Below are 71703 nucleotides of genomic sequence, written 5' to 3'. Positions count from 1 at the left end.
CTTCACTTTTAGTTTGTGTGAGTCCCTTGTTCTGAGGTGTGTCTCTCATAGACAGCATATATATATATGGGTCATGTTTTCTTATTCATTCAGTCACTCGATGTGTTTGATTGGAGCATTTAATCCATTTACATTTAATGTTATTATTGACTAGAGCAGTGATGGGCAACCTTTTGAGCTTGGTGTGTCAAACTTCGCCAAAAAACTGAGCATAACTCGGGTAGTGTGTCACTTTGAGGAAAAAACATTATTTTGCAATATTTATAGTTTAAATAACATAAATGTATAATTGTTATATATAATTGTATTTAATAAACCAAAAACTAAATATTTAACTTACCTGCTTAGTGACCTCTTTGTTCATCGTCAGTTGGTTTCTTTTGATGGTCTTGATATTATTTAGCTTGTGCGGGGTGCCGTGAACTAAGATAAGTGATGGGGAGGGGGAATTCTTTAACTAACCTGCCTATTAGTGACTTTTCTGTTGCTGAATTTCATTGGCTAAATCTTCAATTGAAGGTTGGTATTTTGTACACTTCAGGCCCAAGCAAGCGCTACTAACTTGATCGGTCAATCTGTTTCTTTTGTTGGTCTTGATATTATTTAACGCTGAGAATAAGGCCTCACAAAAGTATGTAGAGGGAAAAATTGTGAGTAAAGCCATTGCTATATTTTTCAGGGTGCTAAAAGTGTCTGGTAGTCAGTTCCAGGCATTCCAAATTTCCTGTTTGTAGTGGCACTCCTCTTGATTCTCCAAGCGGCACCTTTCCAGATTCTCAAGCTTTGACCTCAAGTCGACAAACACCTGAGCCCAGATACTGTCTTAAAATTCTGCAAGTTGCATCTCCAAATCATCAATTTGCATCCATTGGAAACCATTTAATTCCAAACTACTGTAGACTACTACATCAGGATACTTAATTATTTTCATGGTCTGTTCTAGACTTCTAAATTGACTAAATCTATCACTAAACTGGTCAAGTAACGAGTCTAAAACATGCTGGTATTTCATATGCAAGAGTTCCATTTCATTTTGTACAGCTGCACTGGCATCCTCAAAATACTTTGTTACTCGAGGAAAATACTTATAAGTTTTAGTTTCTACATCTCGCTTGAAAATTTGGTGTGTCAAACTTAACTTTACTTTCAAAAGCTTTTATGTATCCAAACATAACGTCAATACTTTTGCCAAAACCTTGTAACTTTAAGTTCAGTTCATTAATATGAACAGAGAGATCTGTAAAAAACATCAGGGTGTTGACCCACTTATCATCATTAAGCTGAGGAAAGTTTCCCAGATCCTTATTGTCAAGAAATACCTTAATTTCTTCAAAGCACTCCACAAAGCTCTCAAGAACTTTGCCTCGGCTCAGCCATCTTACATTATTGTACATCAGCAGTCCACTGTAGGTGGAATCAACCTCCAGTAAAAGTGCCGAAAATTCTCGCTTGTGAAGGGGGCGAGCAGCTATTAAATTAACTATTTTTGTAACAACTGACATTAAGTCGTTTAAGTCAGTGAATCCTGCCTTGGCACATAAAGCCTCCTGATGGATAATACAATGAAAAGGCACAATCGGATGTCCAATAGCTTCTGTAAACAATTTGACAAATCCGACTTTTTTCCCCACCATATTTTGTGCCCCATCTGTCGTCACCGACACAACTTTAGAGATATCAATGCTTAGGTCACGAAATGTTTGTATAACAACCTTATATATTTCACTTCCTGATTTACTTGTTGACACTGATACTAACTTTATCAACTCTTCTCTCATTGTGAGACCATCAGAATATCAACCAATAATGGCCAACTGAGCATGTGATGTGACATCAGTAGTTTCATCAAGAGAGATCAAAAAATATTTACACTTCCTTATGTCTCTCTTTAATTGATGTTGTACGTTTGTGTTCAGTCTCATTATTCGGTCTTTTATGATATTTCTACTGAGTGGTAACTCAGATATTCTCTTAATAATTGCATCTTTATTCTGCATATCGTGAAATAGAACTGGTGCACATCTTAGGAGAGTTTCTTTAATAAATTCTCCCTCACTGAGCGCTTTTCCATGCTGAGCTATAGAGTGAGCAATGCTCAAACTTGCAGATGTTAAATTTGTAGAGCCTTTCATAAATTTAAGGATGGAATTAGATTGGCTCTTATAAACGTGTAGCTGCCTGGAAATGTATTCCTTCCTTTCATCCTCACTCTTTTCCAAGAGCTGGGAATGATTAGTTTCAAAATGTCTATTTATATTCCACGTTCTGCTTAATACCGTTTCAGTACATAGAACGCAAAATGATCTGCCATTTTTTTTCTATAAAGCCATACATCTTGGTCCATGTCTCTTGAAAGGGTCGGCCACTGCTACTACCACTTCCTTTACTTAACCTTAGTTTTTTTATTTTTGGGGTTCTCCATCAGGGGGGGCAGTGACAGAAGATAGAATTATAGATAGCTTGTTAGGCCTGCAGGCAATTAGGGGTTAACTAGCCTAACTAACTACAAAATGGTGCATATAACTGTCTTTTAGGAAAGGGCAGGGTTAATAAGCAGAAATAGGGGTTAATAAAGATGCACAACAGTAGTAGTGGTGAAATGGAGTCTGCACTATGGAGCAAGATGGTGTTCCTTATGTGAATTAAAATGGCTGCCGCTATTTCTAATGGCGGGAAATGGCACCAATAGCACGCCACAAACCCTCGCCTCTCCCAGCCTCCCCCTCACTTATCTCAGTAATGATGGATTAGAAATCCATGACACCCCAGAACAGTAGATAATGGTTGCTGTGGTTCACTGTTATTTGGTTACTGGTAATGGCAGGGCCCCCAGAGATGCGTCCCCCGCTGTGTTCCGCTGCTCCCTGCTCTGCCGGCAGAAGTGAGGGCAAAGATCCTGGCTTAACTGGAAGTCCCAGAACTAGACGCTCTGTGCCAGACTTCTGTTGTTTTGGCCTACAGACCTCCGGCACAGAGTGTCTAATAGGGGAGGATGAAACATTTGCGACTAGGAGATAGGAAAAAATGGCGACGGAATAGAGTCGTGTTTGGAGTCTGGTCCTGGGGCGGAGAGTAGGAGCAGCAGAGGTTCGCAGGGGGAGTGTATATTGGCAAGCCAAGGGACAGCTAAACTACAGGAGAAGGCGGGGGAGTGCTGGCCAGGGTTTCCCTGACCGTGCAGCACCCACAGGGGCTGGGTCTCCTCCCGGAGCTGCGGGCTCACCGGGCACCTCGCCATCTTCCAAGGAAAGGAGGATTTTATGGGAAACCTGACTTTCCGCGACAACTGCAAACACTGAACAGCTGCGAGCACCAGTACACCGGTCCCCTATCGGCGCAAACATTCAGATTCAAAGGAACTCTTCACCGCACCACGGAAAGGTCAGATTTCGCCTGAAATAAGGTGTGGTTTCTAATCCCCGCGGTGGGAGGGAAGAGCACAAGCCGTAGGACCGGCAGGAACCGAGAGGTCTGTGCCTAGAAAAATCGGCGGCAGTTGGAGCTGCTGTGATCCGTGAATGTGGAAGGGGGTCCTCTGAGCTGCTAACAGAAGTGACCTCTTAAAAGCAACTCATTTTAATCTGACAAGGAGGATCAGACTAAGAATTTTCAAAGGAGTGTGGGCTCCTTAGTCTGGCGCACAAACCCACTGTCCGTACACTTGGGCTCTTTCCGACTCTGATTACTAAGCCCAATACATAGGAAAACCCAGGTGGAAAAACCCTGAAAGACTGCAGGGGGAAGTTGTTTTTTCGGAACCTGGGCAGCAGAGCTGGGTGTGACCGTCGGTGAGGCAGCTCTGAGGCGCACACCTCCACAAACCAGTAGTGAGTGCCATAGAGGGGAAAAAAAAAAAAAAAAGCTAGAGAGGCCCAGAAGTCAATTCAGAAACACTGCCACCCAGGGGCTGAAACGCTAATTGTCTCTGGTGTAATCAAAAATAAATACGAGAAATTAAGACACAGCCGGCTTAAAAAGCAGGACTGGCTTACAACACTGAGAAGCAGAGGAACCAAGCTGAACTGAAATACTGCCCAGACTGGGAAACAGGTATACCAAACAGAATAATAGAGGAAGTGAATGACAGCCGCTACTGCACATTTTAGTCTTCCTATTTTTTAATTTTTAATTCTTTTTTCAAATTTTTTTTAAATTTTTTTATTCTAATTTTTTTATTTTCATTTTTTGCATCTTTTACTTAAGAAACTAAATTTTTTTCTTTTTCCTCACTCGATTTTCACCTTTTTAATTATTACATTTTTATTTTCAATCAGCATTATTATTACTATTATTTTACTTTTTTTTTTTCTTTAAATGTCATTTGATTTTCCCTTTCTTGTATTTTGGGATTAGTGTCCTACATTCTATTTTCATCTTTCCCTTACGCTATCTCAACGCTAACATTTTGCCATCACTCTCCTCCTAACCTTTCCCCTTTTGGTCTCCTGTTTATCTTAACCCTTTCTGGCTATAGATTTTCCCTACTTTTTCAGTTTACCCTCTGCTAAAATTTCACCCTACTTATATATCTAATTCCCAACCCCCTGCTCCAAATCCATACATACCTCTCTATACGCTACCTTAAAAAAATTATTTTTCTCTCTGGCCTTTTGTTGTTGTTTGCTTGAATGTTGATTAGATTGAATTTTTATGCTTTTTTATGAGATTGTTTTGATTATTCTTTATGTTTGTTTGGTTGGTTCTTTTGTTTGCTTTGTTTTTATTTGTTTTTTACTTTTGTTTTCTCTTGCCTCACTTGATATTAGTTGGTGTTGCAGTTTGTATTAATCTCCAGGCTCGTGTTGCTGGAATTTGCTGGGATTAATGGTTGTTCTAGTGGAGTCTACTCCCCACATATATAGTTTGTTCCCCTTTTCTCTCTTAGTATTGTTCTTGTCTCTCTTTTGTTCTTTTCTTTTCTTTTTTTTTTTCTGCTCTTTTCCCAAGTTCAGATTCACACTCTTTTTTTTTTTTTCTTGTTCTTTCTTTTTACTCTCCCTCTTCCACTCCTATTCCCTAATTTGTCTTTCTCTGGTGGTTACCTTTATTGGAGGTTATTAATATCGTGAATACAATTCTGTTCAGTGCCTTGTGTGTTGTGCCTGGTTGTGTTGTATTTTGTACCTTTAAATCAACGCCGGAGAGAGAGAACTATATAACCAGACATCCGGAGAAGAGAGACCATAGGGAGACAAAGAAATAGCCCCCATCGGAAAGAAAAACAGGCATCACCAGAAAAGGAAGTAAACGAATTAGAGGCAAACAACCTATCAGAGAAAGAATTCAGAGAAATGGTCATAAGGTGGCTGAAAAGGATGGAAGACAAATTGACAATAGGAGTAAGAACCAAGAGGAGCCGAAACCGGTTTGGCTCAGTGAATAGAGCGTCGGCCTGCAGACTCAGGGGTCCCAGGTTCGATTCCAGTCAAGGGCATGTACCTTGGTTGCGGGCACATCCCCAGTAGGGGGTGTGCAAGAGGCAGCTGATCGATGTTTCTAACTCTCTATCCCTCTCTCTTCCTCTCTGTAAAAAATCAATAAAATATATTAAAAAAAAAAAAGAACCAAGAGGAAATGAAGAGGAACCAAGAAGAAATGAAAAATGACATCGCTGCTGTAAAGAACTCAATAGAAAGCATCAAGAGTAGACTAGAAGAAGCAGAGGACCGCATAAGTGAGCTAGAAGACAAGATGGAAAAAAATACCCAATTACAACAGCTTCTAGAAACAAAAATTAGAAAGCATGAGGAAAGCCTAAGGGAACTTCGGGACAACACAAAACAAAACAACATCCGCATAATAGGGGTACCAGAAGGAAAGGAAACGGAGCAAGGAATAGAAAACCTGTTAGAAGAAATAATAACAGAAAACTTCCCTGATATAGGGAAGAAAAAACCCACACAAATCCAAGAAGCTCACAGAGTTCCAAGCAAAATGAACCCCAAAAGACTGACGCCAAGGCACATTATAATTAAGTTGGCAAACACCAACAACAAAGTAAGAATCTTAAAAGCGGCCAGAGAGAGACAGACAGTTACATACAAAGGAACCCCCATCAGACTAGCAACTGATTTCTCAACAGAAACTCATCAGGCCAGAAGGGAATGGAATGAAACATACAAAGTCATGCAAAGGAAGGGTCTCAATCCAAGAATACTGTACCCAGCAAGGCTATCAATCAAAATTGAAGGTGAAATCAGGAGCTTCACAGACAAAAAAGGGCTAAGGGAGTTTATCACCACCAAACCAGCAAAGAAAGAAATGCTAAAGGGTCTGCTGTAAAAAAAAAAAAAAAAAGAAAGAAAGAAAGAAAGAAAGAAAGAAAGAAATAAAGAAAGAAAGAAATAGGAAGCAAAGAAGGAACACAGGGGTATAGAATAAAAATGGTGACAAATAAGTACCTATCAATAGTAACTTTAAATGTAAATGGATTGAATGCCCCAATCAAAAGACACAGGTTAACAGATTGGATAAGAAAGCAAAACCCATATATCTGCTGTCTACAGGAAACCCACCTCAAAAAAAAAGGACGCATACAGACTGAGAGTAAAGGGATGGAAAAAGGTTTTCCAGGCGAATGGAAATGAAAAAAAAAGCTGGGGTAGCAATACTTATATCTGACAAATTAGATCTCAAAGTGAAGGACATAACAAGAGATAATGAAGGCCACTTCATAATACTAAAGGGAGAAATCCAATAAGAAGAAATAACTCTGGTAAACATATATGCACCCAATACAGGAGCACCAAGATACATTAGAAAACTCCTGGAAGATATCAAAGGAGAGATTGACAGCAATACAATCATAGTAGGAGACTTCAATATCCCACTATCACCATTGGACAAATACTCTAAACAAAAAATCAGCAAAGAAACATCAATCCTAAATGACTCACTAGACCAGATGGAATTAATCGACATCTTCAGAACATTTCACCCCAAAGCCACAGAATATACATTCTTCTCAAGTGCACATGGGTCATTTTCAAAGATAGACCATATGTTAGGACATAGGCAAAGTCTCTCCAAATTCAAGAAGATAGAAATCATATCAAATATCTTCTCAGATCACAGTGGCATAAAACTGGAAATCAACTACAATAAAAACAACTCAAAGAAATCAAACACATGGAGACTAAACAGCATGCTATTAAACCATGACTGGGTTACCAAAGACATCAAGGAAGAAATAAAAAAACATCATGGCAACAAATGACAATGAAAACAGAACAATCAAAAATCTATGGGACACAGCGAAAGCAGTCCTGAGAGGGAAGTTCATAGCTCTACAAGACTACTGCAAAAAACAAGAAACAATGGTAATAAATTACCTAACCCAACAACTCAAAGAGTTAGGGAGAGAGCAACAAGAAAAGCCCAGTGTAAGCACAAGGAAAGAAATAATAAAGATCAGAGCGGAGATAAACGACATAGAGACCAAAGAAACAATACAAAAGATCAACAAAACCAAGAGCTGGTTTTTTGAAAGGATAAACAAGATTGATTAACCTCTAGCCAGGCTCACCAAGAAGCAAAGAGAGAGGACCCAAATAAACAAAATCAGAAATGAAAGAGGTGAAATAACAACAGACCCCGCTGAGATACAAAGGATTGTTACAAAATACTACGAACAACTCTATTCCAACAAACTGGACAACCTGGAGGAAATAGACATATTTCTAGACAAATACAACTTTCCAAGACTCAATCAGGAAGAATCTAAACAGCTCAACAGGCCAGTAACTATGGAAGAAATTGAAGCAGTCATCAAAAAGCTTCCGGCAAACAAAAGCCCGGGGCCAGACGGCTTCACAGGAGAGTTTTACCAAACTTTCAAGGAAGAACTAAAACCTATCTTCCTCAGACTATTCCAAAAAATTCAAGAGGAAGCAACACTTCCAGGCTCCTTCTATGAAGCCAGCATCACCCTAATACCAAAACCAGATAAAGACAACACAATGAAAGAGAATTACAGACCAATATCCCTCATGAACATAGATGCCAAAATCCTCAACAAAATTCTAGCAAATCGGCTCCAGCAATACATCAGAAAGATCATACATCATGACCAAGTAGGATTTATCCCAGGAATGCAAGGATGGTACAATATCCACAAATCAATAAATGTGATACATCACATAAACGAATTGAGAGATAAAAATCACATAGTCATATCAATTGATGCAGAAAAAGCATTTGACAAAATCCAACACCCCTTCTTGATAAAAACTCTCAACAAGGTGGGAATAGAAGGATCATACCTCAACATAATAAAAGCTATATATGATAAACCCACAGCAAACATAATACTCAATGGGCAAAAACTAAAACCATTTCCCCTAAGAACAGGAACAAGACAGGGATGCCCACTCTCACCACTCCTGTTTGACATAGTACTGGAAGTATAAGCTATCGCAATTAGGCAAGAAGAAGAAATAATAGGCATCCAAATTGGAAAAGAAGAAGTGAAGCTGTCCTTATTTGCAGATGACATGATATTGTACATAAAAAACCCAAAAGATTCCATCAAAAAACTAATAGACTTAATAAATGAATTTGGCAATGTAGCGGGATACAAAATTAACGCCAAGAAATCTATGGCATTTCTATACACCAGTAGTGAACTTACAGAAAGAGAGACTAAAAAAGCAATCCCATTTACCATCTCACCAAAAAAATTAAGATTCCTAGGAATAAACTTAACTAAGGAGGTAAAAGACCTATACGCGGAAAACTACACGACACTGAAAATAGAGATAGAGGAAGACGTAAACAGATGGAAGAACATACCATGTTCATGGATTGGTAGAATCAACATCATTAAAATGTCCATACTACCCAAAGCAATCTACAGATTCAATGCACTCCCCATCAAAATACCAACAGCATATTTCACAGACCTAGAAAGAACTCTCCAAAAATTCATCTGGAATAAAAAAAGACCCCGAATAGCCGCAGCAATCCTGAGAAAGAAGAATAAAGTAGGAGGGATCTCAGTACCAGATTTCAAGCTGTATTACAAAGCCACTGTTCTCAAAACAGCCTGGTACTGGCACAAGAATAGACATATAGATCAATGGAACAGAATAGAGAATCCAGATATCGACCCAAACCACTAAGCTCAATTAATATTTGACAAAGGAGGCATGAACATACAATGGAATAAAGACAGTCTCTTCAATAAATGGTGTTGGGGAAATTGGACACACACATGTAAAAAAAATGAAACTGGATCACCAACTTACACCATACACAAAAATAAACTCAAAATGGATACAGGACTTAAACATAAGATGGGAAACCATAAAAATACTAGAGCAATCCACAGGCAGCAAAATCTCAGACATATGCCAAAAGAAATTCTTCACCGATACTGCCCCTAGGGCAATGGAAGATAAAGAGAAAATTAACAAATGGGACTACATAAAAATAAAAAGCTTTTTCACAGCAAAAGAAACTATCAACAAAACAACAAGAAAGCCCACTGCATGGGAGAACATATTTGCAAATGGCATCACTGATAAAGGTTTAATCTCCAACATCTACAGGCAGCTTATGCAACTTAATAAAAGGAAGATAAATGATCCAATACAAAAATGGGCAACGGACCTAAACAGAATATTTTCTAAAGAAGACAGAAGGAAGGCCAAGAGACACATGAAAACATGCTCAAAGTCACTTATTATCCGAGAGATGCAAATCAAAACAACAATGAGGTACCATCTCACACCTGTCAGAATGGCTATCATCAACAAATCAACAAACGACAAGTGTTGGCGAGGATGCGGAGAAAAAGGAACCCTCGTGCACTGCTGGTGGGAATGCATACTGGTGCAGCCACTGTGGAGAACAGTATGGAGTTTCCTCAAAAAACTGAAAATGGAACTCCCATTTGACCCAGTAATCCCATTCCTGGGAATATATCCGAAGAAACTAGAAACACCAATCAGAAAGGATATATGCACCCCTATGTTCATAGCAGCACAATTTACAATAGCTAAGATTTGGAAACAGCCTAGGTGCCCGTCAGCAGATGACTGGATCAGAAAACTGTGGTACATCTACACAATGGAATACTATGCTGCCATAAAAAAGAAGGAATTCTCATCATTTGCAGCAACCTGGATGGAATTGGAGAACATTGTGCTAAGTGAAATAAGCCAGTCAATGAAAGAAAAATACCACATGATCTCACTCATTTATGGATAATAAAGAACATTATAAACTGATGAACAAAAAGATAGATACAGAGACAGTAAAACAACAAACAGACTTTCAAATTACAGGGGGAAAGTTAGGGAGAGGTGGGGGAGATAAGAAATCAAACGAAGGACTTGTATGCATGCATATAAGCATAAACAATGGACGCAAAACTCTGGGGGGGTGAGGGCATGTATGGGTGTGGGGTGGGGGGGCAATGGTAAGATATGTAGACATATAATACCTCAATAAAAAAAAAGTGCAAAAAAAAAGAAGAAGAAGACAGGAGCTATCTGAGTCCTGAGCTGTTTGGGCGGGGGGTCTGGAAATGGCTTCTCCCATTGGCAGGACCACTGTTAATGCTACTCAGAGCTGTAACGTTAGGACCATGTCTTCTAAATTTCTTAACTTGTTTATCTCATTTTGCCTAGATGCCTTTAAACTTCAGATGGTCCTACAAACCAGAAGAATTCCCTACAAACCCTTCCAAGAGGAAGAAACAAGATGCTAATCCCTTGGTCATCACCCCTTATCAGCAGGAAGCAGCTAAGAGAGGTCATCGTCCCTGTTCATTGTAACATCCCGTAGTCGTTGTACCACAAGGCTAAAAAAAGTTTGTGGGCCAAGGGGGAGGATGATAAGGCTAAAAGGCGAATTCCAATGTGACCTTGATATTTGTGGGGGCTAGCAATCTGAATCTGTGCCAGCAATTTAATGTACATTCTTGATAACCTATAATTAAGTCATTGCCCCTTTCTCCACAAACTGGTCTTGCAAGACCTGTTACCTAAATGCTCACATTTTACAGAGGCCACCAACTATGACACATCCCCCGGAGGGGGTTTATCAGCACTGGTGCCAGGCCAGGCCCTTAGGTATGATCGCAAGACCCCCAACACCAGGGGCTTTTTGCAAAGCCCACGAAAGGTCCGGAAATATAATCCACATTTGGGGGACAAAGACACCAAAAAGGGATAAAAAGCAGGGCTTCCACCATATTGGTTTGCTCAGAATTTGAGAGGCAACCTCCTTTGAGTCCGCCGGTGTAATAAAGCTGTGTAACTCCATTTCTCTAAGCGTTGCTTGCATTTCTTCGGTCTTCTACAACACCCCTATGTTCTGAACTCCAAGGCAATGACTAACTAGAGAAATCAAGGTGATTCTCTCTGTTCAATGTGACTGACTGATGGTATAGTTTTGTTCCAGGTTAATAATTTTATTATAAATATGAGCTTACTTCCTGGTCAAATTGACTTACAAAGTCCAATTTATTATTATTATTATTATTATTTTTTGGTACTGATTTGGCTCCATCAAAACATAGAAAGGTAATATTTACATTAAGTTTCAGGCTGAGCTAATGAAATGGTTGTAAGTCTTGGTTCCACAAGTTCAGACAAAGCCCCTAATAGACAAGATTTCATTGGAGCTGAGTGGCTGGCTTGCTCTCTGACGTGGATTTGAAAGATCTTCTGTTATTGTTACAGAATTTACCATGCAACTGGAAAATACACACAGGGGTACTCGGAGATACAGGAAAAACACATTTATTTCCAGATGTACTAGTACCGTGATTCAGGGGAGCTTGTTTCCAAATCCTGAGCTAGCCAATATGGAGGAATATTTCTCTTTATGCCCTTTGTCCCCCAATCATGGATCAGACTTCCGGACCTTTCGCAGGCTTTGCAAAAAGCCCCATGTGTTGGGATGGGGGATGTGAGACCACACCTAAAGGCTTGGCCTGGTGCCAGCACTGATAACCCCCTCCAGGGGTTGTGTATTATTCGTGGTTTATAGTCTTCCTAAAATGCGAGTATTTAGGTAAACAGGTCTTGCAAGACCAGATAATTAAGGAAGAGGCAATGACTTGATTATAGGCTAACAAGAATGTGCATTAGGGATACTGATTAACTAAGTACAGAGTCAGGCTGCTAGCGTGCGCCCCCCGCCCGTCCCCCCCCCCCCCAACCCAAATGTCTTATTTTCCTCATTATCTTTAGGAAATTCAAACAAGAAAGGAAGAAAGGTGGCCATAGAGCCAAAACAACTGCCAGCCAAAGAGACAGAACCAAAGGCAGACAGAGATAGATGCTATCTTCCATCACTTCAATCTGGACCTAAGGGTACTCAACTCTGCAAGATTTCTCCTCAAGTAGCCACACTTGGATTTATTTTCCACCTTACTGTGCACTCGCCTGTTGTTCCATTTGGTAACTTCAACCTATTTGGCCCACAGAGAACTTACCTGGTCTCTCTCCACGACAGCAGCTGCTCCAGGACATAAAGCGATGCTTGGAGGAAGGGCAGTGGACTGGGATGAGAGGATCTTTGATGTGTATCTCAGGGAGAACCCTGGGATCAGAGTTAGAAGACCCAACTTCAAGGCCAGCACCTTCATTTACTAACTTTGGACCACTAAAAGGTGAACTCCACGAGGGCAGGCATTGTTACCAATGACTGGTCACTACTCTGGTGCCTAGAATGGTGCTTGGCACACAGATCTTCACTAAATGTTTCTAAAATGAATGATCCCTGCCTTGATGTCCTCATTTATAAAAATGGATAGATAAGATTTGTCTCTCTCTATTAGGGGTTTTGTGAGGCTCTAATAAAGTATGGACAGATGTCTGTTTTAAAATGCTTTGGAAAAGATTACCTAATAAGCAAATATAAGCTGGCAAGATTATTACCCAACCCAGTGGCTCAGATAATAAACAAAGTACTTCAGAGGTCAGGGCTTTACCCATTTCCTTAGAGCTCTTGAAGAAATGATCACAGTTAAATGCCTTCTGGGTCCTGGGCATTGGAGTTGTACTGCAAGTTGCCTACTCAATATCCATTCCACCAGCATTCCTTACAAACGGACTCTGATTTTGTTTGAGCAATAATGTACCCCACCACTGCCTCTTTACAGCTGTGGTGCCTGTGTGACCCAGCTGGAGTCAATCACATAGAACTGCAAGTTCAAAGGTGGAACTTCTGGGAAAGTTCTTTAAAAGATCTGCCCGGCCAGCGTGCTCTGAGCTTCGACCTATGAACCTCAGGAGGTTATAGTTCGATTCCCACTTGGGGCATATTCCTGGGTTGCAAGCTTGATCCCCAGAGGGGGTGTGCAGGAGGTAGTCGATCAACGATTCTCCTTCATCATTGATGTTTCTATCTTTCTCTCCCTCTCCCTTCCTCTCTGAGATCAATAAACATATATTTAAAAAATAGAAGATCTTTACCCTTTCCTCCTCCTTCGAATATGGTGAGAGACCTGAAAGTATACCAATACATCTTGCAACTGGACAAACATAAATGCTAAGAATGATGGGCAAGAATCTGAGTCCTTGATGAAACCCCTGAAATGCCTATCTCTGAACTTCCTGTTGTTTAGAAAAATAATCATCTATTTGTTCAAACCACTGTAGTCATATTTCTGTAACAAGCAGCTGAACAAAATCCTAAATGACACAGTACTGTACTTAAAATAGCTCGTTTATGAAATACACATGGCCAATTTTACAGATGAGAAAATGGAAGCTTGGAGAAGTGAAGGAAATTGCCCAAGGCCATCTGGCTAATGAGTGACAGACCTGCCTGGGATTTGATTCCATGCCTGTCTGACTCTAAGACCCGTAGTCTTTCACTTTTGCCATACTCCCCAAGGGAGAAGAAAGAAAAGAAAGCCATGTTTGTCTCTAAAACCCTATAGTAGTCAAGTTTTCAGACTAATTTAAATTGGCCAATCAAAATAAGCAAATACTCTAGAAAAATCAATTGTACTGGACAAAAAAGCGGTTCCTAAAGTGTTAACTAAAATTTTTATTGGTAGTTCATCTCATGGTAAAATTGCGTAACATATAATGAACCTAAAGCAGTCACATTTTAGTGCAAAAAAGTAAAGTTTAAAAGCTATCAAGATTACAGCATAAAATTTCCAAAAGTCTCCCAATATTTAAACCAAAAAAGGGGGGATAGTAGAAGAATATCATGTAAGGAAAAATATCCTGTAAAAAATTACATCTAGAAAATTTTTACTTTAGAAAATTAACTTTCATTTGTAATGCTAACAGCAAGACATCCAGGTAAAACATATATAGTGTCAAAACAAGCCAAAGGAAAATCATTTGGGCAAAAAAAAATGAAAAAGGATCGCAAGTCAAATTTATAGAAAATATTCCTTTATTAACTTTTGGTTGAGAATATGTTTGTATATTTTCAGAAAACAACTCTGAAACCATGTGGATTCCTGCAACAGAGAGGAATTGACAGGAGTGCTCCAGCCATGAAGTCAGAAGAGAAACAGTCCAGAGATGGAAGACGCTGACCATGCCTTGCCATACTAGCAGTCAGCAGATGTACGTCACTGCAGATTGCCCAGGACCAAACCAGAGAGGGTCGGACCTGCATTACCACCATTTGTCCACCATCCAGAACTGAAATATCATTGCTGTTATGTACACATAAACAACTGTTGGACATAGAAATCGGGACTCAAAAGAACTGTTGGCCCAGAAAGAAACTCACTATAGACTGATTCATTTGCCTCTCAGCATAACTATTATTGCTTGTCTCATTTTCGGTTCCTGTAAGTGTATTCCTAGTATCACATGAGCTCACTCATCGAGGGGAAAAGATGAACAACATAGACTGAAGAACAAGAACAGCATTGATCAGACTGTCAGACCTCAGAGGGAAGGTAGGGGAGGGTGGGGACAAGGGAGATAGATCAACCAAAGGACTTGTGTGCTTGCATATGAGCCTAACCAGTGATCACGGACAACAGGGGGATGGGGGCATGCGTGGGGGGGAGTGGGGTGGGAATGGGGGGGGGGGGGTTGATGACAAATATGTGATACCTTAATCAATAAAGTAATTTTAAAAAAAGAAAGAAAAAAAAACCCTATAGGAGGATTTACAGGTTCTGTAACCCTACCAACTTTCAAGCACGTAGGTGTGGGGATAGAAGAGTGAAGCAATATGAACAAAGTCCATTGAGCTTATATTTTAGAAGACATAGAATAAAGAGTAAATATAAGTCATGGGGTAATAAGGTATAGGGAAAATTAAGTAAGAAAAGAGGAATTTTTTAACAGAGTGTTAAATGATGGGGGTTGGGGAGAAGAATGGGGATGGAGTGAGCCCTGTGGATATTGGAAATGAGGCAGAGGGAACAGCCAGTGCAGAGCCCCAGAGGCAGGAGTGTGTATGGTGGACCAGCAAGTAGCCAGTGTGGCTGATATGAAATGATCGAAGGGAAAGTGGTAGAACGGTATTTGTGCTGTGGTAAGGAATTTTACTCTGAGTGAGACAAGAAGACACAAGCGGGTTCTGATCACAGAATAGATCAAACTTATGATTTGACTTCTGGGCCAATGAGTGGAAAACAGTGAGGAGAGAGGGTAGGGGCGAGACAGGGAGACCAGATAAGAGGTTGTAGCAACAATCCAAGCAAGGGAAGCCAGCAGCCTGAACCAGGGTGGTGTTGAAAGCTGGAAATTGCTCACACACTGGATCCATTCTGAAGACAAAGCTGACAGGACTTGCTGATGGACTAGACATGGGAAATGGGAGAGAAAGAGAAGACAAGGATGAGTCCAAGCTTTCAGTTAAACAACAAGGAAGGAGCTGCAATTGTCTGAAGTGGGGACAGATTATTTGGGGTGCTAGGGTAGGATCAGGCTGTGTTTGGCTTTAAACAAGGTTAAGCTCTGATAGAGTGAGCACAGTTCATCACTACCTCCTTCATGAAATACGTTCTGCATTCAGCCTCCAAGACACCAGCTTGCAAGTTCCCTCCTATTTCACTGGCCACTTCTCAACCTCCTTTGTTCCCTCTACTCTAAATGACTACCAGGTATGTAAACAGAGGTATCAAGAAGTCAGTCAGACATAGCCAAGTACAGAGTGTTTTGAGAAGAGGGGAGAGAATAATCTGCTGTGTCACAGCAAAGGATAGCTGTAGAAAGATGAGGGCAAGAAATTATATGGGGATTTGGCAAATGCAAGGTCATGGATGACACAGACCATGGAAAAATGGAATTGGATTACTCCTAGAGGGAGGAATAAAGAAAACACATACTCTCTAGAATCATAAAAAAAAGCTCCTTCCTTTAGAACAAACCATAGGCAAAATCCTTTTTCTTTTTCATATCAGGGAAGTTGCTAAGTATATGCCAAAGCCTGGGCATCACTCATTCCTAAATAGACTTGCTTCACAGCCCAGACGAGGTCAGAGGGAGTAAAGGTGGAAAAAGGAGACATCAACTCCTTTTGGAAGTGAAATGCCACCAATCCCTTTGCCTGAAGGTCACCCACACCACTCCCCTACTAGCCGTCCCACATGATTTTTAAGTACATTCAAGATAGAGCTTCACAAGAGATGGCATAATGAATATTTATTATCATTTTAATTTAAAAATAAGTTCAAAAGTCTAAGCGATAAGCTGAAATACAATAAAAAGTAGTATCTGAGTGTTAGTTAGACACCTGGCTGGCATGCAATGGTTCCCTTAATGCAGGCAAAGGTCCTGTAGAAATTTCCATGTTATTACATATTGTCTCCCCTTTTCCCAGAAGACCCTAATGAAATGAGGAGTACAAGGACACTAAGGCATAGAGGCAAAGGGGCTGGGCTGAGGTCAGACTGCCAGGAGAAGCAGACAGGAATTGGGACCAAGAAAATCCTGATAGTTCCCATAATGCTACTCAGGGTACAATTCGATGGCTACTGCCCAGCAGGAGAAAAGCCAGTGTCTTCTTCCAAGTGATCACTAATGTCACATCTGTGGGGAGCAGGCCTGACATGATGCCCTGCCCTGCGATCCAGGCCAGAAGCCAGCAAATGGGACTCACCTACAGCTTCAGACACCCTCCGTCCCCCTGCCTGGAACACAGTCCTCACTACAAAGCCCAGCCCTCTTTGTGGAAAACCAGCTGCACAGCCTCATCCACATCATTCACAATATGGGCTGCCTCTATAAGCCCTGGACTGAAACTGAAGTCCCGGTGCCCATGGAAGGGAGGCGCCTCTCCTCCCTGAGCAGGCTCTGTGGACCCCGGGGTCTTGGGACTGTATACACCAGTGCACACCAGGATGGAGGCACAGCTCTGGGTTGCTGAGGGTCGCTGCTTCAACAGACCACTGGCCCCCAGCTTCTCTGCCCCCTCATGCTTCGCCATCTTCAGGTACTGGTTGAACAGGTTGGCACCATAGACATCAGACATAGGATTATCACTGGTAGGGGCAACCATACCGGAAAAGAAAAGAGGAGAAAACCAAAGTTCAGTGTTATAAGGTGCAGAGAGCAGAGGACAATTGTGGGGCAGGGAGTGTGCATTAAACATAGGGAAACAAGGTGGATGAGAGGGGAAGGGAAAGTTGAGGTGATGGATAGAGCTTACCCTACAGCATAGAGCTTCTGGATGGGGGCAGCCCAACCCCGCCTCTCCGCCTGCCGCCTGATCAGTTCTTCTGCATACTGATAAGTGAGGATGCTGGGTTTGCCCATCAGGCCCTTGTATCTCAGCTCTTTGCCTGTCACTTTGCGGTAAATGGTTTCCAGGCACAGCAGAAACGTGCCATGGCCAAACCTGCCAGAGAAGACAGCCCAGCAGCTCAGTCTTCGCTCCCTGGGCTCTCCAGGCCACCTGCCATTCTCCGAGCAGTACCCTTTCACTCCCCCCGTGGTGACAGGTCAAAATAAAATTACTTCTAGTAAGAATTACATTTATGACCTGCTATTATCTAATAACATTTATTGAGCACTGTTCTAACACTGGAGATACAAATCACATTTAATTCTCAGAAAAACCCTCTGAGTTCACTGTTCCCATTTTACAAGTGAGGAAACTGAGGCATAAAGAGATTAAGTAACTTGCCCAAGGTGGTAGCACTAGGATTATACCCCAGGAGTTAGGATTCCAGAAAGTTTAATTTTTGCTTTAGAATTGTGGCTGACTACTGGTTGCCATTCTCCCCTTCTTTCTTGGTGCCAATTTTCACTGAGCATAGTGCTACCAGGTGTAAAAACTATATTCCCTTCCTCCTCTGCAATAGGGTGTGTGGCCATGCGAATGCACTATAACCAAAGAGTCAATGAAATTAGAAATGCTGGGCTAAACTTCTAGGAAGTATCCTTAAATTGGGAAGGTGATGCTCTTCTCTACCTTCCCCTGTTCCTTTCTGCCTGGAATGCTGATATGATAGTTGAAGTTCAGGCAGCCATTTGGGATTATGTAGTAAAGGGATAAGGATTGCACAGCAGGCAGACAGAGGTGCTCTGTTCCTGACAGGTGGAGCTTCCATACAAGACTTGGACAGCCTACCCTAGACTTATTTCACATGAGAAAGAAATTTTTATCTTCTTTAAGATACTTTGGTTTTGGGTTTTAATCCCTTGCCACTAAACCAAATCTGAACTGATACTGCACAATATATAGAAGTTATATTTGTGTCATTTATTTATGTAATAAATTATATTTTCAAATTACTAAATGAAAGATTAACCTCAAATCTGGTTTGTAAATTGAAATCTTCCCCTTACTATTCAGTTTACAGCCTATATAATCAAACCCCCTTCACCTAGTGTCAGCATACCCTAATTTTGGAAGAATAACTCAGAAAAAAATACCTAACCTCAAGCTATAGGAAAATACTTGAAAAGCAACAAGAGAGACATTGTAATCCCCATCTCTTATGGGTTATTGAGTGGCATGACTTGAGGCAGTGTTGGGCCCTGCTGCCCTATTGATGGATCACACAGCCAGCTTACTGGGAGTCATGGGGAGGGGAGAAAACTCTAGACCAAGCATGTCAAACTCGTGGCCCATGGGCCCATGCAGCCCACAATGAATATTTTTGTGGCCCAGCCAATACAATGGTATGCAAGAAACGTTTTAATAAAAATTTCATAACTTAATTTTTACAATATCCTGTTACACATAATATATATATATATATATATATATATATATATATATATATATATATATATATATATGGGTAATACGCTAAGTGTCCCTCCAACTGTCCAATCAGTCACTATGACTTGTACAGACCACCAGGGGTCAGACGCTCAATGCAGAAGCTACTGTGATGCGCACTTGCCATTTATAGAGAAACGGCAACGTGGACCTGGCGCCGACAAAGCAACACTCGGCATTCCCCAAGTGGGACACAGGCCCCGCCACCACCCCGGAGCAACAGCCCACCAAATCGCAGCCGATGCTGCTGAAACACCATGGCGCTAGCCCAGCCCAGCCCAGCCCAGAAACGGTGGCTGTGGGCACCGGGTAATGACATCACATAGTAATGCCCGGCTTCCTCTCCCTAGTGACAGGCCATCCTATATAATAAAAGCATAATATGCAAATTGACTGAACAGCCAAACAACAGAACTACCACCTAGACAACGATCCTAGACCACGCTATGACACCCACTGGCACCAGGCCAGCCAAGGCAGGTGCGATGCAATTGGTCGGGGGCCCGGCCATCACCCCATGATCACCCTGCAGAGGGAGGCCCAGGCCACTGACCGCAGGCTGCGGCAGGTGGGTGGGGCCTCCCTCTGTGAGGGAAGCCCAGGTCCCGGGTGCTGGAGGGAAGCCGGTGCCGGAAGCTGGGGGAAGGAAGGCCTACACTTGCATGAATTGCATGCATCGGGCCTGTAGTCTATATATATATATAATATGCTAAGTGTCCATCTGGTTAATATCACATAGCAATGCCTGGCTTCCTCTCCCTAGCGACAACTAGCCTCCTTGGAGTTTATTCAGCCCAGGAATGCGACTTGCTTTATAGCCAGGTGCAAACATTTCACACTTTAATCAAATGTCTGCGAAGCGTTTTCCCATGCCTCATCTCAGTTGATCCTCACAGAAGTCCTGGAATAGGTAGATAGGAGACTCGATGGAATCCTATTTTCTTTTCATTAGCTGGAAAATGGAGATTCAGAAACTTGACCTGACTGAAAAGAAGAAATGGTAGACTTGAAAATGACTTCAGGTTTTCTCACTGCACAGAATATAATCAAACACTGCTGCAGTTAAATATTTTACCCTTTGTTCTCCCTGCATGATCTACAATAATAACCTGCTTCATATTGGTATTTACTGCTGTGTTGCTGACAATTACCTGAAAGAGAAGTTGGGGTGCTTCACTGGGATGAAAAAGTTTAGCTACATCAAAAAGCAGGTCTAACTAAGCAAGTTTATATATATATATATACATATATATACATATATATATGTATATATATATATATATATATATACATACACACACACACATATATATACATATATATATGTGTGTGTGTGTGTGTGTATACATATACACTAGAGGCCCGGTGCATGAAATTCGTGCACTGGGGAGGGTGTCCCTTAGCCCAGCTTGCACCCTCTCTAATATGGGACCCCTCGGGGGATGTCCAACTGTAGGTTTAGGGGCCTAAACCTACAGTTGGACATCCCTCTCACAATCCGGAACCACTGGCTCCTAACCGCTCACCTATCTGCCTGATTGCCCCCTAACTGCTCCTCTGCGGGCCTGATTGCCCCCAAATACCCTCCCCTGCTGGCCTGATCACCCCCAAGGCTTTTATTAGTATAGATATGACCCTGCACAGAAAATTTTACTAACCCTGCTTTACAATAAGGGCTTGACGATTGAATCATTAGGACCAGACACCAAGATTTCCTTTCTTTGAATAGTGGAGGGAATAATTATCTTGTCTTTAAGTTGCCCGGAAATTAAAATGAGATAATGACTTAGAAAAGTATAAAAGCACCATATAAAGACAACTGTCTTTTTAATGAAGTGGTAAAATGAAAAACACTATATTTATTCTCCCTTTCCTTCCTTTACAGCTTTTATTTAAACTTTGAAATTTATAAAAATTTTACTCCAATTTTAATTTCTTTACATTCAACATTATTTTGTATTGGTTTCAGGTTTTATATTAGTTACAGAATAGTGATTAGACAATCATATACTTTACAAAGTGTTCCCCGATATTTCTAGTACCCACCTGGCATCATACCATCATTACAACACTATTGACTATATTCCCTATTTAAGTGACAATGGGTTTACAGGTTCCTTTCAGTCTTTCTTTTGTGTTGCTCATCCTTCCTTTTCTTTCTCACTTCTTCCCTCATTTTCTTTATATAGTATCTCAATTGGGGCCATCAAAGCTCAGTGAAGGCACTGGGAAACGCTTCATCCATTTTATAGACCAGGAAACTGAGGCCAATTCCAGTTGGCTGTGGAACTTGACTCAGCACACAGGAAGCCCTCAGAGCCATGCTCTTTGTGCTTCCTAAGGGGCAGCTGCCCAGCAAACAGAACAAACCTTCCAGTCAGGCTTCCGAGCCTCTTTCTCGAGCACCTCTTCATTGCGGATGCTCCACATTCTTTCCTCTCCCCGTCTCCTGCCCCCCATTCTTTACTGTCCGCTTCTCCGGAGCAGGTGGAAGGCTTCACACTCACTGCCTAGGCATGCTCTGCCATGGGGCAGGGCACCGCGGGCTTGCTTTTGGGTCAAGGCAGGAGCAGGAGTCACTGCCTCTGAAGTGTGAAGGCCGCCTGAGCGAGGCCCGTTAGCACTGGGAGCTTCTCTGAATCACATCAGTCAGTCCAGTACCCTGCAGTGCACCACCCCTCAACCCCCGTCTCAGGGGTGAGGGTCCTGGCCCTCTGCCAGGAGTCCTTCCATGCCCCTTGATCCCTGGCTGGGCCCACCCACGTCTTGGGGGCACTGCAGAACCTCTGTCTCTCTGCAGATGAGGCAGATCCCTGCCCTAGGTCTCCGCAAAGCTATGAATCTGTGGCCAGAGGCCTGGTCTGGGTCTTAGCAACCACATGCCTGCAATGTTCCCAGGAACCCCCGGGAGCGGCTGGGTGGGCTAGGCCACGCCCCCCGGGTTTCCGATCTCCCCAGGGACCCTCGGGAGCCGGGAGCCGCTGGGCGGGCCCGGCCACGCCCACCCACCCCACTTGCGGATCTCCCCAGGGACCCCCAGGAGTTGCTGGGCGGACCCAGCCATGCCTCCCTGGGTTGCCGATCTCCCCAGGGACCCCAGGGAGCCGCTGGGCAGGCCCGGCCACGCCCCCCAGGGGTGCGGATCTCTCCAGGGACCCCGGGAGCGGCTGGGCGGGTCCGGCCACGCCCCCCCTTTTTCGAACTCCCCAGGGTCCCCTGGGAGTTGCTGGGCGGGCCCGGCCACGCCCCCCCGGGTTTCCAATCTTCCCAGGGACCCTCGGGAGCCGCTGGACGGGCTGGCCACGCCCACCAACCCCCCCCCCCCCCCCCCCCCCCCCCGGTTGCGGATTTCCCCAGGAACCCCCAGGGAGCGGCTGGGCGGGCCGGCCATGCCCCCCGGTTGCCGACCTCCCCAGGAACCCCCGGGAGTTGCTGTGCAGCCCAGCCTCACCTCCCCAGGGTGGCGATCTTCCCAGGGACCCCTGGAACTAAGAGGACTGGGCGCCGCCATCTTGATCTTCTCAACACCGGATAGGCCACCCCGAGTCCCGCCCCCAGCCTCCCGCTGGCCCAATCGTGGGTGTAGCGGAGTGATGGTTATTTGCATATTACCATTTTATTAGGTAGGATAAAGTTCTTGTTGGCGCCAATCTCACGCATGTGTTTCCATTTGTCATTGTCAATCATAAATTTGGTTGACACTTCTATTATAAAGAAAGGGCGAATAGTGATATTAAAATATTTCTTCTAATTAATTTCCTTTCAATGTGCATGAATTCGTGCACTGGGCCACTAGTTATTAATAACAAACTACAACATTTGCTTATGACTTATTACTATAATTGTGTTGCATTCATTTCCCTTATGCGCCTTATGTGGAGGCACACCATTTCTCTCCACTAATACTAGCAGCGAATATTTTAGTAGCCGATTGCCATGCCATTAGTCTTGGACTGACTTGTTTGGTGTGCGCAACAGGAAATATTTCCCTTTTGGAGAACAAGAAAAATAGATTTGCATTACACTTACTAATTTGTGCAGCTATTCAGTGTCTGGTAAGTTAATGTTCAAGAAAAATATTAATTTTTATTAAAATGTTCTATTATTTTATGTTAACAATTACTCATTTATTTCAGCCCTTTGTATTCAGCATGACTCTATCGAAATAAACCTATGTTTCTATGAAAATTGAAGCTTTTGTTTTTTTGCCACCCATATAAACTTAAACCTTATTTGGCCTGTGTTAGCCTTTGAGTTTGACATGCTTGCTCTAGACTCTGGCCTTGCAGATAAGAGCAGCTAAACAGTACACAGCAGCCGTCAGCTGCCCTTCCTTTAAAGCACCTCCAGGGCCAGAAAAAGGGCTGCCTATACTGTGCTCAAACTCAGAAAAGGACAGGACAGGTGAGCTCTACACAATTGTGCAGAGAGTGTGTAAGCCTGTTCACTACCCGGGTGCCTTTGAGAAAGTCACTTATCCACTGGGTCTGTTCCCTGGTATATGCAAACATCAGAACAATTATTTCTTTCCCCTGCTCCTATGTTTTAAGGGCAAAAGGAAACAAAGAATTGAAATAATCAATGCTACAGGGTGAAGGCAAAGAAAGAAGAGCAGTTGAATAATTTGCATTGATATACCTCAGAAACTGACCATTTGGGTTCCTCTAATCAAAAAGAATTTGTTCTGTTAAGATTCTGAAGGGCAAAAATTATTTGTTAAAAATCATCTCAATGCATCTTCAGTGCTCAGTACGCTGCAGCATCAGATGGCAGTGGGAAACTAACGGTCAGTGGGACTGCTCAGGCAACAGGTGGGAATGGGCCGCCAGGGTCAAGGTCAGGGACTATATCCTCACCTGGGCATCTTGGCTTCAGCCATCCAAAGAAGATCCATGTTACTGGCCAGGACAGGGAGATGGGGATAAGGGGCCGTTGCCAGACCCGTCCCAGGGTTCCCATTGCTGAGAAGGACATCCATGATCAGCTGCAGGCTTGTCTCCCAGCGTACTGGCTCCCCAAGGAGGAGTACTCCTTTAAAGAGCAAAGGCATAGGGGTAAGGGTGCAGGGCACTTAGCCTGCCCTTTGTGGAGGGCGGGAGGAAGGCCCTCAGAAGACCAGCTGAGGCCACCCAACCACAGCTCTTCCCCCACAGTACACTCACCCGGGGAAGGGCATGGTTCCCTGAATAGCCTTGAAAGAGCCACTCACCTATTCACCCAAGGTGAACAAAACCCAGGGCCCAGGAAGGCACCTTCTAAGGGCTCATACTGTTATTGTGTCCACCACATTCACATAAGTTAAAAACAAGACAAACAACAGTGAGTCTCAGGCCCACTTCCTCCTGCTAACTGATATTCTCCCCACCACCCTACCCATAGGTACTTGGCAAAATGCTCACTTTCCTCAGCCACTTCTCCCCCAGGAGCCAATCACCCTAACAGCTAGGAGAGCTGGATGCAAAGTGATAGAGACCTGAATTCCAAGGCTGACTGTGCCAACTTTCCTGGTTGTGGGCAAGTTATTTACCTTCTCTAAGCCTCAGCTTCTTCAACTATAACAACACTTACTATTGTTATGAGAATAAAAATGATATATAATCAATAAAGCACTTAACCTGTGCTGGACACATGGTACTCAACAAATGGAAGTTGTGATACAAGACCAGTGAATTGAACCACTGCCCCCTGGAGAGGTGTTCTGGAAGCTAGAGGATGTATTTTAATCATTAAGATGACTGATACATAGTGGCGAGGATTGTGGGAGGGGGCTAGGGATGCTAGATGCTCAGTACAGTCCTGTTCATTCAAAAACTGCCAATGTCTATAAACATTTGAGTCTCCCAGCTGGTATTCATGTAGGGAACAACCTGTTTATAATTAATGAACCTAAACCCTAATTCCATGTAAACACAAAGTATTTTTTGGTAGTTTTCATAAACACTGATTTTTCAAAAAAAAAAAAAAAAGTAACTATTACATAAGTCAAGAGAAGGCTGTACTTTTCTTTTTTCAAAATGTTACCAAGTTTAGTCCCTATTTTGCAAAATCACTTCACCAATGATGATACTGCCCCTAATTTCTGAGTCACCAATAAAACACACCTATATCACACCTATAAACATATATCAGTCTGCATTTGTAGCTGTAACATTCATGGTGATTCTATGTTTGGTTCAATCATCTTACTACTTCATTATGTCTTTTTGGAAAATTACTACATATTGAAGTACATATTACCTTTATGTTTTCCCTTTATTTCTCCCTATTACAATTATATCAAACTAATTAATTGTAACATATGTGTATAGGAAGATATATTATCTATGAATTTCATTTCAAGTTAGTAAAGGGGACACTACAATATTTTTGTTATACAAGGAGAGAGCTGGGTTTAATGGGGCTAAGGAACACTGGACTAAATTACCCGTAGGTACCTTTCTACTCTAAGATTTTCTAAGCTTATGATTCTTCCGGAATAAAAAGGCAAATGATATAAAGAAGGAAATATTAACAACAAATATCTCAGAGGTGGTGAGTGGCAGATCCAAGCCCAGAACCCAGGTGATCTAATGCTCAATACCCCCCGGCTACAATAGTCTGGAGGGCTTGAAGGGAGAAAGGACAACCCAGTCCCATGCCCACACAAGGAGAGGACCTCATTACCTTCAATAGCGGGGAAGTCGTTCCTTGGAAGGGGCTGCCAAGAGACAAAGAACAAGCCCATCAACGCAATGATTACTTTCCACTACAGGACAATCACACGCTGGTTTCCAAGGGTGGGTGGGAGGAAAGTCTCATTCTAGATAGGATTGAAGACCACCACATGGTGTAGCCCAAGCTGAGGAGAAGCAAATAGGACTGAAGGAGAAGATTCATGAAGAAAGGTGAAGAGAGAAGAACCAGGCTGGTCACAAAACAGGTCGAGGGATACCACATATACTAGTAAAGGTCAGCTAGGAGAAAAGGTTGATCAGCTGTTTTCTCCTGCAAGGACAGGAAGCAAAATATGGGCCAAGGAAGGTGAGCCTTTGGAGAAAAAGGATGCCTTCAGGGTGTGATGGACCATTTCTCTTGCTATTGGATTAGGAAGCAGAAGCTTTCAAGTTACCAACCGCTTCCATTCCTTCCCCAGACTATTACAATCTTATCTCTGCCACTAATCAGCTATATGACCGGGAGTAAGTCACTTCCCCTGAGGCTCAGTCTCTGAACTGTTCTAAGATCTTTTCCAACTCTGATATTCTGGTTCTCCACATAATTTGCATGGTTCTAGAAAAAAGCTCTCAAAGGCAATAAAGTGCTCTATTTTAATTGGAACACTCTGGGGGAAGGAGAGAAGCTATATAAGTGAATAAAAGTAAGCTTATCTGTTTATAACATATTTCATCACATTTTGATAGTAGTCAGACTTATAATATAGGCTATATGATATAAATATATAGAGTTGACATAAAAAACAGGGCCAGGGGCAGTCACACACTATAGAGGTTCAATAAGAGGCCCTGTGACTACTGATCAGAAAAGATAAATATGAGCTGAACCCAAAGAGAACACAGCAGACACTCAGAACTGTCAGTTACTTTTATAAGCAAGCTGCTTTTCACAAGGAAACTGTCTCAGGATAAAGCAGAACAGTGAAGAATTTAACAAAGGTTAATGATTCTCCCAGACAATACTGGGAAAGCCAGCTACTAAAATACAAAGCTACCGACTAGAGGAGATGCTGGGGCTCTATAAAAGGGTTCTCGCTAATCACAAACAATGCAAAAGAAAAGCCCTTAGGAGCATGTGCTCCTCTGAGCCATTACGGATTATGTGGGGGACAAATCCTTGGCCAGATGTACCTCTCCAAGAAGGCAATTTGAGAAACATGGACAAGCTGTAGCTCTAACAGTGAAGGGTTACAAGAGAAACCCATGAAGGAACAAGAGGACATAATTAAACACAAGACCCCAGATGCATTCTTATTACCGTGGTCTTTGGCCGCCGTTGGAGATCCACCATGTCAAGCACAGGGAAGGCCATCCGCAGCTCATCCACAGTAACCACATTCTTGAAGCCCAGTCTAGACCAAGATCAGGGAAACAAAGCTGGGCAGTTCTGGGGAAAAAATATCTTTAAAGGAAGGGAAACCAACCCAATCCTGATCAAACTAGTCTACCCAATCCCCAGACAGGGGTGAACCAATGAGCCCAGCAGGGCCAACACCAATCCTAAAAGTGCTGACAGGCAGTCCATGAGTGCATAGGCAGAGTGGGGCTGTGTTCCTCCAAGCAATATACCAACTGAGACTGGACACATTCTAGGTGCCAGATCCTACACTGGGCAGCACTAGGGCACAAGGCATATAAGAAACTCTGTCCTCAAGGAGCTCACCACCTGCCCAAAACCCATCACAGAGAGCACTCTGTGAAGTGCTGCCACTGTATGCCAAGAAGTTCAGAAAAGGAGACTACTCAGTGGCCTTAACGGTATGTAAGAAATGTTTTTGGTTGTTTTTTTTTTAATTGATTTTTTACAGAGAGGAAGGGAAAGGGACAGAGAGTTAGAAATACCGATGAGAGAGAAACATCGATCAGCTGCCTCCTGCACACCTATTGGGGATGTGCCCGCAAACAAGGTACATGCCCTTAACCGGAATCAAACCTGGGACCCTTGAGTCTGCAGGCTGACGCTCTATCCACTGAGCCAAACCGGTCAGGGCAAGAAATGTTTTAATAAAAATTTTGTAACCTAATTTTTACAATATCCTGTTATACATAATTATTAATAACAAACTACAACATTTGCTAATGACTGATTACTATAATTGTGTTGCATTCATTTCCCTTATACACCTCACGCACAGGCGCACCATTTCTCTCCACTAATACTAGCAATTGCCATGCCATTAGTCTTGGACTGACTTGTTTGGTGTGCGCAACAGGAAATATTTCACCTTCGGAGAACAAGAAATATAGACTTATTTGCATTACTTATTAATTTGTGCAGCTATTCAGTGTCTGGTAAGTTACTGTTCAAGAAAAAATATTAATTTTTATTAAAATGTTCTAATATTTTATGTTAACGATTACTCATTTATTTCAGCCCTTTGTATTCAGCATGTCTCTAACTAAACCTATGTTTCCATGAAAATTGAAGTTTTTGTTTTTTTTCAGCCCACATAAACTTACACCTTGTTTATTTGGCCTGTGTTAGCCTTTGAGTTTGACATGCTTGGTCTAGAGCAGTGGTCACCAACCTTTTGGACCTCACAGACCACCGGTTGGCAACCACTGCTCCAAAGGTTTCCTTAGACCAGTGGTCGCCAACCTTTTGGACCTCACAGACTACCAGTTGGTGAACGCTGGTCTAGAGAAGTTAGGCTTGAGCTGAAGCTTTAAGATGAATTGGATTCCACCAGCATGGGGAGGCCATGGTAGAGGTAAGCCAGCTCAGCTTTAGCTCTCCAAGACCTGCCTCCATTTTTCTATCTTTATTTTCCACTTGTAACCTTAACTGTCCACGATTTCAGATTATTCTCAAAATGCATTTTCCAAAAATGATGCTTCCATCAGACCACCCCATCAGTAATAAACCTGGAGCCTCCCCACCGCCCTCATAATGAACTCAGTTACTTCCTGCATTTACTTCTGCAGTTTCCTACACTCAGCACCACCCTTCTTACCCTTATTTCCCACCTGTCTCATTACAATCTCCTGCTTCAGGGATCCTCACCATCCCTTCTCTCTAGCCTCCTTACTGCCTCTGCATGGAAAACCTGAAACCTCTCCTGTGTCACAGCCTTGCCCCTCCATGAAACCATAAGTAATTTCTGCTCTAAGGATGTTCCTGTTCCCCTAACACCTGTGACCCCAGAACCACCTATACTGCTCTTTTAAGTCTTTAATCCCATGCCATCTGAAACATTCCTTTGTTGTATATGGTGCCTCAAGTATGAGCCCTTCAATTAATTCGCAATTCCATGGTGCTTCTCCTGGCCCCAACTCCCTTAGACCCTGCAGCACAGTGCTGGCACACAGGAAGTGCTGGACAGGGTCTGCAGGAGCAAATAAATAAGCTGCTTGAGAACAAGGACAATCTTCTGCCTTTTGAATAATCACATCACCCAAAGGAGGAATTCATTGTAGATACTTAATTAACATTGCAGATAAGTTGATTGAGCACCATGAAGAACAGCCCTAGAGCAGTGATTCTCAAATCTAATTACAAAATCACCTAGTTTCATTTTTTAAAATACAGACTGTTGATTTTTTTCTCAGACCTAATGACACAGATTTCCCAGGAATCTGTATTTTTAGCTCCCCAGAAGATAATGATGCAGTGGCCTGGCTTTTGGAAACCACCAGCCACCAGGACTGACCACACCTGAGGGCTGTCCTCTCTCCCTCAAGAGCCCACCACACACCCGATGAGGCCTGGCACCCTGCATCCAGCATGCCTTATGATGGTGCCCCCTCAGCCATGGGAGGAGAGTCCCCAGTCCTGCCCCTTTCTCCTCAGCCAGAGTGAGAAGTACCAAAAGGATACATTTGGGCATTTTCCACCAGGGGTCCCTGCCCAGACACTATCATCCGCTTTCCATGATATTGTGAGAAAAGCTTCATGGGACTGTGAGAGAGAATAACTTGATCTGGCTCCACCTGTAGGGACAGCCAAGAGACAGGAGAAAAGAGTTGGGGGGACAAAATGGGAGATAAATGGCAGCTTCTTTCACCTAGGAAGGAAGGAAAAAAACACTGCCCAGATTTAAAAAAGGGGGGGGAGGGGGCAGAGGGCTTCCTAGCTCCTAGAAAGTACTATCTAAATGGGTGTGAGAATGACAAGTCTAATTTGGCTCTTGCCACACAAAACAAGCAAGCAGTGCCCTGTCCCATGTGGCTCAGGGGTAGAGTGTCGGCCTGAGCACTAAAGGGTCTTGGGTTTGATTCCCAGTCAAGGGCATGTACCTGGTTGCAGGTTTGATCCCCAGGCCAGGTGGTCAGGGCATGTTTCTCTCTCTCTCTCTCTCTTTCTCTCTCTCCCTCCCTCCCTCCTGCCCTCCCTCCCTTCCTCCCTCTCTCCCTTCCGCCCTCTCTTCCAATCTCTCTAAAATCAATGGAAAAAAATATCCTAGGTGAGGATTAACAAACAAACAAAAAGCAAGCAGGACATGCCATCAGTGATGGGTTCTGATACTCACCAATCCTGTCCTGCTCAAATTCCCTTTGAAAAGCAGTTTGTGTGCATGTTCTTTGTCACTGTCATAGAGCTATGCCTCTAACTTTGACTTTCAGTTCTCAGTTCTACTTAAAGACTTAGCCTTTTAACATTTAAACTAATTACAACAATGCAGCCTTTTCTCAGAATGTTTTTGAAACCCTCTCTGAAAACCACAGAAGGGAAACAGTTTTCTGTCTTTACTCCCTGCATTCATCCTCAAACAGGGTTACCCCATCATCAATCAGCCACTTTACTTTCTTGGTTCCAAGTACTTTTCCCCAAAACTACAAGCACCCTCAACAAAGAAGAATGAGTGTGTCAATATGAGATACATGTGCAGTTGAAAGTGGGTGAAGAGGGACTGCTTTTGGGGGACAGCGCTTATTCACATGCATGCATCTTATTTATGAGAAACAAGGGCCGTTACTTCAGAGTCCCACTTGGCATACGGAGATTTAGAAAAATGTGACCCTCACCCTGACTCGTATAGCTCAGTTGGTTGAGTGTCGTCTCATGCACCAAGAGGTTGCTGGTTCGATTCCTTGTCAGGCCACATGTCCAGGGTTGTGGGCTCAATCCACAGTAGGGAACATGCAGGAGGCAGCCAATTGATGGTTCTCTCTCATTGATGTTTCTCTCTTTCCCTTCCTCTCTCTCTCTCTCTAAAATCAATGTAAACATATTTAAAAAAAGAAAAATGTGACTCTTACTTTCTAGGGGCTGACAATTCAAAGGAGACAACCCTGATGCCCAGAAGAAATGAATATAAAGACTATAGGTTGAACTACCAACTCCATGGGCAGGATTGTTGTGCTTAACATGTATGTATATATAAAAAATTACTCTGTTGATGAGGCTCTACTCATGAGGCTGGCTTAAACTTCAAGTTATTTTTCAAGCAGGGTTGAAAGATTTGTACGGAACTAACTGGCCATGCCCTCGGGCTTATCAATACTATACTGCACCCCAGGGAAAAAGCCTTAGTCAGAACAAGAGTGGGGGTTCCACTGGGAACCAGGCCCTTGAGTCTCCAGCTGCCTCCTTACCTTAAAGCCCAGCAGAGCTGACAGCTCCTGGGCTTTGCCATGCTGTAAGATGTTCCCAGCATTCGTGACAAAGACCACAGGCACCCGCAGCTTCCCCTGAGCATTCACCAGCCTGCGGAAGGCTTTCAGAGCAGCAGGGATCACTCTATGGCCCCGCACCAGCACGCCATCGATGTCCAACAGGAACCCAAAGGTAGGCTGGCTCTGCAGAGGAGAGAACAGAGCCGCCACTGCCTAAGTCAGGAGGCAGAGAGGAAGACGGAAAAGACCCTGAAAAAGAAGGACTTGGGCCCAGCCTGCATGGCTCAGTGGTTGATCCTGGAACTATGAACCAGGAGGTTAAGGTTGGATTCCTGGTCAGGTCACATGCCCTGGTTGCGGGCTCGATCCCCAGTGTGGGGTGTGCAGGAAGCAACTGATCAATGATTCTCTCTCATCATGGATGTTTCTCTCTCTCTCTCCCTCACCCTTCCTCTCTGAAATCAATAAAAATATATTTTAAAAAGAAAAAAAAGAGGGACTCGGTGCTCTCCCTCCAGGGAGCATGGCCATGCCTTTCCCTTTCCCCTCCCCATTCCAGCCCCAAGCATGTTACCATTACTTCCTCACTCTCAAGCTCCAACGGCTCTTGCTTTACCTCTGTAACTCATTTGCTAAACCCATTTCTTGTAGAAATTGCTTCTTCTACCTCTGTCATTTGCCCAATAAATGCTCTTAAAAAAAAAAAAGAAAAAAAAAAGAGGGGCTCCACATTATTCTCAAGTTGCCCAGGGCCTGAAACATAAAATGAGGACATGGGATTTCTGATAGAGCAAACCCATAATAATAAAGAATTGGTCCTTTTTCATGTATGTTTAAACACATAACTATTTTGCTAAAAATTATTTTTCCAGCCCCGCTGGTGTGTTTCAGTAGTTGAGCATTGACCTATGAACCAGGAGGTCACAGTTTGATTGCCAGTTGGGGCACATACAAGGGTTGAGTGCTCGATCCTGTGTGGAACGTGCAGAAGGCAGCCCATCAATGATTCTCTCTCATCATTGATGTTTCTATCTCTCTCTTCTTCTCCCTTCCTCTGGGAAATCAATAAAAATATATTTTAAAAAATATTTTTCCATAATTAATATAAAGAATTTTAAATTGCAAACTAGAAATTCAAAACATAATCCCTGCACTTTATTTTTAAAAATACTTTTTTATTGATTTCAGAGAGGGAGAGGAAGAGAGACAGAAACATCAATGATGAGAGAGAATCATTGATTGGCTGCCTCCTGCATGCCCCTACTGAGGACCAAGCCTGAAATCCGAGCGTGTGCCTGACTGACGTGACTGGGAATCGAACTGTGACCTCCTAGTTCATAGGTCTACACTCAACCACTGAGCCACACCAGGTGGGCAATCCCTGCACTTTAACACAATCAATTAATATTTTCTGTTTTTAATTAATTTATTTATTTTCAATCTTAACCTAAAGACATGCTTAGAGAGAGGGAGGGATGGAGGAATGGAAAGAGAAATATCGACCTGTTGCCTTCCATCCACGCCCCAACTGGGAATTGAACCCGCAACCCAGGTATGTGCCCTGGTAGGGACTCGAATCAGCAACTTTTCAGTGCACAGGGCAAAGCCCCAACCAACTGAACCATTATGACCGGGCAAATATTTTCTTTTTATCTACTTTTTCTATTCTTGTTTGTCATATAGCTACAACTATACTTTATATGTGTAATTTTTCATCTTGTCCTTTTTGCTTGACATACAAGCATTTTTACCTGTTATAATAGCCTTCATAATCATCTTTTAAAATTTTATTATAACCACACACACAGGGTTTTTAAAAAACTACAAATATAAATATTTTTTAGAGTTCTTGTCTCCTTCTTCCACATAGTGCTATTCCCTCTTGTATTTTTTCCAGAAACTTTTTTATAGATATATAGTCAAAATTTCTTTCTTTCTTTTTTTTTTTTTGGGGGGGGGGGTCATTTTCTTTTTTTTTTTTTTTAATTTCTTTATTGATTAAGGTGTCACATATTTGTCCTCATCCCCCCATTCCCATCCCACACCCCTCCCCATGGATGCCCCAACCCCCTGTTGAACTTAACCATTGGTTAGGCTCATATGCATGCACACAAGACCTTTGGTTGATCTCTCCCTCCTCCCCCCACCCTCCCGTATCCTCCCTCTGAGGCCCGATAGTCCGATCGATGCCTCCTTGTTTCTGGTTCTGTTCTTTTCCATCAGTCTATGTTGTTCATCATTTCCCCTAGATGAGCGAAATCATGTGTCACTAGAGATATACTTATAAGAATTGAATGTGCGACGAGCAATAATAGTTATGCTGACAGGCAAATGAATCAGTCTGTAGTGAGTTTCTTTCTGGACCAACAGTTCTTTTGAGACCCAATATCAATGTCCACCAGTTCCTTATGAGTACATGTCGGCACTGACCCCTATTAACTAACACACAAATGCTGTATAATAAAGAGGTAATATGCAAATTTACTATCACTCCAACACATAAGATGGCCACCCCCATGTAGTAAAAAATGGCTGCCCCCATGTGGACACAAGATGGCCACCACAAGATGGCTGGTATGGGAGGGCAGTGGTGGGCGATCAGGCCAGTAGGGGAGGGCAGTTGGGGGGGGGGGGGAACCAGGCCTGCAGGGGAGGGCAGTTGGGGGCGACCAGGCCAGCAGAGGAGAGCAGTTAGGGGCGACCAGGCTGGCAGGGGAGGGCAGTTAGGGGTGACCGGGCTGGCAGGGGAAGGCAGTTGGGAAGGACAAGGCCTGCAGGGGAGGACAGTAAGGGGCAACCAGGCCAGCAGGGGAGGGCAGTTAGGAGTGACCAGGCTGGCAGGGGAGGGCAGTTAGGGGCAATCAGCCTGGCAGGGGAGCAGTTAGGCGTCGATCAGGCTGGCAGGGGAGTGGTTAGGGGATGATCAGGCTGGCAGGCAGAAGCAGTTAGGGACAATCAGGCAGGCAGGCAGGTGAGCAGTTGGGAGCCAGCAGTCCTGGATTGTGAGAGGGATGTCCGACTGTCCCTTGATGGGTCCCAGATTGGAGAGGGTGCAGGCTGGGCTGAGGGTCACATCCCCGCCCCCTCGTGCACAAATTTCGTGCACCGGGCCTCTAGTAGCATTATATTATTTCCTTTTTTTACTTGGTATGTCTTGGTTATCTTTCCAGATCAATACATAGCTACCTCTTAATCATCATTTCTAGCTCCATAATATACTGAGTAAATAGTCCACTAAATACTGTTTCCCCTATATTAGACATTTAGGGTTTTCTACATTTTTACTACTACAAATAATGCTATAAGGAAACTCTTTATGCTGATTTTTCCACATTACCCATTTTTCCTTGAGCTAGATTCTTAAAAGTAGGAGTAGTAAGTCAAAAAACTGCAAATATTTTAAAGACATAACACCTCCTGACAAACTGTTTTCCAAAAACACATCAACTTACATGGCCACTGGTAATGCATTTTATCCTTGCCAATACTGATTTACAAATGTATCAAAGAGTTTGTTAATTATCAAACGTCTAAATTTAAAAGTTTAAAAAAAATTGTATTTCATCTTGCTACGACAGAAAGCAGGCCGGCGGGAAATGACAAACCAAATGCACTTGGAGGTACAGAAAAGTACTGTTTATTTGCACCGGTACTAGCTCAGCGGAGTCCTCTCCAGAGGCTGAGCGCTGAACGCGGTGAGGTTTTTGCCTTATATACATTTCTAGGTTTCTTGTCTCCCATATATGGCGTACATACACATTCTAGACATTCTTTCTATGTTACATTCTAAGCTTCCGGGTATCTGTTGTAGTTAGCAAAGGAGGGGCGGGGCCTCAACTGAGCAGAGCTTGGACCCTCAGCGCCAGCCAAGGGTCGCCCCTCTGTTGGGCACAGGGCAGGCGGCCCGCCTCTCCCTATGCCTGGTGCTGCCTGCCCTCCCACGGTTGCCCCTTGCTCTCGACTGTTTCTCCTGCAGCTTTGCACCCACAGCTGCTCAGAGCTTACAGACAGGGCCCTGGCACAGTGCGGGCCACGGCAGGGTGGGCCTAGGAGCTGAGCAGGCCCATGCTGACCCTCTAGGGCCTGGGCCTCAGGAGCCACTTCCTGTTGCCTAGGCTACTGGGGGAGTGCTTGGTTCCTTATCTGAGCTTAGGGGGAAATTCCCAGACCGAGGCCAGAGAGTACTGTGTGCACATGCACGTAGCCCTCCCCCTCCCCTGCCTCTCACTGTCAATCTGTCAAGAAGCGAGCGAGATTACAGAAGCCAGGGCTGTGGTTACAGTGATGCAGCCAAAAGTGGGGGTTTTATCTGCTCTCGATTTGCCTTCTCAATCTTAATCTGTATTTCTTGGATTTAAAAAAAATATTCATTCAATTTCTTATTTCATAAACTATTAATATATGAGATGTTTTTCAATTGTCAAAAAACCCAACCTAACTTGTTTGCTAGTCTCCTTTTTTTGGGTGCCAAATGAAATCATTCTTATTTAGTGCATAGTGTTCCTATGTGAGGATCAACCAAAAACAGACGAACTGTTCCACACCTTCACTAAGCTTGGGTGAAAGAACAAACTAGTCTAGGACACAAAAACTCAATAAAACTGCTTCATTTTCATAAGTGCAAAGCAATCCTGAGTATTTAAGTTCTGAGTAAACAGAATTAAACAGAGGTAGGTTTTTATAAGATACTTTTGAGCTAGGCAACAAAGGATTTAAATATATGCATTCATTTAACAATATCTATTAATAACCCAATCAGCACCAGGCTAGACAAGCAGGCAGAAGTGGCTCTGCCAAACAGTGCAAGGGGAAGACAACTAAACAAGCAGCAAAAGCAGCACAAGCAGCATAGGCCCTTCTACACTGAGCACTATATTAAGAGACTAGAGGCCCGGTGCATGAAAATTCATGCACTGGAGGGGGCGTCACTCAGCCTGGCCTTCCCCCTCTCACAGTCTGGGAACCCTGAGGGGCGGGAGGTGACCTGGCAATCAGGGGAAGGCAATGCCCCCATCACACCTCTGCTGCTGCCATTGCCAGCAGCACAAGCCTTGGCTGGCCCTGGTTCCCTGAGCCTCGGGAGGCTGGGCAGCCACCATCCGAAGCTTGCCTGCACCTCATGTGTCAGCTGGGCAGCCGCCATCCAAGGCTTGCTTATGCCTTGGGCCAGCCCTGACCGGCTGGGGGCTGAGGGCGGGTCCGGCCGCACCATGCACCTGCCGCCCCGCCCCCCCCCAGCTGGGCTGAAAGGACTGGGGGACTCTGGCGGGGCTGAGGGGACTGGGCACCGCCATCTTGTGGCTATGGGCGCCACCATCTCTGTGATGATGTGATGGTCAATTTGCATATTCCCTCTTTATTAGATAGGGACCCTGAGAGCCTAAATCAGGGGTACCTTACCTATTGCAGATGGGGAGTATTGGTCATGACAAGATTAGCCAACATAAAATAAGGAGCTTGAAACAGGAAAATGGCATCATCAGACTTTTGCTGTTGAAAAATCTTGGCTGCAGAGTGAAGAATGGATTGAGTGGACTGAAGAGAGTCAAGTTGAAGGACACCAGCTGGGATTCACTGCAATCCAAGACAGAGGTGATGGTGGTAGTTTTTACTAGGTGGTTGCAACAGGAATGTAAAGGATAAGGTAGATCAGAGTAGAAGACAGAACAGCCAGGCCTGGTAACAATCAGATGCAGGGGAGGAGAGTGGGGCCACAGAAACTCCATGCTCTTTTTGGCTTGGGAACCTGGGAGGGTTGGTATCACTCACTGACCCAAGGAATTCAGGAGGAGCACCAACTAAGAGGCAGGGGAGGGCAGAAAATATGTCCCACTTTGGACCTGCAACACAGGCAAGTGGAGATATCAGCACTGGACAGAAGGTCCTGGAGATGAAAATCTAGAAGGTCTCTACTCTTAGCTGATACTTGGGAGAAGACAGGAGAGCCCGAGAAACACAAGCAGAGTAAGAGCTGAAGTGTGGCTCACAGAGAACCAGGAAGAGCATCACCATTTAAGGATGGGCCACGTAAGAGTCAATAGCAAAAGAATAAGGAGCAGTAATTAGCATGAGGAGGAAAATCAAGAGGGTGTGGGATCACCCTAGCCAGTTTTGCTCAGTGCATCAGCCCTCCGACTAAAGGGTCCCAGGTTTAATTCTGGTCAGGGGGGATTCTGGTCAAGGGCATGTACCTTGGTTGCAGGATAGACCCCCTGGTCCAGGTCTGGGAGAGTGGGGGAGGCAACCAATTGATGTGTCTCTCTCTCTCCCCCTCCATTCCACGCCCTCTAAAAATCAATGGAAAAATATCCTCAGGTAATGATAAACAACAACAACAACAAAAGAGAGTGTGGGATCAAGGAAGCTGAGACATGGGTTTCTGGAGCAAGGAATATAGAAAATGGAGTTGATACAGTTGTAATTAACCTCGTTATTAATAACAAGAAGGGAGAATAGGCATGTCATTCAGGCAGCTTCACCAGGAAGCTGCAGCTTTACATTCCCCAGGGAGCCACCCGTGGTCCATTCCTCACAGATCACTGGGGGAAGGGATTGGACAGGGGGGAGATAGATGCATGCCAGTAAAGTTGGGGGGACTAGAGAAGGTGCTTGTCTGTCAATCACACCTGGGAAGAGGTCATTGGCCGGAATGGGCACGGTCACTGCAAGTGTGGGAAGATTTGGAATACTTAATTCCCTGAACAAACAAGTTCATTCTTTTGATTTCTCTTGGGTTCTTGGGCTTTCTTAGTTGATTCCTGGCTTGTGGGGCTCTTGCTCCTATTTCCCAGCATTCTCCTATGTGGCCCATGGCCATGAGGACTCCCACATACAATGGACTAATGGACTGCAACTAGCCTTATGCTGAACTGACCCAGCTGCAACATGGGACAGAAATTCTGGACATTGGCTTTGATTTTAGTTCTACTGAATCCCTAGTTACACTTTTTCTATAACTGGACTAAGAGAAATGGGGCCCTGGAAACCCAGGTATGTGCTTCCACGCAAATAAAAATCACTCATCCTCCCATGTGAGACTCGGAAAATTCTCTTTCTCACGGTAAGAACTCCACCCCCAGCACTCAATGGGGAAAGGGATACCCCACTTCCACTGATAAAAGAGTGACTGCAAAGTAATGATCCCATCTCCCCTCCACTGAACAAGGAAGACCACCCAGGGAGGGATCTTTCAGCTCCTTCACACTAGCTTCTGCAGTCTCCCAGCCTTACACAATGACAGCTTCAGTGCCAAGTTGGAAGTAGGAAAGGACACTGAAAAAATAGGAGGAGAGAAACTCAAACCAAGAAGATAGCACTTCTGACTACCAGCAAACGGAGCTGCCAGGAGAAATTTGTCAAATCCCACACACCATGCAGGGAATGCTTGAACAAACAGCATCTTTCTCTACTCCAATGTCTGATCCTGCACCCCAGACATGTAGATTGTACTAAGCTATACATTTTTATTGAATCCTTGTACCAACACTTTGGGGGTGGGTGTCATTACCTCCAATTGACATTACCTAGCTAAAGTAGCCTGGTTTATACATGGTGCTCATTATGTATTCACTGGATAATCGACTAAATGAAAAAGAAACCAAATTCAGAGAAAATTAAACTAGTCAAATTGACCTAGTTCACAAGTGCCTGATTAAAAATTCAGCCTCAAATTGAGCTCACAGCAAAGTCAGAGCTCTTCAGGTGACCACACAGCAACAACTCCAAGCACAAAAGGGATCCAGGAGGTACCAGGTCATCCAGCACCTCCTGCCAGCCCCCAGCCACTGAGGTCCAGTTCTTCTCTGTTCTCAATATACTCATGCACCCAATGGCTCTCAAGGATCTCTGCAACACCTTCCTTTTCCTCAACAAAACCCACTAGGATTGGGGTCCTAACTGGGTTCCATAGACAGGTTTCAGGATGGCCTTTTTTAAGTGAAGGTATAAGAAAAAACAAAAGAAATATAAGAAAGAAAAAAAAGTGAAAATAGCTAGAGAAAAAGGACAAAGGGATACATTTTCTTTTCATTTTTCTCTTCATAAAATCTCTTAAAGTGCTATAGATTTTTCCTGGGTAAAATAACCATATCTCCTTACAAATTTCATCATCTTATTATTTTCAAAGAGAATCACTGCACAGGTCTAAAAGGAAAGAGGGTGTGATTTGCCTTCAAACCCCCAAATCTGGCACAATGCTTAGACCCTTGTAGGTGCTCAATAAAGGTTGACGGAATGTTGAATGCCCCCCAAAATGAAGGTTTAAGCAAAATAAGGTAGACCTTTCCCCTCAGGCACTTTCTGACCACCCTGTATCTTCTCAAGGGAAAAGAGTTGGTAACTCTTTTTAAAAAATATATTTTTACTGATTTTAGAGAGGAAGGGAGTGGGGGAGAGGGAGAGAAAGAAACATCAATGTAAGAGTGGAACACTGATCAGCTGCCTTCTACTTGCCCCCTACCAGGAATCAAGTCCGCAACGTGGGCATGTGCCCTGACCAGGAACTGAACCAGCAACCTTGGCTGTACAGGACGACACCCAAGAAACTGAGTCACGCCAGCCAAGGCAGAATTGGTGACGCTTACAAGGACTCTGTCTTTCTAGCACATGATCTACCTTCCTTCTTGTACTGTAGGACACAGAGCATACTGTTCTGAAAGTTTAAATGTAAAACTCATTTGCCCATAATTTTGAGACAATTAGGGAAATTTTAAAGGACTGGATTTTAAGTAACACTAAGTAATTACTAATGTTGTTAGGTATGATAATAGCATTGTGATTATATTAAAAATGTCCGTATTTTCTTATAGGTACACATAGAAGAATTTAAGGTTGAAATGACAATCAGAAATTTGTTTTAAAATTTTATAGGCACCCAAAAAAGGGGTGCTAAGCAAAGCAAGTGTGGCAAAATGCTAATAATTGCTGAATCTGAAAGATTTCATGTACAGTATGTCCTCCTCACTTAACATCATCAATAGGAATTGTGACTTGAAGCAAAATGATAATGAAACCAATTTTAACAAAACTAATTGATATTAACAAAAGTTAAGTACCTACAGCACCTCATCAATCTTATAACAAAATGACACTATTCAAGAAACTGCTAGCCCTGGCTGGCTCAGTGGATAGAGCATCAGCCTGTGAACTGAAGGGTCCCAGGTTCAATTCCAGTCAAGGACACATGCCTGGGTTGCGGGCTTGACCCCCAGTAGGGGGCGTGCAGGAGGCAGCCAATCAATGATTCTCTCTCATCATTGATGTTTCTATCTCTCCCTCTCCCTTCCTCTCTGAAATTTATATATATATATATATATATATATATATATATATATATATATATATATATAGAGAGAGAGAGAGAGAGAGAGAGAGACTGCTGTATTTTTTTTTTTTTTTGGATTTCTGAAAACTTACATATTTAAAAAAATGAAGTAAAGACAGTTCATCTGTGTTGATGGCTGCAACAGTTTTAGTGGTCTTATGTGGCCATATTCTAAATAACCACAAGATTTGCTCTCTTAGACATAAGAATCCTCAATTCCTGTTACTTAGAACTGGAGGGTTTCAGAACAATTTAGCAACATCCTTGAGGATCCCTCATCTGTAACTATATAGTGAGTAATCATCATCTCCAATACCCAGGTGAATGGTGAATGTAGAGAGAACCAGGCACTTAGCAACATAAAAAGTGAAGGTACACAACTATTAAAAAAAAAAAAAAAGCCACATTAATAATGCAAGATGTTAATAATAGAGGAAACTGGGGGGAGGGACTTTTCTATACTTTCTGCTCAATTTTTCTATAAACCTAAAACTGTTATAAAAATAAAGTCTATTCTGCCAAAACCGGTTTAGCTCAGTGGATAGAGCGTCAGCCTGCAGACTGAAAGGTCCCGGGTTCGATTCCGGTCAAGGGCATGTACCTTGGTTGCGGGCACATCCCCAGTAGGGGGCGTGCAGGAGGCAGCTCATCGATGTTTCTAACTCTCTATCCCTCTCCTTTCCTCTCTGTAAAAACTCAATAAAATATATTAAAAAATAAATAAATAAAGTCTATTCTTTTAAGTGAAGACATAAAAAAAATATATAAGAAAGAAAAAAGTGAAAGTACCTAGAGAAAAGAACAAAGGGATACATTTTTTTTCTTTTCATCTTTCTCTTCATTCTCCAATCTGTATTCTGATTTTTTTCCTACATTACTTGATTTTGTTTTTTAACTAGTCCTGGGTATTAGGCCATATCCTCTAATTAAAGTTCATATTGTGTCAGTGATAAATGTTTGGTTTAAAATCAATTTGAAATGAAGGGACTACTTAGATGTTCCTTTGTCTTTGCTTTTTACCTAGAATTGGCTTGGTATGTTTTAAACCAGCAGTCGCCAACCTTTCGGATCTCATGGACCACCAGTGGTCCACAGATCACCAGTTGGTGACTGCCATTTTAAACAACAGCATTACAACTATAGTCCACTTCACTGTCTCCTCCAATCACTTCCACATTTGAGATAACTTACTATATGTCAGTCACTGTACAAAGTACTCTACATCTATCTACATATATAAAAGCCTAAGCGACTGAACGACCAGTAGCTATGATGCGCACTGACCACCAGGGGACAGATGCTCAACGCAGGAGCTGCCCCTGGGGGTCAGTGAGCTTCCACAGCGGGAGTGCCCCTCATCTGACTGACGGGCCGAGCTCACAGCTGGCAAGCACAGCTTCAGCGTGAGCCTCTCCCACCTCCACGGCAGCACTACTGAGTGGAGGCAGTGGCAGGCACAGCGCAGCTGGGATGAGCGGGAGTGGTGCGGTGCCCAGCCTGGGCTCCGGCTCCTCCCCTGCCGCCTGCTGCTTTGCGTACTACTACATCTCTTGGGGGATGTTGGATTGCCGGTTTCGGCTGATCCTGGTCAGGGCACATGCCCGATCGGGGCAAAACCGGCAGTCCAACATCCTCCAAGGGGTCTCGGATTGTGAGAGGGCGCAGGCCAGGCTGAGGGACCCCACCGGTGCACCGATCTGTGCACCGGGCCTCTAGTTTGTCATAAAAAGTACCGTACATATATTCACACAAAAACACTGCATAGTAAGTAACACACCAGTTACATATATTAGGAAACTGAAGCTTAGAAAGCTAAGTATTTTGCCTTAGGTCAAACAGCCAGTAAATGGTACAGGCAGGATTCAACTCCAATGCTAATACTCTTAAATTCTATGATATCATAAAAACCATTCAGAGATATCTCAGGATGCCAGAGTCAATATAATAATTATAAGTGATGGCAATTATTCTTTATACTTATGTCACTAGTTTGCAGTCCTTTTATCAATATATTATCATTCTATGCTTCCAGCTTGGGTACTTGTAGCTCTGTGACACTGGCCAAGTCACTTAACTTCTTTGAATCTTAGCTGTTCCATATGCAAAATGATTACAATAACATAGCTAACAAGAGCTAGAACTCTGGCATCAGACTGCCCTGGGTTCCATATTCTGCCACTTACCAGCTGTGTGCCCTTGGGCAAGTCGCTTAACCTCTCTGTGACTCAGTTCCTCCATCTGTAAAGTGGGAATAATAATAGTACTTACCTCATGGAGTTGCTATGAAAATTATATGGATTAATGATATAGTTGTGAAGTACTTAGTGCCTGGTACAAAGTACTATTTTTTAAATAAGTACTTAACTTAAAATACATCAAAGGGTTACTGTGAAAGCATTATACAAATATAAAATATTATCATTATTACATACAGAAATTGTGCATTTATAAGGCAAAGTGGCTCAGGGGAAAGTCAGGGTGATAGATATAACTACCTGGCTGAGAGTCCTGGCATGGTAGTATATCAGGTGTTTGACCTTTTAAAGTTTTTCAAAACTTGATTCGTAACTTCAGCTTCCTTACTAGCACCAGGGTCATGCCTACCTCCAAGGTTGAGAATTAGTTATCACTTAAGTACCTGGCACAAATTAGGGACTCTGCGCCATTCTTCTTTCCCAAACCTTCCCCCCACCTCCCGACCTAACAGCTACTCATTACAAGCAGGCCCACAAGCCAATGGGAACAAAGTAAAAAGTCCCCATAAAAACCACATTCTCTCTGGGCTGTTCCCTTACAGATGCAGCTCCGGAGGGGAGTCTAGCACGAGTCTCCAAATCTCTTTCAAATGCAGTTGCAAATCATAAAAGGTTCTCATCATGAAATCAAAGAGGAAGTGCATGAACCATACCCTGACCAGAAAAACGGGAAGGCAGAAAAGGCCGGGTAATTTGGGGGCGAAGAGCGGCCAGAGGCCGAGACACGATCTTGGTGCACGTTAGGGGTGTTTTGTTTATGCTCCAGGCGGAGTCGCTTTTCCTCCTCCCCAAAGACCGCCAAATCGCATCGAGTCAGGGGGAGGCGGTGCGTGAAGGAAGCATCGGTGCTTAAGGCAAGAACGAAACGCACTCCAAGTCAGTTGCCTAGTCACGGCCATTTCCCAGGAGGCTAGGAAGGCTTGAGCGGCTGGACCCGCGGCCTCCCCTCCCGCAGCTCCCGGCCTCACCACCAGCCCTGCGGACCGGCTCACCTGCGCGCGGCCCACAGCGTAACCCTTTCCAGGGCAGCGGCCCCGGAACCCGGCGGCCGCGCACGCCACCCGCTGCCAGGGCCCAGGCGCCGCACGGACCGCGGCAAACAAACCAAGAACAGCCATCGGGCCAACACTTGCGCGCACTACGCCTGTGCCGTGCAGCCAATCGGCGGCCGGAGGTGCCCGAGGCCTCTCGGGAGTTGTAGTTCCGCCTGGGTGTCCAGGCAGCAAGTTGGGCTGCGAACAGGCGCAAGGTCCTGCCCTTCCTAAACAAGACACGAGGTTACAAGCTGGTGTTCAGGGTTGGCATGGCATTCATACCTGCTGACTTCCTGGATCATAGGTTTCAGGCCAAAGTCCCAGCTCCCTGAACCCGTGATGATGTCCGGGGAGGGAACTAAACCTGGATTGGGAAGAGGGTTTGGGAGAGCAAAACTTTCTTTTGATGTTCAAGTCCCCAGTTAATCAAGGAATGCTGGTTGGGTGCCAGTTGTCCATTCTTGTGTTTGTAAATATTAGCTATATTCTTCCTTTCTGCTGGGCTCTGTGCTATTTCCTGGGGAAACTATATACTGCATAAGTAATCCGTCCAAACTCACATTTTGTAGGGTGGTTGAGACAAGATCCTGAGATGGTAACTGTCTTGAGAGGGGTTGGATAACTAATTAAGCACAACTGTGTGTTCCCACCATTTTAAATGTGTAGGATGCCCCCCTTCCAGACCCCTTGATCTGCCCTTGGTAATAGTTATACTAAGAATAGATGAGCCTACAATATATCTAACTTTAGGAGGAGGACTAAAGGTGGGCATCAGGGATGCTGCTAACTCAGGGGTTAGCAATAAATACCCTTTGGTTCTCAGCTTTGAAGGCTAATCCTACCTAATAAAAGAGTAATATGCAAATTGACCCTAACTCCTCTACACCCGCCAGCCACGCCCACCAGCCAATCAGGAGCAAATATGCAAATAAACACAACCAAGATGGCTACAGCCACAGAGAGCAGGAGGGAGGCTTGGGTTTCCCTGGCAACAGAGGAAGCTAAGCTTTCTGCCTGCCCTTACAGGCCTAGGCCTCCACTCAAGGCTACAAAGTTTCAATTATAGAAGGTAAACAAAAACAAACAGAAATGGCGGCAGCCACAGAGCTGGAAAGATCAGGAGGCAAGGGTTGCCCCCGGCAATGGAGGAAGCAAAGCTTCTGCAGCCCTGGCTGGCCTAGGCCTCCACTCCAGGCTACAAAGTTTCAATTATAGAAGATACATCAATCCCAAGTGAAATGGCTGCCAGCCACAGAGCGAGCAGGAGGCTTGGCTCCGCTTCAGGCTATAAAGTTTCAATTGTAGAAGATAAATATATCCCAGATACCAGGGCCTCCGCTTGGGTCGCCAGGGGGCATGGCTGGCCTGCAAACCACCACAGGCCCCTCGCCCAGGCCGCCCAGGCCCCAAGGGAACCCCCATCCTGATCTGGGACACCCTTTAGGGCAAACCAGGCCTCTATCCTATCTAATAAAAGAGTAATATGCAGATTGACCATCACTCCAACACACAATATGGCTGCCCCATGTGGTCAAAGATCCTGCCCCCATGTGGACACAAGATGGCCACCACAAGATGGCCAGCAGGGGAGGGAAGTTGGGAGGGACCAGGCCTGCAAGGGAGGGCAGTTGGAGGCAATCAACCCTGCAGGGGAGGGCAGTTAGGGGTGACCAGGCCGGCAGAGGAGGAAAGTTGGGGGCAAACAGGCTGGCAGGGGAGCAGTTAGGCATCAATCAGGCTGGCAGTGGAGTGGTTAGGGGGTGATCAGGCTGGCAGGCAGAAGCTGTTAGGGGCAGTCAGGAAGGCAGGCAGGCAAGCAGTTGGGATCCAGCAGTCCTGGATTGTGAAAGGGATGTCCGACTGCCCGGTGGGATCGGGCCTAAACGGGCAGTCGGACATCCCTCGAGGGGTCCCAGATTGGAGAGGGTGCAGGCTGGGCTGAGGGACATCACCCCCCTCCGTGCACAAATTTCATGCACCGGGACTCCAGTATATATATATTTTTTAAGATCTACTCTTTTAGCACCTTTCAAATAAACAATCTACTATTAACTATAGTTGCCATGCTGTACTTTAAACTCACAGTACTTACTTTATAGCTGGAAGTTTGTACCTTTTGACTTCCTTCAACCATTTCACTCATTCCCACCCCAGCCTCTGGTAATCACCAGTCTGTTCTCTTATTCTCTGTATCTATGAGCTTGGTTGGGGCTAAGGGGGTGAGGGGAGTTGTTTTTGTGTTTGTTTGTTTTTTATTCCACATATAAGAGAGTTCATAGGATATTTGTCTTTCTGTGTTTTATTTCCCCTAGCACAGCAATTTTCAACCAGTGAACCTCAAGAATTTTAAAATATACACCTGACTATTTAGTCAGTGGTATTAACCTCTTTTTTTTAAATAAATCTTTATTGTTCAGATTATTACAGTTGTTCCTCTTTTTTCCCCCTATAGCTCCCCTCCACCAGGTTTCTACCCCACCCTCTGCCCTTACCCCGCCCCCCAGTGTCTTCCTCCATAGGTATACGCTTTTTGTTCAGTCTCTTCCCACATCCCCCCACTCCCCTTTTCCCCTGAGAATTGTCAGTCCACTCCCTTTCTATGCCCCTGATTCTATTATATTCACCAGTTAGTACTGTTCATCAGATTTTTTATTCCCTTGGTTTTTAGATTCACTTGTTGATAGTTACCTATTTGTTGTTAATAATTTTTATCTTTATCTTCTTCTTCCTCTTCTTAAAGAATACCTTTCGGCATTTCATATAATTCTGGTTTGGCGGTGATGAACTCCTTTAGCTTTTTCTTATTTGTGAAGCTCTTTATCTGGCCTTCAATTCTGAATGATAGCTTTGCTGGGTAGAGTAATCATTTGATGATCCATCAGTAAAAACAGTTAATGCTCCAGGAATAGGTTCCTGCCTAGTATTTTTTGGTGTACTAATGGGAGTATAATATAAAAATTATAATAATTTGTCTTTTAATCGGTGACAACTAAGTTCCCCTAAATATCCACTTAGTCCAATTTTCCAATTCAAATCAGTTTGAAATAATATTTTTAATTGCTTCCCAGTGAGGGGAAGGTAAATGTATTGGGGTTCTTCTCCTGTAAGCTGCCTGCAGCGCTTTCTAAGTTGAGATATCAACTGAGCCATAAATTTTATATATGTAACTGTAGTTTTAGAGGATTGATGCCCTAGGTGGACCCATTCAATAATAGCAGGAGAGTTTTTTGGAAGATGACTCCAGTGGGACTACTTGCAGTAGGGTTAATCTGTCCCAATAAAGGCAATTCAGGCTGTAACCATGCTACTTGGGCTGAGGAGTTTGCCTGCTCAATTCTTAGCAACTCCTTCCTAGCTTCATCTGTTAATGTTCAGGATGAAGAAGGATTAGAGTCACCCCTAAGTATATTAAATAAATTTTTCATTTCTCCCGTAGAGATTTTCAGATAAGGTCTTAACCAGTTAATGTCCCCTAATAATTTTTGAAAGTCATTTAAAGTTTTAAGGCAATCTTTTCATATTTCCATCTTTTGAGGCCTAATATGTTGGTTTTCAATTATGGTTCCCAGATATTTGAAAGGTGTTTCTTTCTGTACCTTTTCTGGAGCAATTTTTACATTGCCAAAGTCTGCTCTTCCCGTGGACTTGCTAAAAGCAAGTCATCCATGTAATGAATAATGTAATATCAGGAATATTTGTCCCTTAAAGGCTGAACAGCTTGAGCTATATATGTTTGACACTAGGTGGGGCCATTGGCCATTCCTTGAGGCAAAAATTTCCATTGATATCTTTTCATGGGTTCTATATTATTAATAGCTGGCACTGAAAATGCAAATCTCTGTTTATCTTGAGGTGCCAAGGGAATGGTGAAGAAATAATCCTTAAGATCTACTACTATAAGAGACCAATCTAGAGGAATTTGCAAAGGCACTGGGAGTCCAGGCTGTAAAGCTTCCATGGTATGCATAGTAGTGTTAACTGCTCTAAGATCATGTAACAATTGCCATATTCCTGCCACCTTCTTAGGTATAGTAAATGTAGGTGTATTCCAAGGACTATTGGAAGGCTCTATGTGGCCAGCCTCTTTTTGTTCCTGTAATAATTCATGAATATTACCTAATTTCTCCTTGGTTAATGACCACTGATCCACCCATATAAGTCTATCATCTTTCCATTGTATAGGATCTGCATGAGGGTGAGGAGATTGAGCAGTGACCAGTCCTCAAAAGGTTGATATCCTAATCCTCATCTTCCTGGGTTTCCTTTGGCTTGGATGGGCTCTTTAATTCCCTGATTATTTTTTCCTAAGCTTTGACCAGTCTGATATCTCATCTGAATTATTAACTGCTGTCCTTTGCTGGTAATAATACAAGCTTGTAAACCTTCTAAAACATCCCGGCCCCATAAATTGACTGCAATCCCAGAGACTATGTAAGGCTGAAACCATCCTGTCTGTCCTTCTTCATCTTGCCACCTTAACACTGCAGCACTGCATTGTGTATTATCAGGAACTCCGACCCCCCCTGATAGAGCCTATAGCTTCTACCGTGGACCAACTTGGAGGCCAGAATTCTTTGCTGATAATGCTGACATCCACTCCAGTGTCTACTAAACCTTTATACCGTTTTACCTCTATTCTTAAATTAATCATAGGATGGGTTTTGCTAATTTCATGTATCCAATAGATATCTGAACTTCCAAATCCTCTTTTCCTATTTATAGCTTCACCTTGCTGAATAATAGGTAGAAGCAGTATCTGAGCAATTCTTTGTCCTGAAGTAATTTGCATGATATAATTACATTCTAGTATTACCTTAATTTCTCCCTCATAGTCTGAATCTATGACTCCATGCAGAACAATTAGTCCTTTCAGAGTTTTTCCACTACTCCCTAAGATTAATCCTAATGTTCTCGGTGGCACAGGTGCCCAGATTCCTGTAGGAACAGCTAGCCGAGCCAAATAGGGGGTCAAAGTGACCACTATCCTATATAATAAAAGAGTAATATGCAAATTAACTGTCACTCCATGACAAAAATGGCAGCGCCCATAGCCACAAGATGGCAGCGCCCAGTCCTCTTAACCCTGCTGGAGTCCCCAAGTCCACCCAGCAGCGGCAGTCCAGGGTGTCTATCTGGGAGGCGCCCGCCCCCCACGCAGCGATCCCTGCCCAGTGGCGGCAGCCCGGGGTGTCCGGCTGGGAGGTGCCAGAGCCAGGCGCGATCCCCGGCCAGCAGCAGCAACTTGGGCTGGGGTCTCAGACCGGCAGGGCCTCGCACCCAACCTGCAGGATCCCCTGGCCACGGCGACAGCTTGGGCTGGGGTCTTAGATGGGCAGGGCCTTGCACCAAAGCTGCACGATCCCCTGGCCTCTGCGGCAGCATGGGCTGGGATCTCAGACTGGCAGGGCCTCATACCCAAGCTGTAGGATCCCCTGGCCGCGGCGACAGCTTGGGCTGGGATCTCAGGCCAGCAAGGCCTCGCACCCAAGCCGCACGATCCCCTTGTGGCGGTGGCTGCCTGGGCTGGGGTCTCAGGCTGGCAAGGCGGTGCACCCCCACCGCACTATCTTCAGGCCAGTGGCGGCAGCCTGGGCTGGGGCCGCACACCCCCACCGCACTATCCCTGGCCAGGCTGAGATGGCAGCCTGGGCTGGGGTCTCAGCCTGGCTGGGCTGAGGCAACAGCCTGGGCTGGGGTCTCAGCCTGGCCAGGGCTCAATCCCCTTCCAGCGGTGGCAGCCTGGGGTCGCAACCATTGAGTCACACCACCCAGGCAGATATGGAGGAATCTTAAATGTTTCTTTTTTATAATATATACTTTATTTATTTTTTTACAAAGAGGAAGGGAAAGGGATAGAGAGCTAGAAACATCTATGAGAGAGAAATATTGATCAGCTGCCTTGTGCACACTCCCCACTGGGTATGTGCCCCCAACCAAGGTACATGCCCTTGACCAGAATCAAACCTGGGACCCTTGATTCTGCAGGCCAATGCTCCATCCACTGAGCCAAACCAGTTAGGATTGTCCAATATGCTAAAGAAAAAACCCTATCTAATAAAGAGGAAATATGCAAGGGAGGGCATTTGGGGGTGACCGGGGTGTCAGGGAGAGCAGTTGGGGACGATCGGGCTGGCAGGGGAGCAGTTAGGCGTCGATCAGGCTGGCAGGGGAGTGGTTAGGGGGTGATCAGGCTGGCAGGCAGAGTGGTTAGGGGCAATCAGGAAGGCAGGCAGGTGAGTAGTTGGGAGCCAGCAGTCCTAGATTGTAAAAGGGATGTCTGACTGCCTGTTTAGGCCTGATCCCACGGACATCAAGCAGTCAGACATCTCCCAAGGGGTCCCAGATTGGAGAGGGTGCAGGTTGGGCTGAGGGACACCCATCCCCTCCCCCGTGCACGAATTTCGTGCACTAGGCTTCTAGTACAGTATAATTGTTTTTTTTTTCTTTTTTTTTTTTTTTTTTCAATTTTTTTATTAAGGTATTATATGTGTACATATCTTACCATTGCCCTCCCCACACCCCACTCCCATATATGCCCCCACCCCCCAGAGTTTTGCATCCATTGGTTATGCTTATATGCATGCATACAAGTCCTTTGATTGATCTCTTATCTCCCCCACCTCTCCCTAACCTTCCCCTTGTAATTTGACAGTCTGTTTGATGCTTTACTGTCTCTGTATCTATCTTTTTGTTCAAGTTTATAATGTTCTTTATTATCCATAAATGAGTGAGATCATGTGGTATTTTTCTTTCATTGACTGACTTATTTCACTTAACATAATGTTCTCCAATTCCTCCCAGGTTGCTGCAAATGATGAGAATTCCTTCTTTTTTATGGCAGCATAGTATTCCATTGTGTAGATGTACCACAGTTTTCTGATCCAGTCATCTGCTGACGGGCACCTAGGCTGTTTCCAAATCTTAGCTATGGTGAATTGCGCTGCTATGAACATAGGGGTGCATATATCCTTTCTAATTGGTGTTTCTAGTTTCTTCGGATATATTCCCAGGAGTGGGATTACTGGGTCAAATGGGAGTTCCATTTTCAGTTTTTTGAGGAAACTCCATACTGTTCTCCACAGTGGCTGCACCAGTCTGCAATCCCACCAGCAGTGCACGAGGGTTCCTTTTTCTCCGCATCCTCGCCAACACTTGTCGTTTGTTGATTTGTTGATGATAGCCATTCTGACAGGTGTGAGATGGTACCGCATTGTTGTTTTGATTTGCATCTCTCGGATAATTAGTGACGTTGAGCATGTTTTCATGTGTCTCTTGGCCTTCCTTCTGTCTTCTTTTGAAAAGATTCTATTTAGGTCTGTTGCCCATTTTTTTATTGGATCATTTATCTTCCTTTTATTAAGTTGTATAAGCTGCCTGTAGATGTTGGAGATTAAACCTTTATCAGTGATGCCATTTGCAAATATGTTCTCCCATGCAGTGGGCCTTCTTGTTGTTTTGTTGATGGTTTCTTTTGCTGTGAAAAAGCTTTTTATTTTGATGTAGTCCCATTTGTTAATTTTCTCTTTAGCTTCCATTGCCCTAGGGGCAGTGTCAGTGAAGAATTTCTTTTGGCATATGTCTGACATTTTGCTGCCTGTGGATTGCTCTAGTATTTTTATGGTTTCCCGTCTTATGTTTAAGTCCTGTATCCATTTTGAGTTTATTTTTGTGTATGGCGTAAGTTGGTGATCAAGCTTCATTTTTTTGCATGTATCTGTCCAATTTTCCCAACACCATTTATTGAAGAGACTGTCTTTATTCCATTGTATGTTCATGCCTCCTTTGTCAAATATTAATTGAGCATAGTGGTTTGGGTCAATATCTGGATTCTCTATTCTGTTCCATTGATCTATATGTCTGTTCTTGTGCCAGTACCAGGCTGTTTTGAGAACAGTGGCTTTGTAATACAGCTTGAAATCTGGTATTGAGATCCCTCCTACTTTATTCTTCTTTCTCAGGATTGCTGTGGCTATTCGGGGTCTTTTTTTATTCCAGATGAATTTTTGGAGAGTTCTTTCAAGGTCTGTGAAATATGCCGTTGGTATTTTAATGGGGAGTGCATTGAATCTATAGATTGCTTTGGGTAGTATGGACATTTTAATGATGTTGATTCTACCAATCCATGAACATGGTATGTTCTTCCATCTGTTTACGTCTTCCTCTATCTCTTTTTTCAGTGTCCTGTAGTTTTCCGTGTATAGGTCTTTTACCTCCTTAGTTAAGTTTATTCCTAGGTATCTTAATTTTTTTGGTGCGATGGTAAATGGGATTGCCTTTTTAGTCTCTCTGTCTGTAAGTTCATTATTGGTGTATAGAAAGGCCATAGATTTCTTGGCGTTAATTTTGTATCCTGCTACATTGCCGAATTCATTTATTAAGTCTATTAGTTTTTTGACGGAGTCTTTCGGATTTTTTATGTACAATATCATGTCGTCTGCAAATAAAGACAGCTTTACTTGTTCTTTTCCAATCTGGATGCCTTTTATTTCTTCTTCTTGTCTAATTGCAATGGCTAATACTTCCAGTACTATGTCAAACAGGAGTGGTGAGAGTGGGCATCCCTGTCTTGTTCCTGTTCTTAGGGGAAATGTCTTTAGTTTTTGTCCATTGAGTATGATGTTTGCTGTGGGTTTATCATATATAGCTTTTATTATGTTGAGGTATGAGCCATCTATTCCCACCTTGTTGAGAGCTTTTATCAAGAAAGGGTGTTGGATTTTGTCAAATGCTTTTTCTGCATCAATTGATATGACTATGTGATTTTTATCTTTCAATTTGTTTATGTGATGTATCACGTTTATTGATTTGCGGATATTGTACCATCCTTGCATTCCTGGGATAAATCCTACTTGGTCATGGTGTATGATCTTTCTGATGTACTGCTGGAGCCGATTTGCTAGAATTTTGTTGAGGATTTTGGCATCTATGTTCATGAGGGATATTGGTCTGTAATTCTCTTTCATTGTGTTGTCTTTATCTGGTTTTGGTATTAGGGTGATGCTGGCTTCATAGAAGGAGCTTGGAAGTGTTCCTTCCACTTGAATTTTTTGGAATAGTCTGAGGAGGATAGGTTTTAGTTCTTCCTTGAATGTTTGGTAAAACTCTCCTGTGAAGCCATCAGGCCCCGGGCTTTTGTTTGCCGGAAGCTTTTTGATGACTGCTTCAATTTCGTCCATAGTTATTGGCCTATTGAGCTGTTTAGATTCTTCTTGATTGATTTTTGGAAGGTTATATTTTTCTAGGAATATGTCCATTTCCTCCAGGTTGTCCAGTTTGTTGGAATAGAGTTGTTCGTAGTATTTTGTAACAATCCTTTGTATCTCAGCAGGGTCTGTTGTTATTTCACCTCTTTCATTTCTGATTTTGTTTATTTGGGTCCTCTCTCTTTGCTTCTTGGTGAGCCTGGCTAGAGGTCCATCAATCTTGTTTATCCTTTCAAAGAACCAGCTCTTGGTTTTGTTGATCTTATGTATTGTTTCTTTGGTCTCTATGTCATTTATCTCCGCTCTGATCTTTGTTATTTCCTTCCTTCTGGTTACACTGGGCTTTTCTTGCTGCTCTTTTTCTAGCTCTTTGAGTTGTAGGGTTAAGTAATTTATTACCATTGTTTCTTGTTTTTTGCAATAGGCCTGTAGAGCTATGAACTTCCCTCTCAAGACTGCTTTCGCTGTGTCCCATAGATTTTGGATTGTTGTGTTTTCATTGTCATTTGTTGCCATGATGTTTTTTATTTCTTCCTTGATCTCTCTGGTGACCCAGTCCTTGTTTAATAGCATGCTGTTTAGTCTCCATGTGTTTGATTTCTTTGGATTGTATTTATTGTAGTTGATTTCCAGTTTTATGCCACTGTGATCTGAGAAGATGCTTGATATAATTTCTATCTTCTTGAATTTGAAGAGACTTTGCCTGTGACCCAGCATATGGTCTATCTTTGAAAATGACCCATGTGCACTTGAGAAGAATGTATATTCTGTGGCTTTGGGGTGAAATGTTCTGAAGATGTCAATTAATTCCATCTGGTCTAGTGAGTCATTTAGGATTGCTGTTTCTTTGCTGATTTTTTGTTTAGAGGATTTGTCCAGTGGTGATAGTGGGGTATTAAAGTCTCCTACTATGATTGTGTTGCTATTAATCTCTCCCTTGATATCCTCCAGGAGTTTTTTTATGTATTTGGGTGCTCCTATATTGGGAGCGTATATGTTTACCAGAATTATTTCTTCTTGTTGGATTTCTCCCTTTAGTATTATGAAGTGGCCTTCCTTATCTCTTGTTATGGCATTTACTTTGAGGTCTATTTTGTCAGATATAAGTATTGCTACCCCAGCTTTTTTTTCATTTCCATTTGCCTGAAAGATATTTTTCCATCCCTTCACTTTCAATCTGTGTGAGTCTCTTGTTCTGAGGTGGGTCTCTTGTAGACAGCATATATATGGGTCGTGTTTTTTTATCCATTCAGCTACTCGATGTCTTTTGATTGGAGCATTTAGTCCGTTTACATTTAAAGTTATTACTGAAAGGTATTTGTTTGCAGTCATATCTATTTTTGTGTCTGTATTCCTTCTTACCTGTTTATTTCTTCTTTTTACAGTATTCCCTTTAGCAATTCTTGCATTGCTGGTTTGGTGGTGATAAACTCCCTGAGGCTTTTTTTGTCTGCAAAGCTCCTGATTTCCCCTTCAATTTTGATTGATAGTCTTGCTGGATATAGTATTCTTGGATTCAGTCCTTTGCTTTGCAACACTTTGTATACCTCCTTCCATTCACTTCTAGCTTGTTGTGTTTCTGATGAGTAATCATTTGACAACCTGATGGGTGTTCCTTTGTAGGTAACTCTCTGTCTCTCTCTTGCCGCCTTTAGGATTCTCTCTTTATCATTTATATTTGCCATTGAAATTATGACATGTCTTGGTGTGGGTCTTTTGGGGTTGATCCTGCTTGGGACTCTCTTTGCTTGCGTAACTTTTATCTTTCCCATATCCGGGAAGTTTTCTGTCATTATTTCTTCAAATAGATTTTCTAATCCCTGCTGCTCTTCTTGTCCTTCTGGCAGCCCTATTATACGCATGTTACTTCGTTTCATGTTGTCCCGAAGCTCCCGTAGGCTTTCCTCCTGCTTTTTAATTTTTTTCTCCAATTGCTGTTCAGCTTGAGCTTGTTTCTGTACCTGATCTTCTAACTCACTAATTCGGTCCTCTGCTTCTTGTAATCTACTGTTGAAACTTTCCATGGTGTTTTTGATTGTAGCTATATCACTTTTCATTTCTTCCTGATTCTTGCATAAGTTGTTGATTTTCTCATCCATCCGATGTATAAATTCCATGACCATTACTCTGAACTCCTTTTCGGTCATGTTGCAAGCTTCATTTTCACTAATTTCCTTTCTTGGCGACTCCACATTTTCTTTCCTCTGTGAGTTATTTCGTTTCCCCATTCTGGCTATTACCAGAAAGCTCAAGCTTCTGTTTGCGTGGACCTGGGCCGTGTGCTGTGGGGACTTCGCTCCACCCTAGTTTCACTGAAGTGCACTGACACTAGGACGTGTGGCTGTCTTTGGTTGGTGGGAACCAGACTTGCCCAGGATCAGTGTCCCCAGTGTTCCGTGTGGTCTCGTGTGCACATTTAGAATCAGGGGCCCTGTCTGCACCACACTGTTGGTATGTGCCGAGAATGAGATCCTTAGCATGTGCCAGGAGTCAGAGTTTCCCTGTGTCTGCACCAAGACTCGAGTGTCAAAGTCTCTGTTGCCTTGTGCGGTTTCTCGTTGAGAATCAGGGTCCCTGTGTGTGCACGCACCAACAATTGGGGTCGCTGGCTCTTAGTGTGAATGTGCTGTGAGTCAGGGATCCCAGGCAGCTGTGTCCGGCGTGCCAAATTCCCTGAAGTGGGGCTGCGTCCTGTGTGTGCTCTCTCTACTGAGCCAAACCGGCTAGAGCGCACATTCTTAAAAACCTGAAGGTGAGCCGGCTCAGTGCACTCTCCCAAAGTCCCAGAAGGGGGGCGGAGTCCGTCCTGCGCGCCAAATTCCCCAAAGGGAAGCCCCTCTTAAGAATCTCCGAAGGGGGAGCTGTGTCCCGCGAGCCAAATTCCCCCAAATTCCCCGAAGGGGAGCCCTCTGTGCGCACTGACAGATTTCCCCGAAGGGGAGCTGCTTCTGTCCCGTGCGCGAGCGCGCGCCAAATTCCCTAAGAGGGAGCGCGTCCCTGCGCAAAGCTCGGCAGCTTGGGCGAGGGGCGCGTCTATCAGTTACTATGGCGCTTTCTGCACGCCTGTGGGCGCTCAGCAGCTTGGGGGAGGGGCGGGTCTATCAGTTACTATGGCGCTATCAGCGCCTGCGAGGAGGGGGATAGGCTCTTTGACTCACGGAAATCTGCCGGGAAGTCTGGATTCTTGTTGTTTGTCTGAAGCTGTGATAGCAGTTCTCTGTCCCCAGTGGCTGCAGGGTCCTGGTTTGTGTTAGAAGCCAGGATCCGAGTCTCAGGCAGCTCTGTTTCCCAAGATGGCGTGGTCTCTGCGTCCGCACCAGCCGCCCCGCCGAGAAGTGTCCGCTTTGTGCGCGGGGCTCCGCTGTCTGGGGCTGCCCTGTTCGGGAGCCCCTTGGAAGACCTGCAGAATCTAACTGACCCTATCTCATACACACACACACACCACACACATCTACACTCTCCTCTATGGGTTCCTCACTCACACTCTCTCTCTCCCTACCTTCCTGCCGGTCGCCATCTTTTTCCTTTGACCACAGTATAATTGTTAAGAACTAGGCCTGCACTCCCTGGAGTGGCTCAGATGAGGGAGTCCATTGTGGGCCTTGCAGGGCAAATTTCCCCTATTGATGACAGGGTTAAGGGGCCGTTTCCCTGTGGTTGACCATTCCCTATGTCTTGATCTAATGGCTGCCCATTTTTATGAAATTTCGATCTACATTGACCAGTCCAATAGTTTCCCTTCTGACTTCTAGGACACAGAGAGGTTTAATCTGTGTTTATTGAATTGGGAGGCAGAATGTTCACACCTTTCCCTACATTGCCACTTTGTGTCCTTCTTGGTTGCCTACATTCTTTTTTAAAATGTCCTGTTCTTCCACAATTATAACACCTTTTATTCCCCACTGTTGCGGCGGCAGCAAGTAAGTTTGCTTGAAAAATGCCTGACCCCACATTCTGACATGCTCGAATCATTTCTGTAATGGTACTATTTTTTCTCAGAGGCGTCAGGCATTTCTTACAATCAGCATTGACATTTTCATAAGTTAATTGCTGAATTAAAATGTCTCCTGCTGTTTCATGTTGAATCTGTCATCTCACTGCTTGAGTGAGACAAGCCACAAAGTCAGAAAATGACTCTGTAGGCCCCTGCATACATTTACTAAAAGCTCCCTCAGGGTCCCCTTTTGATGGTAAAGCCCACCAAGCTCTTCTTCCACAAAGTCTAATTTGCTCATACGCCTGTTACACATAATTTAGCTGATTTTGCATGTTATTGTATTGTCCCAGTCGTGTCAGCATTTCATAAGTTATTTGAGCATTCAGCCACAGTTTGCATGGGCTTGCTCCTGACATTTCTCCAAAAATTCTCCCTTCCATAGTAAATAATCTCTTCCAGAGTTGTGCGAGCCAGAGAATACCAATCATAAGGAGCTAAGAATGCTTCAGAAATATTAGTCATAATTTCTCCAGTAAAAGGAACTGTAGAACCATTCTGGACTATGCTTTCATGCAAGGCCTTTATCATTTTAAAGTCAAATTTTTCAAGCTGTCTTATTATATGATTTGGGAGCTGTGGGTCAGCTACTTGTATAATAGGAAAAGCAAGTTGGTCCTCCACCATCATGTCCTTTTATCATCTCGGATAACTCTTTGCATAGGTGATTCTATTAATGGTGAATTAAATGTTTCAGGATTAGAACATGGAGGTGGAGGGGGCCATGAAGGCCATTCCTCCAATTTTTCTTTTTGCTCCTCTTTAGGAGCAGAGGGTCAAGGAGAGAGGGTTTAACCTCTTTTGTTTTTTTAAAAGGCTCTAGCAAATACAATACCATGTTCCACAAGGAGAAACAATTTGAAGGCAAAGTTTTCCCCTGCTGCTGAGGTTTTTTTCAAGTTCTGACTAACTTTTTCCCAACATTCAACATCTAATGTACCTTCTTCAGGAAACCAGGGATTATGTTCTATAATAACATGCAAAAACTGTAAAAGAATACCTTCTGACACTTTAATTCCTTTATCCTTAAGTATGCAAACGAAAATTCTATAATAAAGCTTCTTCCTTTTTGACAAATTCTGCCCCATTAGCCTGGCTAATAAAAGACGTTCCCGCCCTACTTACAGATCGCGACTTCTGCAGCTAGCCATGGGTTTTGCACACGGCAAATTTCCCCACCTATCTGGTGAATTCTTTTTCCCCACCTTGCTGGTGAAACTTATTTTCTGATCTAGGTGAATCTTCTTCTCCAGACATCCATTGTCTGAGGTGCCAGATGTGAGAGTACACTTCCCGTGTGGTTCAGGGTTCAGGATCTGGAGAAGGGCCATGGGCAAATGATGAGATAAGACAAGAAATAATAATTTGGAAATAATGGGGGGCCAGGTGGAGAGTCCAATGCAAGGGCAAGGACTTCACTGCTGCCCAGGCCCTGCCAGCCTTTTATTCAATTTTAGATACACATATTACCCTTAGTCAGGCAGGCAATTCCAGTAACAGACAGACTATCTTAAAGGTCAGTAAATATTAGTAAAGATTTACTTTGAGACTATTTGGTCAGGAAATTGCTTGAGCCACCATTGTCTCGACTAAACAATCGGTGCATAGCTTTGGCCCTTGCCAGAGCTCAAGGTTCATGAGCCTTCTGCGTTCTTTGTTTACACTTTTCTGATAGGGAAGATAATGGGTAGCTTCCAACAATATGAACCAGTGGAAATCAAGGTAGTGAAAAAAAAAAGTGGCCTATGACTGCACAAGAACTTAGGGAGTGAAAACTTCTTGAGTGAAGACATATGAAAAAGAAGCCCGAGGCAGATGCAGGACTACCTCTGACCAAAATGGTTCCCTCTCACACAGAAAGTATGGGCACACCTGGGTCCGGGTGAGGCTGGGAACTGGGTCAGGGTGAGGCTGGGCCCCGGGTCCGGGTGAGGCCAGGTGCCCCTGGGTCCGGGCAAGGCCATGCGCCCCTGGATCCGGGTGAGGCTGAATCCTGGGTCTGGGCGAGGCCGTGTGCCCCTGGATCCGGGTGAGGCTGGGCCCCGGGTCCAGGTGAGGCCGTGTGCCCCTGGATCTGGGTGAGGCTGGGCCCCGGGTCCAGGTGAGGCCGTGGGCCCCTGGATCCGGGTGAGGCTGGGCCCCGGGTCCGGGTGAGGCCGTGGGCCCCTGGATCCGGGTGAGGCTGGGCCCCGGGTCCGGGTGAGGCCGTGGGCCCCTGGATCCGGGTGAGCCTGGCCCCGGGTCCGGGTGAGGCCGTGGGCCCCTGGATCCGGGTGAGCCTGGGTCCCGGTTCCGGGTGAGGCCGTGGGCCCCTGGATCCGGGTGAGCCTGGGTCCCGGTTCCGGGTGAGGCCGTGGGCCCCTGGATCCGGGTGAGCCTGGCCCCGGGTCCGGGGGAGGCCGTGGGCCCCTGGATCCGGGTGAGCCTGGCCCCGGGTCCGGGTGAGGCCGTGGGCCCCTGGATCCGGGTGAGCCTGGGTCCCGGGTCCGGGTGAGGCCGTGGGCCCCTGGATCCGGGTGAGCCTGGCCCCGGGTCCGGGTGAGGCCGTGGGCCCCTGGATCCGGGTGAGCCTGGCCCCGGGTCCGGGTGAGGCCGTGGGCCCCTGGATCCGGGTGAGCCTGGGTCCCAGGTCCGGGTGAGGCCGTGGGCCCCTGGATCCGGGTGAGCCTGGGTCCCAGGTCCGGGTGAGGCCACGCGACCCTGGGTCTGGGAGAGGCCACGCGCCCCTGGGTCCGGGTGAGGCCATGCGCCCCTGGGTCCGGATGAAGCTGAATCCTGGGTCTGGGCGAGGCTGTGTGCTCCTAGATTCGGGTGAGGCTGGATCCCGGGTCCGGGTGAGGCCGTGGGCCCCTGGATCCGGGTGAAGCCGTGCCCCTGGATCCGGCCGAGACCAAACCAGAGGGAGTCGGACCTGCATTGCCACCATTTGTCCACCATCCAGAGCTGAGGGGTCAGTGCCGACATGTACTCATAAGGAACTGGTGGACATTGATATTGGGTCTCAAAAGAACTGTTGGACCAGAAAGAAACTCACTACAGACTGATTCATTTGCCTGTCAGCATAACTATTATTGCTCGTCGCACATTCAATTCTTATAAGTATATCTCTAGTGACACATGATTTCGCTCATCTAGGGGAAATGATGAACAACATAGACTGATGAACAAGAACAGAACCAGAAACAAGGAGGCATCGATCGGACTATCGGGCCTCAGAGGGAGGATAGGGGAGGGTGGGGGGAGGGGGGAGAGATCAACCAAAGGTCATGTGTGCATGCATATGAGCCTAACCAATGCTTAAGTTCAACAGAGGGTTGGGGCATCCATGGGGAGGGGTGTGGGATGGGAATGGGGGGATGAGGACAAATATGTGACACCTTAATCAATAAAGAAATTTTTTAAAAAAAAGAAAAGAAAGTATGGGCACAAAACCTAGCAGAGTTTCCAGGGACAAGCATCCTTCTCCCAAAGGTACTCTCCTTCCTTGTGCTGAGAAGAAATTCAGACCCAGCACAGCTAATAAGAAACATGTAGGTTTGTTTTCATCCAAATCCATGCCAGGAGAGAGGACCAAAGTAGGATCTAGCAACTTCTCCCAAGCCTCACTTCGGGAGGACCATGACAGGCCTGTTTTCAATGGGGCTGGAAAGACCCACTTGAGCACCTATTCATCAAGTGTTCCAAAGACTTCTGCTAAAGGGACTCAGAAATATGTTACTGAGCACAAAGCCAAAAAACTCTTCCCCATCCTAGCCATTCCAGACCTGGACCTGTGGTCTCCCCACATAAGGCTAAGAGTCCAGGTGTCAGGCAGTCAGGCAGCAGCTCCAGCTCAGCTCCTGGGCAGCCCATCACAGGGAATGTTTAGCCTACGGTTAGTTCTGGCTCCGTGCCCAGGCGCCAAAATGGCAGCTCCAGTTCAGGACCTGAGTGACCAATCAGTGGGACCAAGAGGCCAGCCAGTGACTTAAATCCTCCTGGAAAGAGAGTCAGCAGTACAGGTGGCTCTGGATGACCCATCAGTGGCCCAGGTGGTTCTAGGAAGTCAGTGGTCAGTTCTGGTGACTCTGGGTGGCCTGTGCACAATCCATATGACCGACTACCAGTGAGTGGCTCAGTGCCCCCAGGTGGTCAGTCAGTGGCCCTGGGCGATCAGTAAGTGGCTCAGTTTCAGCTAGACAGACTGTCAGCAGTTCAGGCCCTCGAAGACCAGTGAACAGCTTGGGAACTGGGTGAATAGTTAGTAGCTTAGATCCCCCCATAAGCCCAAATGCTCTTTTGTCTCAGAAACAATATCTTCTAAGAATATCATTACCTGGCCCACCAATGGACAGATGAGTGGAACGAAGCCTTCTTTAGCTGGCTACAGATTTGCCCAACGTCCTCAAAGGTTTCCCTTCCCTGGTGGTTACAAAAGACAGTGAGAATATGAAGAGGAGGAAGATGAGAACTCTGACTCCAAAATGGAAGATTTTATCAAAGATGAAGGAGAATTTCAGGAAGAAATATCTAAGCATATTCTTTGGTTATGACTGAAAAAAATGCAAAGATGAAAGTGATTATGCCTTATGTTACATGGAGAGTAGTTGGAAAGAACAGCAGAAGAAAGAATCAAAGAGTTTAAGACCAGGTATGCAAGAGGACTTAAAGGAAATGAGATGGGAGGAAGAAGCAATGAAATGCTGAGAGGTCAAGAAGCTGAAAAGACGTTAGCTGCTGTTTTATTTATTTTTGTGAAACACTGGAGGCACTCTACTGCAAAGAAGTCCTGTCTTCAGACTGAAGAAGCCCATTATCATTTTAGATTTACTAGTGGCCCAGTGCACAAAATTCGTGCACAGGGAGGGGGTGTCCTTCAGCCCGGCCTACACTCTCTCCAATCTGGGACTTCTTTTTTTTTTTTTTTTTTTTTTTTTTTAAATATATTTTATTGATTTTTTATAGAGAGGAAGAGAGAGGGATAGAGAGTTAGAAACGTCGATGAGAGAGAAACATCGATCAGCTGCCTCTTGCACACCCCCTACTGGGGATGTGCCCGCAACCAAGGTACATGCCCCTGACCGGAATCGAACCTGGGACCCTTGAGTCCGCAGGCCGACGCTCTACCCACTGAGCCAAACCGGTTTCGGTGCCAATCTGGGACTTCTTAGAGGATGTGCGGGATCGGGCCTACACCAGCAGTTGGACATCGCTCTCACAATCCAGGACTGCTGGCTCCTAACCACTTGCCTGCCTGCCTGCCTGATCGCTCCCTAACCACTCCCCTACTGGCCTGATTGATGCCTAACTGCTCCCCTGCTGGCCTGATCGCCCCCAACTGCCCTCTCCTGCTGCAACCTGCTTTCTCCGCCGGGACCCGCCTCCTCTGCGCGAGGTGGAGGAGATGCCGGGACCCCCAGGCCTCACCTCGCGAAGTGGCTGCTGAGCCCCGCCTCCTCTGTGCACGTGGCCATCTTGTGGTGGCCATCTTGTGGCAGCTATCTTGTGGTAATGTCATGTGCGACGGCCACCTAGGCTTTTATTAGTATAGATACTTGGGTCCTCAAGGACAAGGAATATATACTATATATTTTGAGCATAAAGTATTTTCAAATACTTTCTGGGGTGAAAGCCATAGTGTAGATGACAATGCCCAGTGAGTGCTCTTAGGAAGTTAACTGCTCACAGATGCCAGCCTCAATCCTGATGAGCTATGTACTCTAATGTGGGGCCCACTCAACAGTCAGCCAATCTTCTTTTGTTCCTTTACTATTTTAAAAGGAAAAAAGATTGCCTCTTGACTTCCATAATTCTGTTGATGGGTGAGTAGGGAAATGGCTGGCTCCCAATCAAACTTATTTTGTCTTTTTTATGAGGAATCTGGCCCTTCCATGAATGTTGTCAGCAATAAAGTGACCTGTTCTAATCTATATATTTGGATTGAGAACTTGAAAATGTAGAGTAGGTTTTATAATTATGTGGATGTCATCTCTGTGACTTTGAAGTAAAAAGTAGAATAAATTATATTGTATTCTATATTTATGGATTGGATGCTGAGCATTCTTATTCACTGATTTAGGAGATTAGGCAATTAACAAAAAATTTCAAGTTAAAAAACAAGTTATGCTATTTGTTGTATGAATATTATTTTTCAAATTTTCCTTTCAGATTTATTGTAAAATAGACAATGCCACTGAGCTGATTTTTATCTAAAAAGTCATTTTATATTGTAGAAAAAAAAATTTTATTCAAAGATTAGAATTGAAAAAATAATAGTTTAAAAAATAAGCAAGTGACACGTGAGGCTCTCCTTACTCCCCCATTATAAAGATATTTTGTAATCCAAAGTGCCCTTGTGTCTCTTGATGTTAATGACTTTGCATTTTTATCTTGAAATTCCTTAGCAATTAATGGCAAAAACACAAAAACTAAATTCATGTGTATCAAGAGAAAATAAATAAATAAATAAATAAATAAATAAATAAATAAATAATAAAGTTTCAAAGGTGGAAATGAAAAGTACCAAAATTTTGCATTGGATGTACTGATTTTAAGCTCATTGTGAAGAAATAAAAATTGTTTCCCATTCCTTTCTAAAAGATTTAATTGGAAAAAAAGTTGGTGTAGGAAGAGAACTTTACCAGGAGTTTCTCTTAATTTTTTAAAATTCTTTATTGTTTAAAGTATTATATATGTCTCCATTTCCCCCAGTTGGCCTCTCCCTGGCTGCTCCCACCCCCCAGCACATGCCCTCACTCCCTATTGTCTGTGTTCATTGTTTATGCTTATATGCATACATACAAGTCCTTTGGTTGATCTTTTACCTCACCCTCCCACCCTCCCCTGCCTTCCCTCTGAGGTTGGATGGTCTGTTCGATGCTTCTAAGTCTCTGGATATATTTTTGTTCATCACTTTATGTTGTTCATTATATTTCACAAATGCGTGAGATAATGTGATATTTATCTTTCTTTCCAGGACTGTTGCGAATGGTAGGAGTTCCTTCCTTTTTACAGAAGCATAGTATTCCATAGTGTAGATGTACCACAGATTTCTAATCCACTTACCTGCTGATGGGCACTTATGCTGTTTCTAAATCTTAGCTATAGTGAATTGTGCTGCTATGAACATAGAGGTGCATATATTCTTTCTGATTTGTGTTTCTAGTTTCTTGAGATATATTCCTAGAAGTGGGACTACTGGGTCAAATGGGAGATCCATTTTTAGATTTTTGAAGAAACTCTAGACTGTTCTCCACAGTGGCTGTACCAGTCTGCATTCCCACCAGCAGTGCACGAGGGTTCCTTTTTCTCTGCATCCTCGCCAGCACTTGTCATTTGTTGATTTGTTGATGATAGGCATTCTGACAGGTGTGAAATGGTACCTCATTGTCGTTTTGATTTGCATCTCTCAGATAATTACTGACTTTGAGCATGTTTTCTTATGTCTTTTGGCCTTCCTTCTGTCTTCTTTTGAAAAGTATCTATTTAGGTCCGTTGCCCATTTTTATATTGGATCATTTATCTTCCTTTTATTAAGTTTTATGAATTCCCTGTAAATTTTGGAGATTAAAAGTTGATCGGTGATAACATTGGCAAATATGTTCTCCCATACAGTGGGCTTTCTTTGTTGTTTTGTTGGTGGTTTGTTTTGCTGTGCAAAAGCTTTTTATTTTGATGTAGTCCCATTTGTTTATTTTCTCTTTAGTTTCAATTGCCCTAGGAGCGGTGTCGGTAAAAAAATTGCTTCAGCATATGTCTGAGAATTCACTGCCTGTGGATTCCTCTAGTATTTTTATGGTTTCCTGTCTCTTGTTTAAGTCCTTTATCCATTTTGAGTTTATTTTTGTGTATGGTGTAAGCTGGTGGTCTAGTTTCTTTCTTCTTTCTTTCTTTTCTTTTTCTTTTTTTTTGCATGTATCTGTCCAGTTTTCCCAACATCATTTATTGAAGAGACTGTCTTAACTCCATTGTATGTTCATGCCTCTTTTGTCAAATATTAATTGAACATAGTGGTTTGGGTCAATTTCTGGCTTCTCTATTCTATTCCATTGGTCTATATGTCTGTTCTTGTGCCAGTACCAGGCTGTTTTGAGAACAGTGGCTTTGTAATACAGCTTAAAATCTGGTATTGATTCCCACCTACTTTGTTCTTCTTTCTTGGGATTGCTGCAGCTATTCGGGGTCTTTTTTTATTCCAGATGAATTTTTGGAGAGTTCTTTCTAGGTCTGTGAAATATGCCATTGGTAATTTAATGGGGAGTGTATTGAATCTATAGATTGCTTTGGGTAGTATGGACATTTTAATGATGTTGATTCTACCAATCCATGAACATGGTATGTTCTTCCATCTGTTTATGTCTTCCTATATCTCTTTTTTCAGTGTTCAGTAGTTTCTGCGTATAGGTCTTTTAGCTCCTTAGTTAAGTTTATTCCTAGGTATCTTAATTTTATTTTATTTTTTTGGTGTGATAGTAAATGGGATTGCTTTTTTAGTCTCTCTGTAAGTTCACTACTGGTGTATAGAAATGCCATAGATTTCTTGGTGTTAATTTTGTATCCTGCTACATTGCTGAATTAATTATTAAGTCTAATAATTTTTTATGGAGTCTTTATGGTTTTCTATGTACAATATCATGTCATCTGTGAATAAGGACAATTTTACTTCTTCTTTTCCAATGTGGATGCCTTTTATTTCTTCTTCTTGTCTGATCACAATGGCTAATACTTCCAGTACTATGTCAAACAGGAGTGGTGAGAGTGGGCATCCTTATCTTGTTCCTGTTCTTAGGGGAAATGGTTTTAGTTTTTACCCATTGATGTTGGCTGTGGATTTGTCATATATGGCTTTAATTATGTTGAGGTATGATCCTTCTATTCCCACCTTGCTGAGAGTTTTTATCAAGAAAGGGTGTTGGGCCGAAACCGGTTTGGTTCAGTGGATAGAGCGTCGGTCTGCGGACTGAAAGGTCCCAGGTTCGATTACGGTCAAGGGCATGTACATTGGCTGCGGGCACATCCCTGGTAGGGGGTGTGCAGGAGGCAGCTGGTCAATGATTCTCTCTCATCGATGTTTCTAGCTCTCTATCCCTCTCCCTTCCTCTCTGTAAAAATCAATAAAATATATTTTAAAAAAAAAAGAAAGGGTGTTGGATTTTGTCAAATGCTTTTTCTACATCAATTGATATGACTATATGACTTTTTTTTAAATTTCTTTATTGATTAAGGTGTCACATATTTGTCCTCATCCCCCCATTCCCATCCCACACCCCTCCCCATGGATGCCCCAACCCCCTGTTGGACTTAACCATTGGTTAGGCTCATATGCATGCACACAAGTCCTTTGGTAGATCTCTCCCTCCTCCCCCCACCCCCCCCCCCCATCCTCCCTCTGAGGCCCGATAGTCAGATCGATGCCTCCTTGTTTCTGGTTCTGTTCTTTTTCATCAGTCTATGTTGTTCATCATTTCCCCTAGATGAGCGAGATCATGTGTCACTAGAGATATACTTATATGAACTGAATGTGAGATGAGCAATAATAGTTATGCTGACAGGCAAATGAATCAGTCTGTAGTGAGTTTCTTTCTGGACCAACAGTTCTTTTGAGACCCAATATCAATGTCTACCAGTTCCTTATGTGTACATGTCAGCACTGACCCCTCAGCTCTGGATGGTGGACAAATGGTGGCAATACAGGCTCGATTCCCTCTGGTTGGGTCTCGGCCGGACCCAGGGGCATGGCTTCATCCGGACCCAGGGGCACGTGGCCTCACCCGGACCCAGGGGGTGCGTGGCCTCACCTGGACCCAGGTGTGAGCGGCTTCCCCCGGACCCGGGACCCAGCCTCACCCGGATCCAGGGGCACACGGCCTCACCTGGACCCGGGATCCAGCCTCACCCGGATCAAGGGGCACATGGCCTCACCTGGACCCGGGATCCAGCTTCACCCGGACCCAGGGGCGCATGGCCTCACCCGGACCCAGGGTCGCGTGGCCTCTCCCAGACCCAGGGGTGCGTGGCCTCAACCGGGCCCGGGACCCAGCCTCAGCCGGATCCAGGGGCACATGGCCTCACCTGGACCCGGGATCAAGCTTCACCCGGACCCAGGGGCGCGTGGCCTCACCCGAACCCAGGGGCGCGTGGCCTCTCCCAGACCCAGGGACGCGTGGCCTCACCCAGATCCAGGGGCACATGGCCTCACCCGAACCCGGGATCTAGCTGGACCTAGCCTCACCTGGATCCAGGGGCACACGGCCTCGCCCAGACCCAGGATTCAGCTTCACCCAGACCCAGGGGTGCATGGCCTCACCCGGACCCAGGACCCAGCCTCACCCGGATCCAGGGTTGCGTGGCCTCACCCGGATCCAGGGGCGCATGGCCTCTCCCAGACCCAGGGTTGCGTGGCCTCACCCCGATCCAGGGGCCCACGGCCTCACCCGGACCCGGGACCCAGCCTCACCCGGATCCAGGGGCACACGGCCTCACCCGGACCCGGAGTCCAGCTTCACCCAGACCCAGGGGCGCGGGGCCTTACCCGGACCCAGGGGCACGTGGCCTCACCCGGGCCCGGGACACAGCCTCACCCGGATCCAGGGGGATACGGCCTCACCCGGACCTGGGATCTAGCTTCCCCCGGACCCAGGGGCGCGTGGCCTCACCCGGACCCAGGGGCGCGTGGCCTCTCCCAGACCCAGGGTCGCGTGGCCTCACCCGGATCCAGGGGCCCACGGCCTCACCCGGACCCGGGACCCAGCCTCACCCGGATCCAGGGGTACACGGCCTCGACCAGACCCAGGATTCAGCTTCACCCGGACCCAGGGGCGCATGGCCTCACCCGGACCCAGGGGCGCGTGGCCTCTCCCAGGCCCGGGACCCAGCCTCACCCAGATCCAGGGGCACACGGCCTCGCCCAGACCCAGGGGCGTGTGGCCTCACCCGGACCCAGGGCCGCGTGGCCTCTCCCAGACCCTGGGGTGCGTGGCCTCACCCGGACCCAAGTGCGAGAGGCCTCACCCGGACCCGGGACCCAGCCTCTCTCGGATTCCGAGGCATATGGCCTCACCCGGACCCGGGATACAGCTTCACCCGGACCCAGGGGCGCATGGCCTCTTCCAGACCCAGGGTCGCGTGGCCTCACCCGGGTCCAGGGGCGCACGGACCCACCCGGACCCAGGTACCAGCCTCACCCGGACCTAAGGGCGTATAGCCTTACCAGGACCTTGGGGGGCGGCCCCACCCAGACCCGGGACCCAGCCTCACCCGGACCCAGGGGCGTGCGGCCTTACCCGGATCCAGGGGCATGTAGCCTCGCCCGGACCTGGGACCCAGCCTCACCCTGACCCAGTTCCCAGCCTCACCCGGACCCAGGGGCGTGCAGCTTCACCTGGATCCGGGACCCAGCGGGGTTTCGTCTTCTTGATCCCAATTCCTGTTGGTCAATTCCATCTCAGCAATTCCTTCGGTCATTTTCTCAGAGCTCCAGGGCAGCCGCCGCAGAACTCGTTGGGCGGCGGGCTCGGCGAAGCTCCGGTGTGCCCGGTGCGTGGCAGCGGGCTGGTCCGGGGTGGCTGCGTCGGCCCTTCGGTCTGCAGCGGTGGCCGGTCGCCGAGCATGCGCACCTGGACGCTTCCGGGGCGTTGAGATTCTTGAAGGACTCGGAGGTCAGCAAGCACGGAGTCTCCCACCCCATGTCTCCCAGGGGCTCGTCTGTCCGTGCTCGGCAGCGAGTGGAGCCGTCCCCTCAGCCGGAGACCGCCGGGGGTACTGCGCCAAGCACGTTCCAGGCCGCCATTGTGTCACCTGAGCCGTAGTTCTTAAAGTGTGATCTTTGGGTCACCGGCATCAGCATCATCCCGCGTACCCCTCTCTTTTATTCTAGTTGTAGAGCATGTGCTCAGCCAGCCCTCCGGTGGTTCTGGATGGTGTCTGCTCTGCTCTCCCGTCGTAGACTCAAAATTGTTGTGGTAGGCAACAATCAAGCTTCCGCCCTATGCCTCCATCTTGGTCCTCCTTTGTATAGTTAAGTCTTGATTGTTGTTGGTGTCACTGGGAGAAATTGTCCTCCAGGCCAATTGGCCGTGCGAACCCTCTGTGTCTATAAAGGAAGAGTTGCTGTGCAGGAGACACGTTTATGGGCCGGGTCTTGGTGCAGCAAGGCTTTGGCGCTCATTGAGTCTGCTTCCCGAATGTGTCCCTTATGCGAGTGGTTGAAATCTGGTGTCATCTCACATCAACCACTAGATGCCCTCGTTTTTGGGTCTCCAATGGAGTGTAGTTCAGCTACTGCCTGAGGCCACCCAGCAGGAATTACAGCAAAAACTGCAGTTTCCTCCTCCTGTCTGAGCGGCCCTGGAGCAGTCCGACTAGAACCGCAGTTTATCTGGTCAAGCTGCCATAGGGCAGGCTACCCACATGCAAAAGCCGCTGCTTGGGGCCCAGGTGGGCCTGCAAAATGTGCGGGGCGGGTCTGCAAAACGTGCGGGGCGGGTCCCAGGGCGGGGCGGGTCTCAGGGTGGGGCGGGGCCTCAGGGCGCCACCAGGCCATGGCGTGGCGAACCGCAATGGCTGCAAGTCTGCTTTTTCTGCTTTCCACGTTTCCAAGCCCCCTCGTTCCGCACTCCAGCGCAGCAAACACTGATTGCTGGGCGCACCTCCACAAGGAAGTTACTCCCACTCTCCGACACGAAGGCCGAGAGTCCAGCCTCTCCCCGCAGGCGTCTGGGGAGCTAATCTCCCCTAGGGTTGGAACAAAAGCCGCACGACCCTTCCCCCGCCACCAGCCCGACCCACGCGCCTCCGCACCTCAACCCCTCCGAGTTCGCTCTTTCCTCTTCCCTCTTAGCTGTTAATCCACCATTCAGCCAGCTCTCCTGTGGTTCTGGGTGGCAGACGCTCTGTCCTTCAGTTGTATCCCCGAAATTGCTGTGCGTGGCAAAGTTCCTTTGTCCAACTTTGCTGCCTTCTTGGTTCTCCTCTCTCAACATGGCTAAAGGACTTGAATGTAAGACAGCAAGTCCTAAAAATTCTCCAAGTCGGTGTTGGCGGTCTCCGGGGCCCCGAGGATCTCACTGGGCAGCTCGGCCAGGTCGGTGACGCAGATGGGCCCGTCCTGCAGAAAGATGGTCTCTTCCTTCACCGAGAGCCACTGCGCCGAGTCCGCGGCCGCCGCCACAGCAGCTGCCCCGGCCGCCCACGAGCCCATGGCCCCGGCTGAGGTGCTGACTGAGAGGAGCAGCCGCCCGGCCTGGGGAGACGCGAGCAGGAGTCGCCACGCTCACCAGTCCATCTTTTAGTTGTATTTCCGAAACTGCCATGCGAGACAACAGATCAGCCGTTCACCTCCGCCGCCATCTTGGCTCCTCTCTCATGTGACTATATGACTTTTATCTCTCAATTTGTTTATGTGATTTATCACGTTTATTGACTTGCGCATATTGTACCATCTTTGCATCCCTGGGATAAATCCTACTTGGTCATGGTGTTTGATCTTTCTGATGTACTGCTGGATCCAATTTGCTAGAATTTTTTGAGGATTTTGGCATCTATGTTTATGAGAAATATTGCCCTGTAATTCTCTTTCATTGTGTTGTCTTTATCTGTTTTGGTATTATGGTGATGCTGGCTTCATAGAATGAGCTTGGAAGTGTTCCTTCCTCTTGATTTTTTTGGAATAGTCTGAGGCGGATAGGTTTTAGTTCTTCCTTGAATGTTTGGTAAAACTCCCCTGTGAAGCTGTCTGGCCCTGGGCTTTTGTTTTCTGGAAGCTTTTTTTTTTTTAATATATATTTTATTGATTTTTTACAGAGAGGAAGAGAGAGGGATAGAGAGTTAGAAATATAGATGAGACAGAGACATCAATCAGCTGCCTCTTGCTCTCCCGATACTGGGGATGTGCCTGCAACCAAGGTACATGCCCTTTATTGGAATCGAACCTGGGACACTTCAGTCTGCAGGCTCTATCCACTGAGCCAAACCAGTTTCGGCTCCTGGAAGCTTTTTGATGACTGCTTCAATTTCTTCCATAGTGATCGGCCTATTGAGATTTTTATTTTATTTTTTTAAAATATATTTTATTGATTTTTTACAGAGAGGAAGGGAGAGGGACAGAGAGTTAGAAACATCGATGAGAGAGAGACATCGATCAGCTGCCTCCTGCACACCCCCCAATGGGGATGTGCCCGCAACCAAGGTACATGCCCCTGACCGGAATCGAACCCGGGACCCCTCAGTCCGCAGGCCGACGCTCTATCCACTGAGCCAAACCGGTTTCGGCCTATTGAGATTTTTAGATTCCTCCAGATGGAGTTTTGGAAGGTTGTATTTTTCTAGGAATATGTCCATTTTCTCCAGGTTGTCCAGTTTGTTGGAATAGAGTTGTTCATAGTATTTCTTAACAATCCTTTGTATTTCTGTGGCATCTGTTGTTATTTCTCCTCTTTCATTTCTGATTTTGTTTATTTGGGTCTTCTCTCTTTGCTTCT

At 44.9% G+C, this 71703-nt stretch overlaps 1 protein-coding gene and 2 pseudogenes across 6 annotated transcripts; 2 read left to right on the top strand and 1 right to left on the bottom strand.

The window, feature by feature from the left end:
* Positions 1-14981: 14981 nt before the first annotated feature.
* HDHD5 (haloacid dehalogenase like hydrolase domain containing 5) lies at positions 14982-44197 on the bottom strand. Of its 4 annotated transcripts, XM_079778757.1 has the most exons (8): positions 44009-44180; positions 31419-31622; positions 29701-29813; positions 27142-27235; positions 25834-25867; positions 24027-24201; positions 17590-17778; positions 16569-17422 (listed from the first exon to the last, which is right to left on the bottom strand). In XM_079778757.1, exons 1-8 carry the CDS (start codon positions 44132-44134, stop codon positions 17089-17091), a joined length of 1269 nt encoding a protein of 422 aa, XP_079634883.1. In that variant the 5' UTR covers positions 44135-44180; the 3' UTR covers positions 16569-17088. The 4 variants fall into 4 exon arrangements, with proteins under 4 accessions (XP_079634884.1, XP_079634883.1, XP_079634885.1 ...); XM_079778758.1 differs by lacking the exons at positions 16569-17422; positions 17590-17778 and adding an exon at positions 14982-15739 and having other exon boundaries at positions 44009-44197; XM_079778759.1 differs by lacking the exon at positions 17590-17778 and having other exon boundaries at positions 44009-44187.
* Positions 44198-58930: 14733 nt separating this feature from the next.
* Positions 58931-61797, top strand: LOC307104093 (protein SPT2 homolog; annotated as a pseudogene). Its single transcript has 2 exons — positions 58931-59129; positions 60687-61797. The product of its transcript is annotated as a protein SPT2 homolog (transcript).
* Positions 61259-61933, top strand: LOC307104092 (protein SPT2 homolog; annotated as a pseudogene). The gene is made up of 2 exons: positions 61259-61278; positions 61375-61933. The product of its transcript is annotated as a protein SPT2 homolog (transcript).
* Positions 61934-71703: the final 9770 nt, after the last annotated feature.

The sequence above is a fragment of the Cnephaeus nilssonii genome (assembly GCF_951640355.1).
Source record: "Cnephaeus nilssonii genome assembly, chromosome: 8".
In the NCBI taxonomy this organism is placed as follows: domain Eukaryota; kingdom Metazoa; phylum Chordata; class Mammalia; order Chiroptera; family Vespertilionidae; genus Cnephaeus; species Cnephaeus nilssonii.
Note: the sequence above shows the minus strand (reverse complement) of the source record. Positions and strands in the feature narration are given on the sequence as shown.

Excerpts from the sequence above, each read along its gene's own strand:
- HDHD5 (XM_079778757.1), bottom strand. The coding sequence starts at position 44,134 with ATGGCTGTTCTTGGTTTGTTTGCCGCGGTCCGTGCGGCGCCTGGGCCC. Across the intron at positions 25,868-27,141 it reads AACGGCGGCCAAAGACCACG|CCCCTTCCAAGGAACGACTT; the intron begins GTAATAAGAATG and ends GTCTCTTGGCAG. Across the intron at positions 17,423-17,589 it reads CAGAAGCTCTATGCTGTAGG|TGATAATCCTATGTCTGATG; the intron begins GTAAGCTCTATC and ends TGCCCCTACCAG.